Here is a 71,155-nt window from a genome sequence, read left to right as displayed (position 1 = left end):
GCCGGGGCTCAGGCTGCTCCGGCCTCTGCCGGGGCTCTGCTGGGGCTCCAGCCCGGGCAAGGCCGGGCCCGCTCTCACCTCACAGGCGCTGACAGCTCTGCGCCACAGGAGACCTTCCCGAGCACCCTCTCTGATCTTTCTGCTTTCTCACTTGAGCAAGGCTCTCCTCCAGCCAAAGAGATTATTGCATTTAGGGATACAAATCCAAGTGGCAGGAACCCCATTGCTCTCCAGTCACAGCTGAAGGCCTGCATCTGCACAAGATGTTTGGGCTGCCTCATTCTTCCTTTGGTTTTGCCTTCAAATGCCATTGCCCTTTCTGCCTCAACTAGAAATACCACAGCTGTGCCATAACCAGCCAGTGGGTCATATTCCAAAGGCAGTGCGGTCTGGAGAGGATGAATGAAGAAGAGCCCTCCTCACTTATGAAACCATACAAAAAAAGCCATATGTGTGACTTAGTACCAATAAAAAACAATTGGTAATTCAGAAGGAAATGTTGAATTTTCTGTAGGGGTCAGAAGGAGGAGAATCTTCCAAGTGAGTTGATGTTTCAGAAACTTTATTAATTACAACTCTAATCTATAATTCTATGCTACAAATCTCTTTAGCAACCCTACTCTACAATCCTACTCTAAATTGGTAACAGAGATAACATCTTGACATAATTGCTATGTTCTCGTCTCCTAGGGTTAGGGTTAGGTTTAGGCTTAGGCTTAGGCTTAGGCTTAGTCTTAGGCTTAGGCTTAGACTTAGGTTAAGGTTTGGGTTTAGGTTTAGGCTTTGGCTTAGGCTTAGGTTTGGGGATAGGGAAAGGGTAAGGGAAAGGGTAAGGGATAGAGATAGGGATAGGGTTAGGGTTTGGGTTAGCATTTAAGGTTAGGGTTAGGTTTTAGGTTTAGAGTTTAGGGTTAGGGTTATTCGTCTTCTTCACTGAGTTGATGACTTGTGCCAGGATGAATGGTGGCTTGGCTGAAGTTACAAATGGATGCTGTCCACCGGAAAAAAAAAAAAAAAAAAAACAAAACAAAGAACAGTGAACCATTACTTTCCAAGCTCATTGCTTCAGGGACTCAATCAGGATACATCAAGTTCCTGGAAAGACCCAGAAAGAGGAGCAATGGGACCATCTGCTCCCCAGCCATCCCCAATGTGCAAGACCTTGCCATCACAGGCAAACCTGGCCCAGAATCCCACTCATCTGTTTATTCTGATGTCTTCATCATGCTGGGATTTTTGCCCTGCCAGCGCTCTAGAAATGGCGCTTTCTGTCCCTGGGTTTTCTTCCTTTCAGGAAACTCCAATGACTCACATAGGTCCGTGCCTTTGAAAGACAGGCACTGTGCTGATTCCCACAGGGACAGAAAGCAGTGTCTGCCTTTCCATGCCCTGCCCCTCGTGTGCTGGATGGCACCTTCCTTCCCAGCAGGGCCAGCCCAGTGGCACTGGGCCCTGCAGTTCCCTCTCTGCCACACAACCTGCCAGTAACCCTGGCACAGTTCCCGTCTGCTTGAGCGTGCCAGGCAGCAGATGGGGCTGGGACAAGTCCCTCCCAGCTGTCCCTGTTTGCATGGCAGAAACCTCTGAGGGTGGGCTGGGGGGCACCAACCAGGGCCCCTCAGAGGCTCACAGTGAGCCCCCCACAGCCCCTCCTGCCCACAGCCAAATCTCTGACCCCTAGGCTGGGACTGGCTTCCTTGGGTTCCTCCACCACCATTTCATGTCTCTGTACCCTGCATTGCTCTACTTCAATTCTTTTGCCATTAGATAAAGCTGAACACTCCACAAAATCACAAAAGAGGGCAACAGACACAGTCAGAGGACAGAGCACCTCTCCTCACAGGAAATGCAGAGGGAGCTGGAGTTATTCAGTTTTGTGAAGAACAGGCCCCGGGGAGACTTTATTGCCACTTTCCAAAACTTCACAGTGGCTTTGAAGAAAGTGCGGGACATCTTTTTTAACAGGGCCAGTTACAATAGGATATGGACAACTATTTTTAAACACTAAGGGCATCTAATGAGAGTAGGTCTAAGGAAGAACTTGTGTACTCAGAGCATGGTGCCACCCTGACACAGCTTGCCCCAAGAGCTTGTAGGTGCCCCATCCCTGAAACCATTCCGGCTCCGGTGGCAACGGGCTCTGAGCAACCTGATCTCTTTAAAGATGTCCCTGCTCATTGCAGGACACTTGCACCAGAGGACATTTACAGGGCCCTGCCAGCCCAGCCCAGTCTAGGATTCCTCACCATTTTCATTTGAAGAGCAGCAAGAGTGGAGGTGAGGAGGAAGGGGGCTCATCTGCTGCCTTGGGCTTGAGTGGAGGAGGAGCCCATCCCTCAGAGCCTGTTTCACCTGCAGCCCCTTCACATTTTACCTGCAGGAGCTCCTTGGCAGACCAGCGCTGCTCCTCGTCTGTCTGCAGGCAGCAGCTCAGGAAGTCACGCAGCAAAGCCGAGAGGAGCTTGGGCTGCCGCAGCTGTGGAGTCCCTACTGTGGCTATCAGGTATGTAGCCTGGAGAGAAAGGAGACACCAGGCTCCACCTCCCGCTTTCACATCTCTAAGGCTCTCCCAGATCCCTTTGTTTAACCTCTGTTCTTCAGTGGCAGTTTCTGCCCTGGCACAGACCCAGAGATGACTTTCCTTTACCAACCAAAAACCCAAACCCCGATGCAGCCACAGCTTTTCCACCATCCTGCAGATCTTGCCTTGGCAGCTGATTTCATTGCCTGACCTAGTTAGTGGGAACTACATCAGCAAAAGGACATTTGCTTCTCTGAGGATTCATGCCAGCTTGAGATGGTTTTTGGAAGAGGGACTTTGCTACACTAACTAATTTCAAGGTTTAGTACATGAAAGGCATCTCTGCAGTGCTTGTTGGTCCTTTAAGCGCACGTGCCCTAGAACAAAACTCATCAAGCTTTTTGTGCTGTTCTTGAAAACAATGGGAATTGGAAGAAAAGAAAGGAAATCCATCAGTTAATACCCAGGTAGGGAAACAAACATTTACAATCTCCTCTTCAACACAGACACATTAAGATGCCTGCACAAATGTATTGGGATGAAAATGCCTGCTTGGGCACACAGGAGCCACTTGCAGCTCTGTCTCTCAGCAGTCTGAAAATTTCAGCTTCCCATTTTTGCAGCCAAAGAAAAATTGTCTAGGTCAGAAGAAGGAGAGGTTCCATCCCTATGGACACCCTCTAGTCATTTGGCTGCTCAAGTCAATGCATTAATGGTAGGCCCATGCCAGAAAGTGCCAGGAAACAAACAGGAGGTTTTGGCAGGCTCTCCACATCACCAGGCTCTGGCTTGGTGACGTGCAGAATGTTGCTTGGGCTAGGAGAGAAACACGGTCACTGAGTGTTTCAGCAGCACTGCACAAGAAGCAGAAGAGACTCTGTGCATTACACCCTCATGCCCATGTTTTCCAGTAAGAAGAAACTGCACACAGGGTTAGGTTCCTCTCTAAAGACCACGGTTTTAGAAACTTTGTTGGGTTTGGGTTTCCTTCCTTCATTTCTGGAAAGATAACAACACTTTTAAGATGCTTTTCCCCTGTTATTAAGGCCATCTACACAGACAAAAGAACTGGAACCACTAACCCAAAGGAAAGTGTTGAGTGAGAATGGAGTTTGTTTGGAGTTTGTTTGCAGGTGGTAAGGCTTGAGTTCCCCCACTGATGCAAGCAAAAGTACAGCAGATGCTGATGTGTTGCAGGGACATTTGTAGGAGGGGACCTTGGTGGAAGTAGTTGCAGCAGATGGCAATGGGATTTTGTCCAGTGGCACACAGGACATGGGACAGGTGAGAAAGACAGTGGGATCAGTGAGTATTTGCTCCTTACCGTGCCAGAACTTTCGCCCAAGTAAGGAGGTTCTTGTTCTATCATTTCAATTCCCACAATTCCAAAAGACCATATGTCCACTTTGGGGCCATATGGTTGACCTGTCACCACTTCAGGCGCCATCCACCAAGGAGTCCCGGTTACCGAGCACCGTCTGCTCTGCTCAGGGCTGAGCTGAGTAGCGAGGCCAAAATCAGCTGAGGAGAAAACAAAATACTGGTTTTATCTGAATTCTGTGCAATTAGGAAAGCAAGCAAAAGAATTCCCCGGTAGAAGTTTGAAATTGCTCTGTTGAATCTCCTGGCATTGGCGACTTTAAAAATCCCCCCATGTTTTACACTGTCTCTAGCAGTGGCTTTTGTTCTTTGGAAACTTTAGACTCGTAACTCCCTCCCTCTGGAAGGGACCCACACAGAGCAAGGCCACTCTTGACTGCTTGTGGCTCCTTCTACCTCTGTGCACGTTGCAACTGTGCCCTCAGCTCGCAGCAGGGGTCCCTGCACTGCCACCAGCACCATTTTTGGGGAGCTGGCAGTCACGCCAAGCAGCCCCACACCCACATCCCTGGAACGCTGCACCTGACCAAGAATATACTGACCCAGTTTGACAGAACCGTCCGTTCTGAGAAGGATGTTGTCACTCTTCATGTCTCGATGGATCACATCGTTTGCATGAAGAAAATCCAGTCCTTGCAGGCACTGAGCGAGAAAACAGAAACAGAAGGGCAAAAATGAGTGATGTGATTTCATCACACAAGAAGGGAAACAAAGAATCTAAAAGATTCCCTCTCCAGGGGAATGGGGAGTAATGGCACAACAGTCATGGCCACTGAGAGGAAGAGCTTGCTGCTCCAACACTTGCAGAGCAGGACCTTTCTGAGGAAAGGCACGTCAGCTTTTGAAAGAGCAACAGCACCTGCTGTTGTAGGCTGTCCCCTGCCAACCAGCCAGGATGACTCCTGCTGCAGCGCATGTGCTCAGAAGCAAAGAGCATTCTGGCTGCACTCCTATCCTTTTTAGCTGAGCACTGAGAGAAACGAGTCTCTCTCTTCTTTCTTTGCTCTTTGTTTCAAATCCTGCCACCAGCACCTTTGCTTTTACAGGCAAGGAATGCAGTGAAGACAGACTCCAGGCAAACATTTAGAGAGGCAAGGAGGAGAACAGCAACTACAAATACAAGAGACAGAGCGAGAATACAACAGCAGGAGATAAGAGTACTGGCACTGAGTACAGGGAGTGCAGGGGCACTGGCAGGCCTTTCACTTGAGATGCTTTTACTTGCCCATAGCATAGCAGCGACACAGAAACAAAGCTCGGCACAGGAAACCTCTCCTGTTCTGAGCCCCTGTTTCCCAGACAATCCTGCCCAAGCCCTTGGAAACACAGATGGCATTGCTGACCTCCCGACTGATGGCTGCCATCTCATCTTCAGACAGGCAGGTCTGGCTGACGATGTCGCTCAGGACACCTCCATCCATGTACTCTAAAACCAGCAAGAGTTCCTCGCCCAGAAGGTAGCTGAAAGAAGGAAACAAGGGGGTAGAGATGAACATGCATGGCTACGTTGATTTTTTGCTTCCAGGTTTCTTATTTCCAGATGCCTTTGTGACAAGGACAGAATCAAAGGAATAGACATTCCCTCTTGGCTGTGCATTATTTGCAATCTGTGCAGTCTCATAGAGAAAGACACATCTGTGAAAAAAGTGATGTCCTAGATGGGCAGCATATGAAAAGTGCAGTTTAGAAACAGCCCAGATACAAAACATGCCAGGCATGGTGTTTCTGGAAATAAGCACCTAGTCTTCCTGGCATGCATAGCAATGGCAAAGAGGGGCAACAATCCAAGGGAAATCCACTTTAGGATGGTTCATCTGCACTTAAGAAACTTTAAAAAACCAATCCCAAATAAATGTGGAGGCAGTGAACTTTGAGGCTATTGAGTTAGGAAGATACAGCTGATCCAGGTTTTGAATAATTTTGGAGTAATTATCAAACTAGGTGTGCCAGGGAAGACTCATGCAGACAAGATGCACTCTCTTCTCATCCATTGGAGATGAGTAGAGAAATATGAATAAATAAAAATTAACAGCTTTACTTGCTGCCACTGACCAAAGTGTGTTTTTAACCTCTCATGTTTGCTTTATGTAAACACACATCCATGGGATAAGACCATGACCTCTCACCTGTCTAAATAATTCACAACATTGGGACTCCTATAGCTCTTCATGATCATTATTTCATTAAAGGTTAGTTCCTTCCTCCTCACTCCTTGAAGATTTATTTTTTTTATTGCCACCTAAAATGACATTGAAAATCAGGAACTTGAGGGTTGGTGGCACGAGACCACAAGGCACGTGGAGCGAGTGATTTTGCAATGACACAGCTGAGCTGTGCCAAACTGCCTTGTGATTAGGCACTGCAGTAATCAGGAACTGACATTCCAACAGCCCATTTCTCTGCTCCCTTGGGAGCCAGTTACAGGACACGTGGGGCCACTGACATTTTGCCTTGACCACTTGGTAACAACGGTGTCTCAGTTATCACCCACAAACCTCTGACCGCACTCTCTGCTGCTTTGTTTGGGACTCAGAAGAAGGAATCCATGCCTTAATACTCTGTGGATACATCTTGGGATATGGGCAGGGCTTAGGGCTTTCAAGGACGCCTTGCAGATCTCTCCCTACGTGCAGTTCCCTAGTGCAGCACTGCAGGTGGCTAAGGAACTGCCAGGAACTTTCAGATGGATTTGCTGGCAGCCAGAAATGAGAATTCAGGACTCTGAAGCTGTAGCCCCAAAGAGCAGTGAGGTGCTCGCAGGCACCACCTTTGTTTTAGCAATGGAGAGCGAGTGAGCGCGTCCTTCTCTGAAAGGAACCGCTGCCCTCCGTGCCTTCCTTCCGGCAGCTGAGGAGGACAGAGTCCCAAATGTGTTCTGTGGGCTGGCACCAGTCTGTGCTTCTTGTGCCTTTTCAGCACAGCTCTGCCCAAAGCTCCAGCCACAGCTCACACCAGGGGGGAAAGCCCTCGAGTGCAGCAGAGCCTGCAGGGGCTGTTGACATTTACCTCTCCTCCTGTGGCACTGTCGAGTGCTCTGTAAACATGCCCAAAAGTCCTAGAAAAAAAACAGAAGCAGAGAAAGGAGAAGCTGTTTAGATCTTGCAGTGAAAGCCAGCCCACACAGGAGATCTCTGCTGCAAGTGTCAAAACCTGCAGGATGCAGGAGGGCTCTGCCAGAAGGGAGATGATGCATTTTCCTCTCAAGTGCATGGGCACTGGGCCTGTTCCTGAAGCACTGGGGTCCAATTTCTAAAGGGAGTTTAGTCTTTCCTCTTGGGTTTCACTGTCTAAACAGTGTGGTTCCTATCCTGACCACAGAGTGTTTCCCTCTTCAAACCAGGGGAAAGAATTGTTCCTGGGAACTGTTATCTCACAGCTTTGATAGGGCATAGGTTGCTCTTTCAGGCAAGCAAGTTTCTTCTCTTTTCATTAGTGTGCCAGTATGATTTTGAGACACACAAAAAATGCTAAAGAAATTAACACAGAGCTGTCTCACACTTGAGAGACAAGGAGACCTTCCAGGTCCTGTTGCTTGATGCAGGCAAGACCTCGGTAGCAAGGCATCTCTGACAAAGCCTTCTGAGCCCACTCACAAATTCTGAGCAGCATTGAGAGATGGGACGATCTATCCCCAGTGTGTGATCATCTTTGCAGCTGTCCTGACTTCACGCTGGATAGACATTCCACCCCAAACACACCTGGCCCACGGTTGTGCAGGAGTAACTGCTGTTGGACTCACCCGCTGCCAATATAATTCAGATGTGTGTATTTCATCAGGGGATTTTCAGTGGTGTTCACCATTCTCCCTGAGGGAAACAAAATGCAAGATGCTGACTTTAAAGCAGAGATCCCAGCTTCCAGGAGATACAAAAGGCAGCCCCAGCGCCTGGAGCTCTGAGCCCTTTGTGGTCGGCTGGGTAACAACAACCACAACCAGGCAGACAGCCCTGCAGCACAGGTGGCCAGCACAGAGACTGATTTGTACAGTCTTTTGAAGAGTTCTCTTGACAGGAAACAAAGCACAGGGACATACAATCCCAGGAGAGGAGGACATCTTCCCCACCTTTCAGCAGTTTGCCAAAGGAATGCCTTCCCATTTGTAAACCAGAGCAGCTCCAGCTGTAACTGATCCTGATGGGGCTTTCAGCATCAGGACCCTGACCTGTTTGTGAGCAGGCTGAGCTCAAAGATGCCCCTCTCCCAGCTAAGGAAGGCTCCAGCCTCTGCAGTCCCTCCAGCCCTCAGGGACAGGGCAGCGACCACAACAAGGCTGGCAAAGCCCCAGCATGAGCACTGACAGGCACTGATGGGAAGAAGCCAGAGTGAGCCTGAGCCCCAGACAAGCTGTTGCCCCCATTCAGGACACAACAGGATGGGCTTTGAGATCAGCCACACCGAGGCACACATCAGTGCCCTTTTTGTCCCAACAGGTGATGGCAGACACAGAATCCACTGGGCTCTGGTCTCAGCCCCACCAGGTCTCTTATCTGAGAGCACAGCACTGGCAGCTGTTACGGGCAAGAAGCAGATTCATTGGGTTGTGCTGCAGAATCACAAAGGGCTTGATGTGTTTTCCTAGAGACTGATCTGAGCAGGGCCTGGGCCAATGGGTAGGATTCTAACAGTCATGGGAAAGAGTGGGAATCAGGTATGGAAAAGTGCCATGCATCTGAGGGATATACCATGGCTGGGCTGGAGGCTCTCTCCTGAGAAATGCCTGCAGTACAGTTTTATCTGATCACGCCACTTGGATGTGTCTCCTGGACACATCTTGATAAGCATAAAACTAGAAGATTAAATAAAGTTTGTTATCAAAGTCTCTGTTTTTTCTATGGCGGCACATGGAAAATACCTTGTGCTCTCTATTTGTCCTGTAACCTGATGTTCTTTCAAAGTAGTTCTTATTGACAAAAAGATAGCATTCTCATGAAAATAAACTGCAGATGTAGCAGTGGTAACAGTAACAGTCATAAAATGACATCAGTAAAACGTGGGGTAGAAGGCCTCCTTCGGGATGGAGAAAAACACAACAAAAAAGCCCCACCAAAAATGAACAACAGAAAAGCAATCCCACCCCACCCCCCCCCCCCCCAAAAAAAATGCCCAACCAAAAAGACAAAACTCCAAAGTCAGTCCATTTCTGTGAAGTTTTTTTGCTGTGATGACTGGTTGCAAGTCAGGAGTCTGAGGAGAATTTAGGAAGCTAAAAATTCTGTTCAGTTTGGCCACTAGCACACAGGACTTGCCTAGATCATTTGCTAGGTCACAGCCTTCTGCTGATCCAAGAACAATCCCTGCTTCAGCCTTTAGCAGAGAGGGAAGCTCAGGCAAACCCAAGCCAGTCCCAGGTGCCCTCAGAGGCAGCAGGAACACCCAGAGCTCTCTCGCTGCCTCGGAGCACAGCACTGCCTCTGGGGAGTCCTAAATGGCCCTGTGACACCGAGCTCAGGAGGAGCATTTGGTACAGCTCTGCTGACACCTGCACACAACACACTGTCCCTCAGATAAGAAACACCCCAGACGTACCCAGCAGCTCCAGGTACTCCTCCTCAATCTCCTGTTCCCGGGATGTGCCCCAGCCTGAGTTCCCAGGTTTCACAGAAGGGCTTCCTCGAGGTGATGCTGCTGCAGCAGCAGGTTCAGAGCCCATGATGTGCTGGACCTGGAGCATTTCTGGTGGGCACTGTTCCTGTGCCTCACTCCTAACTTGGGGTTCTTCATTGCCACACATTCCCTGCAAGTCTTCGCAGGCTGCCCGGTGAGATGTCAACACTTGCACCTCAAGTCAAACAGAACAAAGCAGTCAGACACTACAGCTTGTCCCTGTCAGCCAGGAGTCATCGACTGTGAGGAAAGGCAAAGAACAGATTTACAGGGGATACAACAGCTTGTTTCAATCCTCCATCTGGGTCACCAAGTTCCACTGTAAAAACACCTCAAGAAAAAAGGAGAGCAGGAACAGGCCAGCAGGAATCAATTTGGATGACTGCTGGCCAAAAGGCCAAAGGACAAGTTTCACTGTCCAGGGCTAATGTTGAGATTCAGCACACCGGGAAATGTCCTTCAGAGTGACTGTGATACACACACTACAGCAGCATGGCACTCAGAGGCATGGCCCCACTCCCTGCTGCTCTGCACTGGAAAGGCAAGAAGGGCAGAAACCACCAGATTGGTGACTGCAGTGGCTGCATGCCTCTTTCACTCACTTGGTTTTGCAGAGACTGACGGAAGCGATTAAGTTTCTCTCTGATGATTTTCATTTCTTCCTCCAGCTGCCTATGCCTTGCCTTGATCATACTGTGAGCTGTCTGAAGCTCTGCATCCAGCTGTTCCTTCATGTTCTCTAATAAACAAAAGAGAGGACATTTCATGAGTGGAGTGGCTGCCACTCTTTCATTCACCTGGTTTTGTTGATCGCTCCTCTGCTGATGGAGATTCTCCTCTTGAATTCTTCCCATGTCTTCCTTGTTCTTTCTCTTCACTGCCATGATGTCACTCTGAGCTTCGGGCAGCTCTGCTTGTGGCTCTGCCTTGATGTTCTGTACACACAAAAGCAGAGCAAGGGACTGAGAGCTGCCATCAGGCTCAGCTTTTTTCCTCTTGCAGCCTCAAAATCACATTTATTCAGCCCCTTCTTTCTGCTTCCCTCCCCACATCTGCCTCCATTGCAAACCTCCTGTCCCAGGGCTGATCTCTGCAGATTGCAAGGCTCTGTGCCTCCATTGCCTGTGGGACTCCTGGCCTCCTCAGTCCCAAGAGCTCTGGTTTATGCCCCTCTCCCTGCCCTTCCCTCTGTGGCCTGGCCAGTCAGGCTTACCTGGCCATTCTCCTGTGGCTCTTCCACCTGCTGCCTGAGCTGCTCTTCCTGCCCTCGGGCTGGGAACAGCTCTCCCTGAGTCTGGCATGGCAGCTCAGATGAGGCAGTGTGCTCCTGCTCTTTCTCTCGAAGCACCTGCACAGAAAGCAAGAGAAGATGGGTTTCAACTTCCCATACGCCCTTTGTGGGCCAAGACTCACAGACTGCTGGGCTCACACGTTCCCAAAGCACTGTGCTGCTGATCTCCCGGATCGTTCTCTGCCCGAGGGGAGGCACAGATTCCAAAGTGACCCTGGCCCTACAATCAGGGGCCATCTGGGACTGAAGCTCCAGCAGCCTCTCAGGCAGCTGACAGGGAAGGGGTGGCATTTCTCAAGGGTCTGGTGAGGGCCTCCCTCTGCTTCCGCCGTGTCCTGTTTGTCTTTCAGTAGTGACTGACTCCCCGCCCTGTGCCACAGCTCCATCCTGGCTCTGCAGGGACTTCCTGGGTGAGCTCACTCCTTGTGAGAGACACTTCTGGAGTTCACCTTCTCTTCAGGCCTGCACCAGCATTCCTCCTTCCTGACATCCACACTCTTGTTAGAAAACCGGGTCATTCAGGAGATAAGGATGCATGCAAAGATCTCTGATGGAAGTCAGAGAACCTCTATGGCCACCTCAGTATATGGAGGAGGACCAAGGTGTTTCTTCTCCCTCTTTTGTCAACGGAGAATTCTGACCAGCAGTAACAGAGTTTCTCATAAGGCCCCGTTAACGAATGCACTTACACAGCCCTGGGGATGCCGGTGAAGGAAACCATGTGCCATGTATGGCATGGCATGTATGACCAGAGTCACCAGACCCCAGCTACAGCATGGGATAGTTCCATTCCCTTAAGACATGCAAAAATTTAAAGGACAAATGAAGGCTTCAGGTGAGAAAAGGCTGGAGTAGGAAAACATGAGGGGAAAAAACAACCATCTCTGGAGGGGGAAACATCTCTGCCTGCTCAGGATCAGTCAATGGAACTTGTCTCTAATTCTCTCCTGAATAGATGCCTTTGCATCTTCCACTGCTTTGGAGCAGAGCCAGGAAGATTAAAATCGATAGATAGACAGATCTCACTTTTATCATCTCTCTTTACTGTGCTGTAGTATTTACATTCTTTGAATGGAGAGAGATATAATTCTCTCTCCTAGGTTTTTTTTAAGGGAAGGTAGTGAGAAACTCATAGAAGGAGAGAAAACAATTATTATCTCTACTTGCTGTTCTTGTTTTTTAGTACATGAAGAATGTGTTATAGTGATTGTTTACAGAAAGTGATTTGTTAATTGGATTTTAGAGATAGTTGTTTAGACTGATTAAATAATTCTGTGTGGAGACAGTCACGAGTTTTTCTTTCGTATGGTTTTAGTATAATATCTCTTTAGTATAGTTTTAATATAGTACTATGTAATATAACATAGCTTAATAAAGCATTTGTTTAAACTTCTGAATCATAGAGTGAAAGCACATTTTTCGCCACGTGGGGGTCACCCTGAATCAATCCTGTCCTTTCTGTCGCTACACACATCAGCACTCGGCAGCAGTGCCCCAACCAGCAGCCATCCTGAACTTGCTCTCCTGTTGCTTCAGTAACCCACACTCTTGGGGAATCTGGAGCATGTCGGTCCTTAAGGAATGCAATCAGACCCAGAGCATTGCACTGGGAACGGCTCTCTTTGTGCATCTGTGCTCGGGCAAGTTCTTCGCTTGGACTCGCCCACACTGATGGTGCTGAAGTGGCTGGAATCAGAAATGCAGCCCAGCCCCTCCCAGCTCCTCTAATCTCTGAGCACCAGCTGGAATGCAAGGGCATTGATTTCCTACTCAGTTCCCAAACACAACACACACTGATTCCCTGGGCAGCCAAAAGACACGGGAGCCGTTTACTTGAAAAGGATGGGCAAGCCCTACTGGCTGGTCTGGCACCAGAACAGCTCGTTCTGCACCAACATCCCTGCCCCAAACGATGTGTTCTTGTGCAAAAATACTGCATTGTCCAGAACTGCCCCCTTGAAAACTGAAATTCTAGCAGAATTTCTGCCAGTGCTGTAAAAGGGTAGGAAAGACTGAGAAAAAAGCTCCCTTGCTCCCTGGAGAAGGAGAAATTGCACAAGGCTTCTCCTTCTAGCAAACAAACAAATCAACAAAATATGAAAGCGTTACCCACACCAGTGTCTAAAGCACTTGGATGCAGTGAAGGGATGTTTGGCAGGCAAACAGCCCTCGTGCTGAGCATTGGCTCTATGGATCCAAGGCAGGGATCAATGGCAGTCTGCCTGAAGGTCCCTCATGAGCCCCCATTGTCCAGGCTAAAGCTCCCTCAGCACCTCCTCCCTGGCCTTGTGCTGCACCCCTTGCCCAGCTCCCCTGTCCCTCTGTGCCCACGCTGCAGCCCCTCCATGACTTTCTGCTTCCCAGGGCCCACAGCTGCACACAGCACTCCAGCTGTGGCCGCAGCGCTGCCCAGCACAGGGCCACGCTCCCTGCCCTGCTCCTGCTGCCCCACTGCTGCTGGCACAGCCACCGTGCCCTTGGCCTTCTGGGCCCCCTGGCCCCACGCTGCCTCATCTCCAGCTGCTCACGGCCGCCAGCCCTGCGTCCTTTGGGCCCACGCAGCTCCCCAGCCACAAAGGTGCCCATTGCACTTCAGATACAGCAGGCACCGTTGCAAGATGGCCTTCCTGTTCTACCACCTCATGTTCCAAGTAGATATCATCAAGTTTGATAGGAATAGCATTCTAAGTCCCTCTCTTTAAATTAAAATGATCTAATTCAACTGTACAGGAAATTGCTCTTCATTAAATTTTCCCTATCTGCTGTCGGCAAGCATCGTTCTCTTTTCAAAACTAGGTTTTTAGTTCTTCAAACTCTGAGAAGGAAATTTAAAAATATCTATCTCTGCCTTTATTATTTTTGTTACAGGCATGAATATGGTTTTTCTTTCGGCCTTCCTAGCTGGCCCTCTACAGTCTACTGCTACTGGCCAAGCTCTCAGCTTGCTCTACAAGTCTTAAACACCAGGAACATGAAATGTTCCTTTCTCACTCACCTCGGGATCTTCAGCGCTGCTGAATACACGCTTCAGGTGTCCTGTAGTGGGAAGGGAAAATGAACCAGATGCTGTCAGAAAACTGCCTGGGCTGCTGAATCCCACAGAACAAGTCAGCCCAAACAGAGATGATTTCCTGTTTCACAACATCCCTCAAGGAGACACATCTCATTCACACAGCCAGCAAGAGACCAGGACAATATTCTTGGTTGTGCCTACACTGCAGCCAGTTTAGCCAGGAAATGAATACAAAAATGATCAAGCAAATGCAAAGTGTTTTTAGCACTCAATGCTCCTGTTCTACCAAACACATAAGACAGCTTCTGAAATCTTCTCCTTCAGGTACTCTTTTTTTTTCACTCAGTGTCATGCACTGATTCTGATTAACTTGCAGGAAACCGTTGCCCAGAAAAGCTTCCCCACAATCCCCCAGAGGTGGCGCAGTTCTATTGTGGAAAAGCACAGCAGCACTTCCTTTCAAAGGGAACAACTATTTTAGCATTTAGTAAAAGGTCAAGTTAGTCAAATCCTTTCATGACAAAATTTAAAAAGAAAGAAGCTTTCTCGGAATTCTGGGAACAACTGCAGAGTTTTTGGAAAGCCTTAAAGAAGGTCTGCCAGTCTACATTTTCAAAGGTGTCTTGCTTCTCCCAGCAACCTGAGGAAATGACAGACTCTGCTGCCACAGACTCTCCCGTGCAGGGAACGCAAGCCCTGCAGGTTCCCCTGCAAATGCTGCCCCTGTGGCTACAGACACCCCCTTTTTAGCTGAACCTCTTGACAGGAGCTTTACCAAAGCAGAGGCATCCTAATGCTCTTTCTGTTTCAAAATCAGAAACTCAGCCCCCAAGAAAGAGCAGGAAGACATACAAAAGCCAGGTTAGGATACACCCTAAGCTAAGCAGAAGGGAAGCCTCTACTTACGTGCAAAATTTGTGAAATAATAAATGGAATAAGTAATGCCATATGCAGCAAAAGCTGCAATGGCCAGATGGTTAATTATTGGCATATCTGCAATTTTTCTAAACGCTAAAAATACAAGCCTCTAGTCAGTGGGCAGCTGCCTACTGACAGATGCTTTGACCAGGAAGGTTCTCCTGATCTGAGCAAGGCCTAGGGCTGCTCTGACACTCAGGCCTTCCGTGCACCAAGGCAACCTTCTGATGCCACTATGACGACGGCACAACCATGCCCTGACATCACAAAGGGACAGCTCTGTGTTGGTCTTTATGCAAAGCAATAACCAACCTTCCCTACAGAAAACACAAAAGAGCCTGGGAAATTCTCATCTGTCACAAAGCACCGAAAATTCCCCTCATGGGCCAAACCCTGTTGTTCAGGGGATCCAAGAGGAACTCCAGGAGTGCCCCAAGCACCTACAGCCTGTACCCCAACTGAGCACTCAGATGGGACACAAGCAAAGGAAACCAGACCAAGATAATGGCCCACAGCTTTGCACGTGTGAGAAATGACTCTCACTTTTAAAATTTTAAAGGTTTAGTAAACCTTAACAAAGGACTGAATAAGGAAAAGTCGCATCATTGGGAGTCTCTGTGACTAGCAGCCATGTGCTCATCTGCAAAAAGGATGCTCTGCCTTTTATACCCTCAGCCCCTCCAAAAGTTTTGCCAGTCAACTCTTTCTCTGCTGCCCATGGGTGGAGATTACTTTCCTGCATCCCGACTGGAGGTCAGGTGTTGTTACACCCTGCCTGCTGGTCACAAGCCAGCCCTCCCTAAATGCCCTGACTGCCCAGGCTGTTACAAGGGGGACGGGAAAGAGGACTATGGGAGGATATATTACAATATAATCACTACTCATGTGAACATCCACATAACATCTGCTTCTTAATTGTCAGAGCCAACCATTGCATTACTTGTCCAGAACACACAGAACCAGGAGAGAAGCCACTGTTGGCATCACAGCTGAAATGTTTCCTAACAAATCTCCCCACATATTTGCACCTTTATTGGACATGCCCAGGGCTCCGGTGCGGGTACATCTCTGCCTCTCTTCCCCTTTGGCAGCAGTGGAACTGGCAGCATCTGCCCGCCAGCAGCAGCTGCTCCCAGCTGGGAACGCCACTGGCGGCGCTGATTTCCAGAGGCTTCTGTGTGCCAGGGGAAGCCAAGGCAGGAGCGGGTTGAACGGTGCTGGCGCTGCTGCTGCTCTGTGCCAGAGAGCCCCGGCTGGGCAGGGCACGGTGCCCACTGCGCTGCGGGCTCCTTCTCCTGCCACAGCTGGGCACACCTGGCAACAAGGCATGACAACCTGTGGGCAAGCCAAGGGGTTTCTGGGGCTGCACTGCTCTGCACACACCCAGCACACCTGCAGCACACAATTTTAACCCTCAAACAGGTAAACCAAAGGAAAACAACTGGAAAAGATTACATTTTCACCATTCTTACCTGCTCAACAGAAGTCTTCAAAATGAACGTTACCAAGCAAGGCCCAATTCCTGCTGCCAGCTCAGGGTTAGAAGAGAGGCAATCCTTGATCTCAGCACTGGGTGTGTGGGGAATCACTTCCCTAACACGTGCACACCCAGCAATCTCACTTACTAGTTTGTATCCATGGATCTAAGACATATTCAATACTTTGCTGAAACTCACAGGCTAAATATTCCCCCAAATGATTTCATTTACTGATTGATACTTATTGACTTCTTGATACTTAAATCACTTCTCCGAAGTTACTGACAAGAGAACAGGAGTGTCCTGTAGGTCCCTACTGGTCATTGCCCCAGGTTCAGGAGGAGACCCATGCAGAAAATAAGCCAGGACAAAACTGGGCTTGCAAAGCAAATTCTTTCTATTTGTTGCAGTAGCAAATAATACATACCAAGCCCTGGATTCCTAAAAATCTGCTGAGCAGGAGAAGGAGGTGGAGCGTGGTGCTCGGCAGCAGGGGCAGGTGGGCAGTGCACTTTCAGGACATCCCCTGGAGCAAAACCACGTGCATCTCATCCTTCTCACCCTTCCAGCTCAGAACCAGGCCTGGGATCTCCTGCTCAGGAGTGGAATTTCCCAGTTACAGCATCGGCTCACACATGGCTGGTGTGTGAGATGAGGCCATGAATCCAGGATTTAAAAGAACTGGAAGATTTAAAATTTTAGCAAGATTTAGTTAGGGGGAAAGAGTATAGCAAGAAGAGTAGAAATAAGAAGGGATAATTAATTTTTATCAGATAAGGTAGTTAAGGCTAGGGTAATATGTCACTTGCCTGTCTTTACTATGTTTAAAGAAGCGGGATGGGATGCGGATTTCTTTGTGACAAAGAAGAGGACCGTAGCCTGCACCTGGGCCCTGAAACTACAACTATAGCCAAGGGGTGTGAAAGCCTGCCAACACATCATAAGGAAAGAGGTCAAATTGAGGAAGACGTCTTGGCCTTCATCAGAAGGAGACCATTCCCTACTTTAAAACCCACCAACCCATTTGAAGTGAAAGACTGCAGAAATGTGAAGGAACTTTGGACTCAATTATAATACATTTTAATTCAAAGGAGGGTAGGCAGTGTTATCTAATGAATATGTGTTAGGTTTTTTGGGATTTATATGAATGTGTAAGATATTTTAGATGAGTAGAGATGAGAGAGAGAGCCAGTGGTTCTTCACGCATGTCTTTAGGAGACAACTCCTCGTGTGCCTGGCTGTAATAAACACACCACCTCCTACCTTTAACTGTGGGGAGTTCTATTCCACACCTCATTTGCTGACCGCGGCAGGAACGCTTCCCTGCTCCAGCAAGAACATCCGGGCTCTGGACGTCTCTGGGCGCTGCCAGGACATTCCTTTCCTGGAGGCACCTCCGCTCTCGGCTGCTCCTCGTGGGGGACAGACAAGACTGCTGGCACTGTGGAGAAAGGAACCTTTAACTCTGTATAAAGTAACCCGTAAGGCGTATGCAGGGGAAGGGCTGTTCACAAGTCACACAGAGATGTCCTGTGCACGACGTACGCCTGTGCAGTTTGGGCTTGGGTCTGGCTGATGGCAGAAAGGATTTGCTGTGTCAATAAGGACCTGCTAGGAATTCTGGGGGTGAATTGAGCAAATCCTGTTTTATTGCTGCTGTTTTTCCTTTGTGTTGTAGTTGTGGTTGTATTTTCAGTGTGTGAATGTTTGAAGAAGATGATGTGGGTGGATGCCGATGTGGTGTATGGTGTGTGTTGTGTTGAGAAGAGTGAGCTCTCTGTCCCCTCATAAAGAGATATTCCCTTCCCGGTGAGCCTGTGTGTGTGGACTTTCTAGTTGCAGGGATTGGTACTCCCTGTGACACCTGGTGCTTGGGTATACAGGGGGGTTGAGTGGTTTTTCTCCCACACTGTGGTCATTTGGGACTGCACGGTTGTGTTTGGGGAGATTTCAGGATTTTGTTTTCAACAAGTGCAGCAATTTATGCAGAAAACTACAGTGTGGTGATTTATTATGCTGAACTATGGCAGTTCCTTTCTACTGCCCCCCTCTCCGAGCATTTACAGTCTCCTGCCACGAGGAGGACACTCTCTTGCCTCCCCTGGACATCCTCTTTCCTTTCCTGGACACTCCCTTTCTCTCCTGGAGCTGTTCTCCATTAAAGCTGTGGGACTTTGGTCCCGGGAAGAGAGAGCGCCTCTCGTCTTTTGCTTTTGTCCTTGTCAGTGTCACTGGGCCCAGAGCTCGCCAAACTGATCCCCCACCAGATGAAAACTGACAAATGGTCCCATATACACAGCTCAAAAATTGGCCACATTTTTGATGGACTTCAGTGTTCGCCACATTTTGGAATTCCCTATTCCTACACAGGTCAGGCAATTGTTGAAAGGACGCACCACACTCTAAAACCATTCTACAACAAGAAAATGGGGAGTGGCCCAAGCAACACCCCAGATGAGGTTGAGCAAAGCTTTCTATGTCTTTATGTTTTTAATAGCTCATTTGCAGGAACGAATCCTCCAATTTTTAGGCACTTTTCAAACAGCACACAGGAAAAATTGAAAGAAAATCCTTCAGTTTTGATCAGAAACCTTGAGTTAGGACAAACTGAAGGACCATTTCCACTAATCACTTGGGGCAAAGGGTATGCTTGTATTTGCACAGGTGCCGGACCTAAGTGGGTCCTGGTGAAGGATGTGAAACCGTCTCATACACAAGAGCACACCGACAATTCCACCAGCAGGGAAACGAGCACGCAGACGTGAGCCGCACGGAGAAGCTACGGTGCATGCCAGACGTTCCCCGTTCAACCTGGGAAAGCTACAATTCTGGAGTTTGATGTTGATTTTTGGACTGGGAAAATGGTTTGTATCATAGAGCTCTTTCAGCAAAAGCGTGGTGTCCATTGTGTTCCAAAGAATTCTAAGATATCCAAATTTGTAAAAATTGAAGGTTAGAGGGACAGTTTAGTGCCCTATAGTTGGCCAGTCCCTGAACAAGCGCTAAAAGATTTGCTTGAGAACTGAAATAGATGGGGAAGCTTTTGCCAAAAAACAGCTGAACAGGAACATGGAGCTTGATCATATGATATACTGGAACTTGTTGGTTTTGCTTGCTTGCTTTTGCATGCATACATGCCTGTAGATCAACCAAAAACGAAGGTTTGCCTTGCTTTAGCCAAGTCAGCAGGCTCAGACACCGTGTGTTTGACCCATTTCAGCCCAGACAAATCCTTTGCAACCCGTCTGGTTGGTGTGCCTGTGCCAGCCAAGGAGCAGCCAATACCCAATCGTGACAAATATTGGTGTGAGGCTGCCAACGAGACCAATCCCATAACCAGCTGACATCACTGGGCCCCTGATCTTCTTAAAGCACTTTCTGAACCTCAAGAATTGGAATTCTTGGTTCATTGGTGATGGAATTTTGTTCTGAGTTTCAGTACCAGGGAGATCCACAGTTGAATGTTACTCCCCATCATCCTGAGGACAGATACTCCAGTTTGTGGTGCAATTGCAGTACCCCAGTGCCCCCTAAGGGTGAAACTGCTGACGAGTAGATGACCTAGATGAGTCCCCACATCAATTAGCAACAGAATATTGGCTCATTTGTGGAGACAGAGCCTGGCAGGACATTCCCTCAAAAATTAAAGGTGGCCCATGTAGCATCAGACAACTCACTGTGATAGCACCTAACGTTAAAAAAGCCATCAAGAGAAAACACAGAGAAAAAAGATTTGCCCATCATTATAAAGAAAACTGTAATAGCAATTTCAGACCCTGAGGCCCTGCAAAATGAGGTACATTGAATTTATTTCTACATCAACTTGCCTTGGGTGAGGCATTGAAACCATGACACCGATTGGGGTGTTGGCTGAAGAAAGAAGACAGTGCTACTTCCATTGCAATTAGTGACATGAGGACTGATGTTAGTGCTGTCAGACATGCAACCTTACAGAACAGAGCAGCAATTGATTTCCTTAGCAGCCATTCCATGTGTTCAGTGTCACCCCCATGTTCAACACTGTCACTGTCAGCTTTGACAGCTTTTGGACTGTGTTTGAGAAGTCAATTTTTTCTGACTGTTGAAGGGCTTTGGGGCCCAGAGTTCTTGTTAGGAACAAGGGATTAAGTGTGTGAGCCATGGAGTTGTTGGACCAGGTGTTTTGTCTAAGTGGTGAGAAGGGTTTCTTCCTTTCTGTTTCTCTTTCAAGGGGAATATTAATGTTGCCCCTGAGTCCTCAGGAGGGGAGCCTGTGGACAGAGCTGCAGCAGAGGGAGCTTTGCCTGGCACCGAGAGCTGTGGGAACAATCCCCAGGAGCCCGAGGAGCCTGGTAAGGACAGAGCCCCCACTGGTTTAGAGAGGGGTGAGATGGCTGCTCTGAGCCTGCCTCTGGCAGGGAGGGAGATGAGAAGGCTTGAGTTCCTGTCTGCAGCCTTGGTGCTTCCTGGTGCCTTGAGTTCAAATCCTGCACTGGCACAGCCTGCCTGAGCCCTGCCCTCCACGCTTCTCCAGAGGCTCTGACACTGAGTCCTCTGAGGGAATCCACAAAATTAGAGAGTTTTGGGAAAGCTGCAAAAGGCAGGTCTCAGATACAGCAGAACTGTGATTAGAGCCAAGCAGCAGCCGTCAGATAGGTCAGCAGAAAAATTATTTAAACTGCAGAAAAGCAAGGACAAATAGAACAATGGTCTGTGTATTAACGCTGGTCTAGAATAAATCTCCAAGCTACAGAAAAGTTTATCTAGCAAGATATTGGGAAGGTTGAAGCTTAATAATGGAGTTCAGTGCATTGTGTTTTAAGGCTTACTGGTAGGTATTGTCTTCAAAATAAACAAGCACTGTTTTAACCAAAGGTACCTGTGCTTATAGTGATTGGATCCAACTACTGTCAATATGCTTTTGCTTTGTGTGATTGGTCAAAAAACTTTTAAAGTAAGTTTTAACATTAAGTTCCTGGTCTGCTGCCTGGGATGTGAGCTGCTGGCATCTTCCCATTGTCATAACCACGTAATGAGAGTGATGCTGGAAAACAAACAGCTCGAGGCGCGTTCCTCAGCAGCCCCGGCCCGCTCGGGATTTCTACATAGCCCCTGCCAGCGTCAAATGGCACGGCTTGATTTGCAGGGCAGACAGTCTTAAACATCTGCAATATCCTATCAGAGTCCTAGTTTGGCTTCATTCAAAGAAAGGGGAGAGTGCACCTAACACTGACCACTTGTTAGGCAATATCTTCCACCTTGCCCTTGTACCCCTACAGAGAGGCTGTCTGCAAAAGGCCCAGAACACCCTCCAAATCTGCAGCAAGGCCAGGAAAAGCAGGCAGAGAATCTTTCTGTTATCAAGGTCCCCCTTCCTAGGCGACTTGACCCTTTCGACCTGACTCTCACTTGAGATCTACCCATGATAGAGCATTGCAGGAAAACACTTTAAAGGGTCATTAACCAGAACCTGCTTGGAAAGCAAGGGTAGAAACTCTTTCCCTCCCTGATGGGATGCGGGCTGGCAACTGCTGCTCTGAAGATGTGCAGCTGCTCCTGTCTGGAGAGGCCATGGAAGGGCTGTGATGGTCTACGGGAACCAGAGGAATGATGAGCTCAGGTTGGCATTTGAGCTTCATGGGAACAAGCAGAATGAAGAGCTCACAGTGGAGATGAAATTTGCCTGTGCCTGGCTCCTCCAGTGAAACCCCAAGAAGTCCAGATGAAGCAAACACCTTCTCCCAAGAAGCTAGGAAACCTCAGAGTCCTGAGCACCTGCACTTAGCCTGGAAAGGCCGGGAGGCAGCTCTAAATCCTCAGGTGAGGCAGCACTGAGGTCCTGGTATGAGAGCGCTGTGTAGCAGTGCTGTCCAGAGCCACTGCCAGGAAGTTCTGGGAGCTCCAGTCTATGAGATTCAGTTCTACAATTTGAAAGAGCAATGCAGGTCACACCATGCTTGGCTAGAGAGCCCTGCCCTTCACCCGTGCTGCTGCAGCAGGTGTGGGTGCACATGTGCACACACACACGTGCAGGTGAGGGGCAGCCTTCTGAGTGTCACTATGCCCAGCTGCTGGGGCCAGGTACCCTGCTCCAAGGCATCTACACTGTGCCCTAGACCACTGTCCCGCTAAGGCCACACAGGGACACTCCAGAAGGGGTCTGTGCTAGCCTGGGTACACCAAATAATACAGATAGCCCAGTTACACTGTCCTAGGAACAGCAATCCAGTGCAGAATGTTCTGGATGCCCAGCACTCAACCCTGTAGCCGACTTACAGTAGTCGTTGAACATCTCTGGTGCATCCAAGACCCGTTCTGGCTTTGAGGGAATATTTCTGCTATTCTTCCTGCTGGATCCAGGTGCCATTTTCTGACTGTAGGGCACTTTCAGCTTATTCTGACAGCCTGTGTGCAGGGGAACAGATTTGTTAACCTGAGTTAGTTTCCTCCCAGCTGCTCACCCAACTAGGAATCCCTTGGAGTGAAAATGAAGTCCTAAGAGAAACACTCACAAGCCTGCAGTGCACTAAAATCACTGGCAGTATGAACTGCTGAACAGGGGTGAGCTACAATTTCCTCATTCATGGAAACAAATTTGACAAACACTTGGGTTTTTGAATCCCAATATATTTAGTTGCAGTTTAAGCTAGAAAGTGAACAGAAGAGGGTTTGATGCTCTTACAGACTTCATGAAGGTTTGGAACCTGCAGTATAGGTGAAAGTTCACTGACATCTTTTCATAAAAATCTTTTCTTTAGGATTTTTCCCCTTCTGAGAAGCTGTGGCCTCAGCAACAAAAGGTAAACAATGGTTATCTGCTGCTGGGGAATGCAACAGGTGGATGTGTGATTGGTCTCGGGTGGATGTTTGGATTTACTGACCACTCAAGGCAGAGCTAGGTCTTGCTCTCTGCTGAGACACAGCCCTTTGTTTATTCATTCTTTCTCTATTCTTAGCTTAGCTAGCTTCTGAGAACTTTCCTTCTATTTCTTTTAGTATAGTAATAATGTAATATATATCATAAAATTATAAATCCAGCCTTCTGAACATGAGGTCAAGATTCTCGTCTCTCTCGCCACCCTGAAGACCCTTGCAAGCCCTGTAACAGGTGACCAACTGGCAGTCATAGCAACTCTCCTAAATAAATTCACTGTAACTGGTATGCCCTCCCTCGACCTCAGGAACCTTAAGAAAGGAGACTCCAGCCTGTACAGCTCTCAGAAACCAGTTGATTTCTCCTGTGACCACACACAGAGCCTCTGTGTTGCTGTTCCCCAGACCTGATCTCCCCTGCTGATTCAGCTCACACAGAGCCTGTATCACACCTTCTGGAGCATTCTGTGGTTTTCCTCTGAGGTGGAGGATTTTTGCCTCTTCTACATCAAAACCATTCAGATTCACTGCCCAGGCTTTCTGTTGCTCCTACAGAGACAAATCACCCTCAGTGCAATGCATTTAAAACAATTCCCACACTGCAATTTAAACAGACACCTAAGTCCCCTTCTCTTAGAATCTGAAGATGTTTGCCTGTGCTGCAAGGGTCAGTCACACAGAGGCAGGTCAAAGCACTTTTTCCTCAGACTGTCATACATCGTCCTGGCTCACATTTTCACACAATGGCAAATTCAGTGTCATTGCCAGTGGGAAAAGCCACAGCCACAAAGCGACCAAATGCTTCACAAACAGATTTCAGAAGACAGTGTAAAACATTCCAGAAGTGTTCCCTGTGGAGACATTGTCCTAGAATAGCTACCACCAGCAGTTTCACTTTGCATAGGCTCACAGCTTTGTGTTTGTGTTGCCTGCTACATTTTAAAGCCTCATTAGTCAAAAGCCAAATTTTGCTACCAGAAGCAGCATAGGCTTCGAGTGCATGGCAGTCTCTACAGCTTCAGTCTCATGCTAGGCTCCTGAAGCCCAGAGCTGCAAGTAGTGATGGCTGGGACTTGTCAGTCCCGTCTGCCCACTTGATAGAACCTCTTGTTCACTGCTCTGTAAAGGGGCAGGAAGGAGTAGCGGTTGTTGAAGCAATTGTAACTTAGCAACATGCTCACCTTCTTGGTAGGGGAATCCTCAGCAGGGTCATTCTCTTTGCTTAGGAGGAAATTTGCCATCTCCATCTGCATGGTGCTGCGTTTGGGAATGTAGCGATCCCCCCCGGCCTTTGTGGGGTAGCTTTGAATTTTGGATCCAGATTTACCTGCATTCACATATGAAAAGATTGTCTTACAGCTATTTAAAAGCCTGCATTAGAGCTTTCACGGGAGCAAACCCAACACTCTTCCACATCACACCCACCAGACAAGTAGGACTCTGAGGTCTCATGCCACACAGTCACAACTAACTTATATTTTCCTCCCTGCCACCAAGTTGGTTAGGGACAGTGTGATGCAACTCCTTGGGTCTAGTGCAACAATTCCAGAGTCCAGAGATAAGGGGAAGATACAAAAGCGCTCACAGGATGTAAAGCTGTCAGCTGACAGTCCTGCCCACACTCGTCCTAGCATACAGCTGTGCCAGCAAGGCTCAGCTGGGCAAACAGCAGCTCGCCAGCCCCAGTGCTCAGAGCTCTGCCCCTCATGCTGGCAAGGAGGTGGGTGGCTGTCAGGAGCACAGCCCACCTCCTCCTGCCTGAGCAGCAGCCGGTAGGGCAGCGTGGCAGGGAGCCCAGAGCCCCATGGCTACGGACAAGCAGCCTGGGCGAGGCTCCCGCACTCAACCTCTGCCGCCGGTGGCCGGCGCTCACCGGCTGTCGTGGACGGCGTCTTGCTGGAGCTGTGGGAGCGATTGCCCGGCTTCACGGGCCACACGCCGACGGGGCTGGGCCCGGGGCCGCTCTCCTTGGCCTTGCGCTGCCATGGCGCAGGCGGCGCGGTCGGGATCAGCGTGTCCAGCTTCAGCAGCCCGTGCAGGTCCGCCTCCAACAGGAACTGCGCCGTGGTCCTGCGGGCGGGCGGGGTTAGCCGTGCCCAGCGGCCGGGCTGAGCCTGCTCCGACAGCCCCGCCGGCCTCCCCACCACCGGACCGTGCAAGCGCTGCGGCCGCTCCTGCCCGCCAACGCACACCCCCACTCTCCCCAGCCGCTCCTCGGGACACTCCGTCAGCCGATACGCCCTCCCTCCCTCCGCTCCTCGGGGGTCCTTGATCAGACGGCACCTCTTCCAGCCGCTCTTTGGGGCTCCCTCCGATAAGCAACATTCTCCCTTCCCCTGCCCGCCTCACCACAGCCTCCCCGCTCGGGACTGCGCCTGCAGGCCGCCTCTCCGGCCCTGTGGCACGCTCACCTCCGCGGCGCCGCCGCCGCTCGCCCGCCCCGCAGCATTTCAAACGGCGGGCGGATGGGGCCCCGCTGGGCCGCTTCACACCCACCGGCCGCGCACTGCCCGGCGACGGCCGCGCGACGCAACGCGATTGGCTGAGCCGCGGGACGGGGCGGAGCGCTCCGCGCATGAAGTGAGGGGGCGGGAGCGGAGGCGGGACCAGGTCTTGCTAAGGCGGGGCGATCCGCGCCGGGGGCGCGGCGCCGCAGGAGGGACCAGGCGGGGGCTCGGGGGGAACAGGAGTTTATGGCGGGGTGGGGGCGGTCGTGGCTGCCCGCGGCTCCCAGCCGCTCATGAGCAGGTAGGACTGGTTGGCCATGTCGGTGCTGGACAGGCGGCCCCCAGAGTGCTCCGGCGGCGGGCCGGGCAGCACCTCCAGCAGGCAGGGCAGGACGGTCTCCTCTGGCGGCTGCTTTTCGAAGGCATGGCCTGGGGCGACATGGAGTGGACGGGGTAGGGGCTGCCCTTCGAGCTGCCCCCGGGAGCAGCTGAGTCGCCCTGCCCACCCACTGGCCTGGCCGTGCTTGCTGCTTTCCTGGAGGAAGCTGCCCAGAGCACGGTGCAGCTCAGGAACGGGCGGCCGGAGTTTCGGCTTCATGTTGCTGGGTACGCAGGAAGGGGCATCGAATTTACCCTCAGACTTGAGGTGCCCTAATGCCCCATGCAAGGTGCCCAGGCTTGGTGCTGGACCCCCCCGCCTGCCCCCGGCACAGCCCTTACCTGTAGAGGGAGGGGAAGGTGCAACACAGCCCCAGGAGCGCTGCTGAGAAGAGCAGCGGCACCACCGTAACACTGGGGCTGAGCCAGCCTGCATCGGCGGAGGAATGCCGGAACTGTAGCCTTTCCCAGAGCCACCATCTCTGAGCCCCTCGCAGCCCCCTGCCCCGTGCCCCCCTCCCCATTTCCAGCACTGTCTGCCTCTTGCCCTCAGCCGTGAGGCTTCTGCGGCCGCAGCCTCCAGCCCTGCCCCTTACCCGCATCGGCCACGGCATCAACCACAACGGGTTTGGTCCCGGCGCTCCAGCTGCCCGGGTACCACGGCCCGCTGGGTTGGGCCCGCACCTGCGCGGGGTAGCGGGAGCCTGGCCGCAGGTCCAGGACCTCTTTCCTCGCTGCTCGCGGAACCTGCAGGACCTGCGGGGCAGAGCCGAGGCGGAGGCATGGCTGCTGTGGGCTGGCACCAAGGGGCGGATCCCGCTTGGCCCGAGCCCGCGCCTACCGTGTGTCAGCAGCGGAGGGGGCAGCGCTGCTCGGGCTTCCCTGGGCAGGCCTTGCCTTCCAGTCATGGCTTTTCTCCATGGCATAGCGGACCTGGTAGTCCAGCTGCTCTGCAGGCAGCTCCAGGGGCGGCAGCCACTGCACGCTCAGCCGGCCCTGCGACACTGTTGCCTGCACAAGCTGTGGGGCATCTGTGAGCATTGCTGGTGTTGGGGATAGGCATTCGTCGCTCCTGTGAAACGGGACATGGGACACTGTGTCCCCTGTGAGCCAAGCAGGGGCTGCGGTGGCACTGGGACTCACCAGCCTGGTGCAGCCAAAAGGGCTCCTTGAAGTAGCTGAGTGTGGGCAGCATGTGGGTCCTGGTGACATTCACCAGGACAGAGATGGCACTGCCAGCCTTGGGCTGGAAAGTGCAGGCATAGGTGCCCTGTGCCCCCCTGCTTACCTCCTCGCACTGTTGCCATGCATCTTCCCTGTGGGAGGAGTGGGGAGCCAGTCAGTCTCACCAAAGCAAACCCACAGCCAGCATTCCTCCTGCTCTTCCCCCGGAAAGCTACTGCTGCTTGTAGTTGGAGGTGCAATGTGGTGAGGGGGTATGAGATTGGTGGTGGAAGGGCAGGACAGAGCAGGGCATGGGCAAGGGGCCCAGTGTGGGATATTGGGACACAGCAGGACCAGTGGTCTCTGGGATGTGCCTGCATGGGTGCCACCTGCCTGCCATGCCCCTTACCTTGTGCCAGCCCCGCTCGGAGGTGGCCGGTAGAGGAGCTGGTGGGAGCTGTGGGGCTCTGCAGGGTCCCAGCTCCACTCGCAGCGCTCGTGCCGCAGGTAAGGGGTTCTGCAGCACAGCCCGATGTCTCCTGGGCAGGGAGAGCCAGGACAGGGAGGGGGCTGCTTCCCCTTGGCCCCCCAAAACTTGGGAGTCACACCTTGCTACAACAGGACCCTCACCCCTGCAGCCCCAGGCGTGGGTGCCTCCCTGCTGTTGCTGCCAGCACCCTGCAGAGGGGATGGCTGCTCACCGGAGGAGTGGGGGGTCTCTGCAGCCAGAGCCTGTGACCAGGGCCCCCAGACGCCGTCCATGGAGGTACCGTCGGGCTTGCTGCACAGCTGGATGTGGTGCCTCACCCCTGGCTCCAGGCCCCGGAGCACCACCCAAGTGTTGGCCTGGACCAGCCTCTGCAGGAGAGGGGCCAAGCTGAGGAGCAACTGCAGGCTCCAAAGGCCCCTGCCCATCCCTGACACCTCCAAGGACCTGTCCCAGTGCTGCTCATTTCAGAGGGTGCTGCCTTGGTGGAGAGAAAAATCAATCTTCTGCCTTTCAGGGAGCTGAACGAGAAGGGACTCTTCACCATTCAACACCTGGCTGGGTCCCATTCAGAGGTCCTGCTTTGAAGCCTCCGTCAGGTTTTCTTGGCAGTTACCAGCGAGGTGAGAACATTGTTCTGAATTGTCCCCTATACTTCATACACGGTGTGTAGAGTAGGTATGTGCTTGTGTTGGAAAAGAAATGAAATTTAGCAAAATATTTAATTATAGTGAGTTGTGTGTGAACTGGTTTGTTTAAAAGTAGTTTTGTAGTCGCTGAAAAGTGTGTTGAGTTTTGTGTGTGTAACCTAGCAGGTAGTCTTAGGGATTTAATAAATAATTAAACTAGTGCGGGAAAGTAAGAATGCTAACGTGTCTGGAGGCAGCATACAATGCTCTTAGAATAAGATAAGCAGAGGATTAATGATCTTGTTTGTGAACCAAGGAATGTATCACAAGGGGTCTGTGACCAGGCAAGGGGAACGGGGAAACTGTTTCTTGGAGACTTTGTTATGAATCGCATGTATAAGAGGGAAGCACCCACACGTGAATTTGGGGGCTCGGATTTTGGGACGTGAGTCCCCCAGTTCCCCGGGCCCTTAATAAAGCACCCACAAAACTTATCCGAGTTTTGTGTCATCTATCAATCGGGCAACAGTTTTCTGGCGACCGCGGCAGGACTCCAAGGGCTGCTGGGGCGGTTTGCATCCTGATCCACTCCAAGCCGGCACCGAGCACTTCTCGGGGAGTAATCGGTCGTACCCGACACCCCGTGCCTGTTGGACAATTGCCAAGGTGAGCCCGAAGGTGCTTTATATTGGAAAAAGGTGATAATTGGATTTGGATTTGGTGGTTGGTAAAAAAGCCTAGGCTCCGGCCATAAGACGTCTAAGGACGCAGGGCCGGAAGTCACCTCCTGTTTGTTTTAGGGAAGGACGGCGAGAAGGTATATTGGTTTAAGGTATATTGGTTTATTGGGATTAATAGTGGAAATAAAGGTTGTCATATGATGTCTTTTAAAACTTTTAAAACCTTAGTGCAAGCCAATGGTAAAATACCTGGAAATACACCATTAGGTTGTATATTGAAACGGTGGAAAAGTGAGGGGTATTATCAAGAATTGGATAAAAGCAAAATGATAGATTATTGTAATCATTGGTGGCCTGAATATGAGATTGGGGAAGTGGGATGGCCGGTGAATGGTACACTGGAATTGGGGATAATGGAATCTTTGATGCAATTTTTAAGGAGAAATGAGAAATGGGATGAAATACCATATTTGGATTTGTTTTTCGTTTTATATCGGAAAGAGGAATGGCAAAAGGAATGCGGTATTTTTGTTTTAGAAGTGAATGATGAAAGGGAGTGTGTGGGATGTAAAGAAAGAAAGGAGCGTAATTTGTATCCTTCAGTCAAGGAAGATTTGTCTTATTGTATAGCACCTCCGAGGGTTCCGGTTGCTCCTAATGTGCCCCCTGCTCCCTCTGCGGATATAGCTATAAAAACGGGATCTAGTGAGAGTGATAGTGATGGTGGTGATTTAGAAAAGAATGAGAGTGTTAAAGGAACTCCGTTAGCAGGGCGGACTCACAAGGGAAGGAAGGGGCAGAAGGGGCCACAGTTAATTGCGCCGTTAAGGGAAGCTGTGGGACCACAGGGAGAAAGGATACTTATAAAGGTGCCTTTCTCCCCCGGGGATTTGGTAATATGGAAGCAATCAGCGGGGAGTTATCGGGAGGATCCTGAAAGGGTGGCAAGGGTGGTTAAAATGGTAATAAAGACTCAGAATCCGGAGTGGAATGATTTACAGGTATTATTAGATACTATAATGGATTCCACGGAAAAGGAAATGGTTATTAGAGCCACTAGAGAAAAGGCTCGTGAGGAGATTCGGTTGAGACAACTAAATGAGACAGTTGATGAATTGGTACCAAGTGAGGAACCTAAGTGGGACCCAAACTCTACGGGAGGAATAAGGGCTGTAAAACGATATCAGGAATTGTTGGTGGAAGGAATTAGGACAGGAATACCTAAGACTATGAACTGGTCTAAGTTGTATTCGGTCAAGCAGGACAAGAATGAGTCTCCGTCTGCCTTTTTAGAACGATTAAAAGACATGGCTCGGAAGTTTACTAATTTAGATGTAGAGGATCAATCAGGAAAACTTCAATTGGCCTTGTTGTTTATGGGGCAATCACAAGAGGATATTAGGAAAAAGTTACTAAAGCTGGAAGGAGAGGATACTAGAAGTTTGGATAAAATGCTGGAGGTAGCGTGGAAGGTATACAACAACAGGAAAAAAGAAACTGCAAAAAGACAACAAGCTAGTATTCTGGCTGTAATGCAACAGACAGGGGCAGGAGGAAGACCCATTAGGGGTCGAGGTCGGGGAGGAACTAATCGTGGACAGAGGGGGGTTGCCAAGAGGTCGGGGAGGATTTGGGTTTGCACCTAACATGGGGAGGTTGGATCCAAACCAGTGTGCGTTTTGCCGACAACTGGGACACTGGAAAAATGAATGCCCGGTTAGAGGAGGTATGGGCATGGGAAACATGGGATTAAGGACAGGTCCAATGGGGAATGCTCCTGTGGGAGGATTCACAGGAGGACCAGCAGAAGTCGCTCAAGCACTAGTTTTGGGAAACTATCAGAATCAAAGCTGACTAGAAAAGGATTTAAGGGTAGTTTTAGAAATAGATGGAAAGGATCAAGAATTTATGGTAGACACTGGAGCTACTTATTCTGTACTCAATAGACAATTGGGACCTTTGAGTGACACAACGGTACAGGTGGTGGGGGCAACAGGGAAGCTAGAGGAACAACCATTTTTACAACCTTTAAATCTTAGGTTTGGGGGGAAGGAATTAGATCACCAATTTTTGTATATGCCAAACTGCCCCACACCCCTTCTTGGCAGAGACCTGTTGTCCCGACTTAATGCGAAAATAATATTTGAAGGGGGAAGGGTGAAATTGGAAATACCTGAGGAACAAATAGCAGGCATTTTTGTAATCAAGGAAGTGGATGCCTCTCCTATTCCAGAAGAAATTGAGCAGGCTGTAGTACCCTGGGTATGGGAGTCAGGGGTCCCCGGAAAATCTAAAGCTGTGCAGCCAGTAAAGGTGGAGCTAAAGGAAGGGGCCCGACCAGTGAGGATAAAGCAATACCCCTTGAAGCTTGAGGCAAGGAGGGGAGTAGCCCCGTTAATTAAACAATTTTTGGCTCAAGGAATATTACAGGAATGTGAATCAGAGTATAATACTCCAATTTTTCCAGTAAAGAAACCTAATGGTAAGTACCGTTTGGTACAGGACTTAAGGGCTATTAATGAAATAGTGAAAGACATACATCCAGTTGTTGCTAGTCCTTATACCTTGTTAACATCTGTATTGGAGGAGTTTAAATGGTTCTCAGTGATTGACCTTAAAGATGCCTTCTTCTGCATCCCACTGGCAGTAGAGAGTAGGAAATATTTTGCCTTCGAGTGGGAGAGTCCTGATTTTGGGAGAAAGAAGCAGCTTATGTGGACGAGACTCCCACAGGGATTTAAATGCTCCCCTACTATTTTTGGAAACCAACTGGCCAAGGAGCTGGAGGAATGGAAGATAACCCAGGTAACAATATCCCCATCCTTGTATGTAGTCCTGCAGTACGTGGACGACATTTTTCTGGCTACTAAGGAAAGGGAAATGTGCGTGGAATTAACAATTAAATTACTCAACATGCTTGGCCAAGCAGGGTATCAGGTTTCTAAGGAAAAAGCTCAATTGGTCAAAAATAGCGTTATTTACCTCGGTTGTGAGATCACACAAGGGCAGAGACATTTGGGAGTAAACCGAATAGAGGCAATATGTGCTATTCCTTTGCCTCGTAACCATCAGGAATTGAGATCTTGTCTAGGAATGGTGGGATGGTGTCGACTGTGGATCATGAATTTCGGTCTCCTAGCCAAGCCACTATATGAGGCCTTGAAGCAGCATCGGTTGGAGTGGACGACACAGCAAAAGAAGGCCTTCCAGGAATTGAAGCAGGCACTAAAGGAGGCCCCAGCCCTAGGACTCCCTGACCTGACCAAGGAATTCCAGTTGTACGTGAATGAGAGGCAAAAACTGGCATTGGGGGTCCTCACCCAGAAGGTGGGATCCTGGAAGAGGCCAGTGGGATACTTCTCTAAACAACTGGATTCGCAGACCCGACCTAAAGGATGAACCATTGGAAGAACCTGAATGGGAACTATACACTGATGGATCCAGTTTTGTCGAGAATGGGACTCGCTATGCCGGGTATGCAGTGGTAACATTGGATCAGGTAATAGAGGCAAGGGCTTTGTTACCTGGAACTTCGGCCCAGAAGGCAGAGGTGATTGGACTCACCAGAGCCCTGTATTTGAGCAAGGACAAAAGGGATAATATCTGGACAGATTCTAAATATGCCTTTGGTGTGGTTCATGTACATGGGGCATTATGGAAGGAAAGGGGGCTTTTGAATTCACAGGGAACCAACATCAAGCACCGGGAAGAAGTGCTACAGCTACTGGATGCGATACACAGTCCCAAAGCAGTTGCAATAATGCATGTTAGAGGACATCAGACTGCGGAAGGAGACGTTTACAGAGGAAATCGATTTGCTGATGTTACAGCACGCAAGTGACACGGGAAGTATGGACTCAAATGGCATTGGTACCGGTAAGAACAAATCCGGCTACCCCACACCTGAATCAGGAGCCCAAATATTCAATAGAAGATGGAAAACTAATAAACTTGCTAGGGGCACAGAAGAATCAACTTGGGTGGTACGTTACACCAATGGGACAAATAGTGGTACCTACCCGCATAATGAAATTTATTTTGGAATCAGAACATAATAAATGTCATTGAGGGGCAGAGGTATTGGTAAAATTTTTGAAGAATGAGATAATCTCTAATCAGATGTTAACAATGGCAAAAAGAGTTAATGCAATGTGCCCGGTATGTTTGAAAAATAATCCAGTAGTTAGGAGACAAATACAAATGGGAAAGTTGCAAGTCGGGCCACAACCAGGAGATTACTGGCAAGTTGATTTTTCTGAATTGCCTAGGGCACAGGGATACAGATACTTGTTAGTGTACGTATGTACATTCTCAGGGTGGCCGGAAGCTTTTCCATGTAGAACTAATCAGGCTAAGGAGGTGGTAAAAACCTTGTTAAAAGAAATAATACCAAGATTTGGAGTACCTTTAGGATTGTCATCAGATAGGGGTCCGCATTTTATAGCCGGGGTAGTGCAGGAATTAGCACGAATGTTAGATATAACCTGGAATTTGCATACCCCCTGGAGACCTCAGTCTAGTGGGCAGGTGGAAAGGATGAATCAAACCCTGAAAGGACAAATCAAAAAGATTTGCCAGGAAGCTAAACTGCACTGGCCTCAAGCTTTGCCTTTGGCCCTACTCAGGATTCGAATTAAACCAAGGGAAAAGGTAGGCGTAAGTCCATATGAGATATTATATGGCAAACCATATCATGCAACTGTATTAAAAGGGGAGGTACATGTGAGTGGGGACCAGGTGATTGCAGAGTATGTTATGTCACTTAATAGAATTCTTTAAGAAATACGTTACAGTGAAATAGACCGCTCACGCTGGAGAATTCTGTCCACGACATCCAGCCTGGGGACCAGGTGTACGTCAAGAAGTGGATCACGGATCCGCTACGGGAATCATGGAGCGGACCCCACCAGGTGATGGTGACGACCTACACGGCGGTGAAGGTCCAGGGGATGGATGCTTGGATCCATTACACCAGGGTAAAGAAGGCACCGTTCCAGTGGGAAACCCAGATAGTGTCTCCAACCCGGATGATCTTCCGCGCAAAGCCGCCTTCGTAATTATATTACTGCTAGTGATCATGAGACTATTACCCGTTCAAGGGTCTACTCTAGTACAGGTTGAAGAAACAAAGGTTACAGTCATGGAAGGGCTGGATGTTCAATTAACTTGTGTTATCTTTGACAGCCAGAAAGTTGAGGCCGGTGAAGTTATTGCAATATGGCAACGGGGGGCTGAAAGAAGCCGAGGCAAGATAGGAGTCGGTTGGGATCAGGATAAACAACAAGGAAACACGGTACTGAATCTTACCAAGGTAACCACAAACGATACGGGAGAATATACATGCTTGGTCAAAATACGGGATAGTTTTGATTACAAAAGAGTGAGTATGAGGGTTTTGCCATGGACAGGGGATCGTGCTGAAAACATAAAGGTTAATCCAGTATCAATGGCAGTGGACATGTGAGATGGGCCACCTCTCAGAATAAATTGTTCCTTCCTAGTAAGATCAAGATATCAAAGGAACCTTTGGGTCAAATGGTAGAAGCAAAATAGGGAACTGACCTGGGACAGAATAGAGGACGGGACCAGTTGGTGGGAGAAGGAAGGCAAAGGTTGTGGGTGGTCGAGTGTCACTAATCCTAGAATAGGAAATGCATGGTGGAGGCATGACAGAATGATGTTATCCTTACAGAGACACGGTAGAAGGAGTAGACGAGAGGTTAATGATACAATAGAATGCAATACTGAGCAGGAAAACTTAGTGGTAGGATTAATCAGAGATTTTGGGATCATGCAGAATGTGACTAAAATAACAGCTTGCCTGCCCTTACCACAGGCTGCAGGTGAACCAATTCCCTGGGGAATAATACCAGTAACCAAAATGCCTGAAACATTCAAGAATGTTTCATGGTCCTGCCAGTCAGTTCCCAAACCAGTAGATGTATGGAGAGATTTGTGTATGACCATTCGGGCTATGACTAGAGAGGAATGTGAAAAGAATTCCAATCATTATGGTTGGATTCAAAATACCAGGAGGTGTTTAATTGCAACCCCAATAGATGAGCCATGCAATACAGTACGAATAAGAACGAAATCCCAACGAAATGAGATGAGTTGTCAGAATGTCACACAGAATTTTGACACCTGGAATAGTTGGAAGACATTACGGGGACCTAGTGTTTTGGAACACTATAATTACCTTGGGGAAGTACAATGGTGCATCCAATGGTCAGGACTAAAGAATCAGTCACATTATAGGGCCCTTCTCACGTCTACATCTTCCCCAGAGTTCAGACCGCAGAAAGAGGATTGGAATTGTACTGAGGTTTTTACATGTGATACACCGGAAGACCGAATTGGATTGGTACCGGTGAAAATGGCATTAAAGTGGGGATGCGAGTGTAGGGGGTATGATCACACGGTTAGCAGAGAATCCATGGATGGACCTATAGATTGCAGATCTACTACTGTGCATAGCCCTGGAAATTTAGTCTGGGTGTTGGGACACAGACAGTGGACCACACATTTACCTCTAGATGGATCAGTAACACAAATCACCCTAGGGCTTCCCACATTGTGTCCATACTGGAAACAGAATAGATTGATCCAAAGGAAAGGACTCAGAAAGAGGGAAGAATCCCTAGAGGAGCAGTGGCATGAACCTGGCTCAGGAGTGCAATTTGGATGGATATTGGAGTCATTATTCCCTCCGGTAGCGACATATCGAAACAGGGAAATGCTCAACAATTTGTTAGGACAGACAGAAAGGTTGGCAGCAGCTACTAAGAAGGGATTTAAAGATCTAAATTTGCAATTGCAAGCTACATCAAGAATGACACTACAAAACAGAATGGCATTGGATTTGCTACTGTTAAAAGAGCATGGAGTTTGTGGTTACCTGAGTAGGAGAATAGATCATTGCTGTGTACACATTCCAAATGTTACACTTGAAGTTGAGAAAGATATTTCTCAACTGGCAGAACTGGAAACAAAACCCAAGGAAATTGAAAAGGAAGCACAGCATAATTGGATAGGAGCAGTATTTGATTCTTTGGGGCTTCACCTGTCTGGCTGGATTACGTCTGCTATACAATATGTACTAATGTTTTTAGTATTTCTAGTGACTATATGGATTGTATATAGATGCCTCTTAGGTGTGATCGAAAAGGAAAAGAGGCGATCTCTCCGGTTGCTGAAGGCGATGACCCGCGGGCGGCAGAATGAGGAACACTCCCCACCTCGTTATGAAGATGTTACTGTTGATTGAGCATCCTTGCAGCAGGACTGAAGGATGCTCAAAAGGGGGGAAATGTTGGAAAAGAAATGAAATTTAGCAAAATATTTAATTATAGTGAGTTGTGTGTGAACTGGTTTGTTAAAAAGTAGTTTTGTAGCCGTTGAAAAGTGTGTTGAGTTTTGTGTGTGTAACCTAGCAGGTAGTCTTAGGGATTAAACTAGTGCAGGAAAGTAAGAATGCTAACCTGTCTGGAGGCAGCATACAATGCTCTTAGAATAAGATAAGCAGAGGATTAATGATCTTGTTTGTGAACCAAAGAATGTATCACAAGGGGTCTGTGACCAGGCAAGGGGAACGGAGAAACTGTTTCTTGGAGACTTTGTTATGAATCGCATGTATAAGAGGGAAGCACCCACACGTGAATTTGGGGGCTCGGATTTTGGGACGTGAGACCCCAGATCCCCGGGCCCTTATTAAAGCACCCACAAAACTTATCCGAGTTTTGTGTCATCTATAAATCGGGCAACACTTTTTCATCTCCATGTGTGCTCAGGGTCTGCCTTCATTTCTGGTTTTAGACCTGAGATTTCTAATTTCTGTCAGCTATCTGTAGGATCTGTGGGCACATGCAGCTGTATTTACTGCCAGGTCGGGTATCTGACACTCATCTTTGAGTGCAAATGCAGAAACTGAAACGCTAATGATGTTATTTCCCAGAGTCCCAGTCTCTGCCCAAGCTGTAATTCAACACTGCAAATTATTCTGTAGACCTGAGCCTGTGTTTTCTGTTTCCTGGCTGAGTGCTTCAACTGCTGGTGTTGCTTTTTGGAACAGGAGCACCTGACTCTTTTATCTTTATGACTTGTGCCTTGATGATTTGAAAGCAGCCCTTGCTTTAATTTTCTAGTAAAAGGGCCTAAAATGAAAGCTGTGGACATTTTAGAAGTGTTAAGTAGAACACTGAGTGGAATTTTTATTTTAGGCCCACAGTGAGCAGGTCTGAGGCCAGAAATTGGTGCCAGAGTAAGTGCCTTTCTGTGCTTGTGCTCTCCAGCTCTTCCTGTACTTGTATGTTCCCCTGGACACAGTGGGATGTGTTGTCATTTCCTGGGACTTCTCCTGAAGGCAACTGGTTTTCTTTCCAAGGTGATTCTTATGCTTCCCCTCATGGCTTCCCCAGGTGACCAACCTCCGTTCCAAGGTGTCCTGCTCTGCCATTGTCACTCTGGGAGAGCTCTCTGTGACCTTGAAGAAGGACATGGACTCTGAGGTGCATGAGGGTGCTCGGGTCCTTCTCCAGATGGTGTCCATCTCCCCAGAATTTGTTCAGAAAGCAGCCAGTCAGACCCTGGGCATCCTGGTGGAGAATGTGACTCCTGAATGAGCAATGACTGCTCTCATGGACATGGGAGTCAAGTAGGTTCTTCTTCTTTTAGTGATATTCTTCACCTTTGTGTGTGTGGCAGGGAGAAGGGATGAGACAGAGAATGGGAATGGTTGGAGGGAAGGGTCCTGTATCCTGCATCTTCTATGAACTCAGTGACTTGATTCTCCAACCAACCTCACTTCTGTCCTCTCGTCACCTATTTCTGCCCTCCTGCAGCCCATCAGTTCTCAGAATCACAGAAGTGTAGAATATGGGGAGCTGGAAGGGGCCCATCAGGACCATGGAGTCCAGCTCCTGGCCTTGCCCAGAACAGCCCAAGGGTCACACCAAGTGCCTGAGATTGCTGTCCAAATGCTCCTTCAGCCCTGTCAGGCTTGGTGCTGTGACCACTGCCCTGGGGAGCCTGTTCCAGTGCCCAACCACCCTCTGGGTGAAAAACCCTTTTTCCTGATATCCAAACTAAAGCTCCTCTGACTCAGCTTCCTGCTGCTTCCTGCAGTTCTCCCAGTCTGTCAGATTTTCCTAGATGTGGTGACTGATGGGGAAGGGAAAGTGCCTGCAAAGGCCAAGGATAGAGCCTTGTGCTTTTGTGGGCAGAGGGGCAATTGCAATTGCAGCTGTGAGCAGTGTTTGGTATTTCACAGCAGGTGCAGCTCCTGCCAAAGGAGTCTTGTATGACTGTCCTGGCCTTAGAACTCTACTTTCTATGCAAACTGATGTTTCATGTTAGCCTTGAGAAGATGAATCACTTTACAGGCACCTCCACAGGCTGACAGCCATGGCACAGTTGAAGCAAATGCTGCCTTGAATGTTGGTGCTGGGCCTGATAGTTCCCAAGAGACACTCTCTAGAACAGGACAGCCTGGCTAAACTGCCTGCCACCCTTTCCTCAGCTTTGCAATAGGGTAAAACATTCAGATGGATCCATTGCCAAGCCCCACAGAAGAAACAGGCTGCATTGCTGGATATTCTGCAACTTCACAGCCCACCACGTGTTTTCCCTGCATTTGTTATTTTCCAAAGGTCTGCAGATTTGGGGATAAATGGGTGGAAAGAGCTTCAGTCCTGCTGTAGCTCTGTGTACTGGGTGCCCTCTGATGGGTCAGCTTCAATTGTCCTTAATTGCTAAATTATTCATATGTCATCTATTTCTTTAATCTTTCTCCGAGTAAATACTGTGAAAGAAACTGAGTATCAGACAGTGCAGGGAGACTGAATTCCTCCCTCTTCCGTGCAGGCAGGCCTAGTGTGCAATGCTACCTTTGTGTTTAGCTGAGGACAGAGCCTTGTGCAGGTGTCTGAAGGTGCAGGGAGAGCCCAGGCTCCTTCCCCCAGCAAGGGCAGGGAGCAGCTCTGGCCAAGGCCGGCGCTGCCGCTGCTCCTTGTCCCTGTGCCCAGGGTTTGCTCTCTCCTCCCCAGCAGCCGCCCCGCCCCGGTGCGCGAGTGTGCGGCCCAACTCCTCCTGTCCCTGGTGGAGAGAATTGGAGTCACCCAGCTCGCAGGCACCCCCAGGGCTGAGAGGCTGCCACACGTGGCAGGGAAGCTTGCTCAGGACTGCCACAAGGACACAAGTAATGATCTTCATTTCACCTCCCAAAACAGGAAAACCGTTTTGTGTCTGGCTGTAAAGGTGAAACCACGCAAGAGTGGAAACTAAAGGGAACATGAAGTTACCTCACGGTGTGAATAAGGGTCATAGAATCATGGAATATGCTGAGTTGGAAGGGCCCATCAGGGTCATCGAGTCCATCTCCTGGCCATGTGCAGTGACCCCAAGAGTCACTCCATGTGCTTGAGAGCATTGTCCAAACTCTTCTTGAGCTCTGTCAGCCTTGGCCCTGTGACCACTGCTCTGGGCTGCCTGGGCAAATGGCTGTACTGGGAAACCTTGGGTTGGCCAGCAAAAAGGAGCATTGCCACCTTTTTGCTGTGGCTTGAAGGATTCTTTACTGAGATCAAAAGAGCTCAGATCAGCCAGTCCAACACTTTTGTTTGGCCTCAGGTGCACAACACAAAGCCAAAGTGTTGGCTAATGTTCATCACTGAAGGATACCAACATCCATTTTTCATTAATTTCAGACTTTCTAGAAATATTTCAGGGGTCTTTAGCCAAAATATTCAGTCTTTCTAAACCTGTTCTGCAGATTTCTAGAATGCTGTTATCTGTGGCTCAGTGAGTTCCAAACTTCTTCTTGAAGAAAACTGTGGTTTCCTACTGGCAAAATCGAAAAGGAATCTTACGATTTCAATGGGGACCAATAGAGGAATCTTTGGTGCATATCCCTGCCCTTGATGGCATGCTATGCCATTTGATGGCTTTGACTGTGGGAAAGATTTTTTTTCTTTTTTTGGTTGCTTTCTGAAGTGTCCATGCCATGTCCCTCATATCTTGCCCCCTAAGTTGTGTCTTCCTCCTTGACTTTTTCCCCTGCTTTTGCAACATCTGTGAGCTTAGTTTTGGCATGTTTTGGTCCTTTGCAATGCATCTGATTTCCTCACAGCCTATTTTTTGAAGACACTAAATTTCCCGTGTTTCTGCTTTTTGCAATTGCATTTCATTTGAACCTATCTCCTTTCTGGAGTGTTTGTTAGCCTTTCTTTTGGGATTCGCAAGATTCCGTTTCCCTTCCCGAAAGGAAATGAAATTTCCTTACGGGAATGGAAAAGGAATCTTGCGATTTCAATGGGAACCAATAGAGGAAATCTTTGGTGCATGTCGCTGCCCTTGATGGCATGCCATTCCATTTGATGGCTTTGACTTTGGGAAAGATTTTTTTCTGTTTTTGGTTTTTTTCTGAAGTGTCCGTGCCATGTCCCTCATATCTTGCCCCCTAAGTTGTGTCTTCCTTCTTGACTTTTTCCCCTGCTTTTGCAACATCTGTGAGCTTAGTTTTGTCATGTCGGCCCCTGCCAGGCGTCTGAGCAGGGACGAGGAGGCAATGAGGCCCCAGGCCTGCAAGGGTCACTTGTCCCATCGTGGCCTCAGGCCCAGGCCCAGCAGCCATGGCCAAAGTGCTGCCCATGTTGGCTCTGGCAGGGCTGTCTCGCAGCTGCTGCCCATCCCTGTGCCCTGTGCAGCCCAGGCTGTCCCACGGTGTCCCTGCCCTGCGCCTCTGTCCCTGCAGGCTGTCGGCATCCCCCGGCTGCCCCACCTGGCTGGGCCCTTCCTTTGCTGACAGCTCTGCCTCCTGCCTGCCCCTGCCTGCCCACACAGAGCCTTGGGCTGCTCCAGGCTCCTGCTGGGGACGTGCTGCACCACAGCCCTGCCCTGCCAGGGAAATTCCTTTCTGCTGCTGCCCGGGCTGGGCCTCCCCAGCTGCCCTTGTGCGGGGTGCGGAGGTTCAGGGATATCACACCACAACCAATATGATCCAGTGAAGCCAAATTTATTATCCCTAAAAAGACTATATTTATAATAAATCTCTACTGTCCACGTGTCTCTAGCTAATACATGATTGGTTAATCCTAGTTGTTTACACATCTAAAAGAGAATGCTGATTGGGTCACCTAATTTTTAACGCGTCTTGCTGTCCTCTTCTGGCCCACTCACGGTTCAATTTTTTCCTTCTTTCCCAAGCTTGCTGTCAAACTTGCTGAGTCCTGATGACTCTTCTTGTATTTTTCTCAAGGATATACCAACCCCATTTCTGAATATGTCCATTATCCATTGTTTGTGAATGTGTCCATTGTCCATTAGTACAAGCAGGTTGGATTGGCCATCGGCTGAATATGGCCCTTGTCTAGCAAGAACTCCTCAATCTGCAAAAAACTCTCAGCAGTTCCCCGGTTTTGTTTTTGCACAAGCCAGACTGATTTAAAAGCACGCTCAATTATTTTCTTCACAGCAAGGCACTACAAGCAGAATTGAAAATGAAGACAAAGTATCATTATGCCAAAGGGTACTAAATCCTTGAGCCAGCCTGTTATTCCCTAGGATTTTAGCCACTCATTAAAAGAATTCTCAACCACTGTGAGCTTTTTCATATTCTCCTTAAGCAATGACAATTTCTTGTCAATAGATCCAGAGTGGTCAGAGAGATTCATGCAACACATCCCTTCAAAATCTTCACGCTCATCTCCTTGTGCTAGCAACAAAAAATTTATAGCAGTCCTATCCTGTAACACAGCGTGGTGTATGCTACCTACATCAGTGGTAAGCTCGTTCCGGATTGCAGATGTAATGTTAATTTGTTTTCCTGTCCAACAAGCCAATCGTTTGAATGATGTAAGGGCCTGTGATGAAGCTAATCCTGGTGTAAAAAGTGATGCCAGGATAACCGAAGGCCAATTCCACAATTCTACATTATCCTTGCAGTCTGAGCCTAATAGATGCTCACTACATTTTGGACGTTGGAATTTGTGCCTGATGTCAAGCATCTGTTGAATGCTAGGGGCAAACAGTGTCAATTTCCCAAATTAGCATGGTCCTCCTAATCCTTTCTGAGGAATTGCAGGCCAAGTTTTATCTCCACCAAAGAGAAACAAAAGTAGAAAAAAGTTATTGCAGAAGCTATTGTAGAAGGGACTCTTCTCTCCAATGATGTAGAAGCTTTTCTTGTAGTAACTAATGCTGCAAGTAGAGTTTGAGAACCTTTCGATTGGAAGATTTTAGAAAAGATGAGAGCTGCATTTTCACAATTTGGTTGAAAATGCCAACTTGCACAGTCACTTCTGCAGTATATTTTTCCATCTAACGCATTAATTCCAGCTGATGTGCATACCCTAATAAGACTTAGAATGCCACCCTATCAGCAGGTGATGTTTCATAAAAGCTGGGAGGAAAAGTGTGCTCAAGAAGCTGCAAGAGCTAGAGTGCAGGGTGATCCTCTGTATGGTTTAACAGCACAACAGTTACTTGGCAAAGGGCCCGGGGCTACTGCCACTGCCCAGGCTAGGAGCATTGATCAAGTCTTACAGATGAGCCAACAACTAGCATGTAATGCATTTCTTGCACTTCCAGATAAGTTACACACTATGTCTTTTACACAGATTTGTCAAAGAAAGAATGAAGACTTTGATAAATTTGTAGACAAATTACATGAAGCTATCTATAATCATTCTGATTTCAATTCAGACACAAAGATACAATTGGATGGACTTTGGGATCATTTCTCCATTCCAAATGGCTTTACCCTCTTTCCCAGTCAAAAGAGCCTTCCATCTCTTCCAAAAATTGCCTGCTGAAACTCTTCTGCTCCCATCCAAATCAGTTCACTACTCCAGCATAACCCTTGAAGCACGGACAGATGACTCTTCAACTAATTATAGTAGAAAAGAAGGGTATTTATTGCAGCCCTGGTCACATGTGAACTAGTTTCCAGAGACATGTGCAAGGAGTTGCAGACTCCTGCTCTCTATTTCTACAGAAAAGGATTTACATTAGGTTTCTAAGGACCCAAAATACATAATTATTACCTGCCTGCTTCGCATTTTTATCAGCTGAATATCTATTACAGCTGCGCAATTGTATTCCCTTAAGTGGATTGGTGGGATTTTGAAATGAGGGAGTGGTTGTATGGGAGGAAGAAAACAGTCTTCATCATGGTGAACTCTCCTCCCATGGCCAGTTGGCAAGACCTTTTGACCTGCTGCTCATGGTCCAAGCCTCTCCTAACTGTTCAATTATTCTTAAGGCAAGGTCTTTCTATGGTCTCAGCTTCTTCACAATTGCTTCCTCTATCCCTGTCACTCCTAGCTTTATGTTCCTAATATATTTGGTACTCTTTAACTAAGGCACATGATTTCTGCTACCTGTATTACTAACTTAGCTTCTTACCTCATTTTAAAATCTTAACTAAAATATGCAATCTTCTACTATCCCAATTCTCTTCCCAGCTGGGCCCTCGACCCATCTGCACTTTTCAATTTTCCTCATTACATTTTCAGCTAAGCCCTTGACTCACCTCAGGCACATCCCTGACTGCCTCTCTCCCAGCAGCTCAGAGCTGCATTGCACAGCGCTTGCTGTGCACCACAGAGCACAAAGCAGGCTGGCCTGCTGGGCCTGAATATTTCTGCCAAACACTCTGCATCTCACACCTTTGCTCTGGCTCAGTGCAGAACTGCAGGGTTGCAGGCGCTTCCTCCCAGAGCTGCGTGAGGCGCTGGCTCCTGCAGATGGGCCCTGCCAAGCTGTCCCTGCCTCACGCTGGCCTCGCTTGCCTGGCACAAGTGCCGGGCCTGAAGGAGCTGCCCTGTGCTCCAGCCTGCCGAGCAGCCCGGCTCCCTGCCCCGGTGCCCAGAGTGCTGCACACACTGCTGGCCTTTGCCAGGAGTCGCAGGGCAGCCGGCAGAAGAGGAGGAATCCTCAGGCAGCCCAGCGGCCCGCGGCTGCCCTTGGCCTTTCTCTGCTCCTGGGCACGCTCCAGACGGCCATGGCCCCCAGGCCGGGCTGTGCCCAGCACGGCTGCGCTTCCCCTCGGCAGCAGCCAGCTGCCGCCTGGGCTCTGAGAGCGGAGGATTCGCCCGCTCCCAGCAAGAGGCACCCAGGGCCCGGCTGCTGCCTCTTGCAGCTCCAAGGGCCTCCTTCCAGCCTGCCTCTGCCGGGGCTCAGGCTGCTCCGGCCTCTGCCGGGGCTCTGCTGGGGCTCCAGCCCGGGCAAGGCCGGGCCCGCTCTCACCTCACAGGCGCTGACAGCTCTGCGCCACAGGAGACCTTCCCGAGCACCCTCTCTGATCTTTCTGCTTTCTCACTTGAGCAAGGCTCTCCTCCAGCCAAAGAGATTATTGCATTTAGGGATACAAATCCAAGTGGCAGGAACCCCATTGCTCTCCAGTCACAGCTGAAGGCCTGCATCTGCACAAGATGTTTGGGCTGCCTCATTCTTCCTTTGGTTTTGCCTTCAAATGCCATTGCCCTTTCTGCCTCAACTAGAAATACCACAGCTGTGCCATAACCAGCCAGTGGGTCATATTCCAAAGGCAGTGCGGTCTGGAGAGGATGAATGAAGAAGAGCCCTCCTCACTTATGAAACCATACAAAAAAAGCCATATGTGTGACTTAGTACCAATAAAAAACAATTGGTAATTCAGAAGGAAATGTTGAATTTTCGTAGGGGTCAGAAGGAGGAGAATCTTCCAAGTGAGTTGATGTTTCAGAAACTTTATTAATTACAACTCTAATCTATAATTCTATGCTACAAATCTCTTTAGCAACCCTACTCTACAATCCTACTCTAAATTGGTAACAGAGATAACATCTTGACATAATTGCTATGTTCTCGTCTCCTAGGGTTAGGGTTAGGTTTAGGCTTAGGCTTAGTCTTAGTCTTAGGCTTAGGCTTAGACTTAGGTTAAGGTTTGGGTTTAGGTTTAGGCTTTGGCTTAGGCTTAGGTTTGGGGATAGGGAAAGGGTAAGGGAAAGGGTAAGGGATAGAGATAGGGATAGGGTTAGGGTTTGGGTTTAGAGTTTAGGGTTAGGGTTATTCGTCTTCTTCACTGAGTTGATGACTTGTGCCAGGATGAATGGTGGCTTGGCTGAAGTTACAAATGGATGCTGTCCACCGGAAAAAAAAAAACAAACAAAAAACCAAAGAACAGTGAACCACTACTTTCCAAGCTCATTGCTTCAGGGACTCAATCAGGATACATCAAGTTCCTGGAAAGACCCAGAAAGAGGAGCAATGGGACCATCTGCTCCCCAGTCATCCCCAATGTGCAAGACCTTGCCATCACAGGCAAACCTGGCCCAGAATCCCACTCATCTGTTTATTGTGATGTCTTCATCATGCTGGGATTTTTGCCCTGCCAGCGCTCTAGAAATGGCGCTTTCTGTCCCTGGGTTTTCTTCCTTTCAGGAAACTCCAATGACTCACATAGGTCCCTGCCTTTGAAAGACAGGCACTGTGCTGATTCCCACAGGGACAGAAAGCAGTGTCTGCCTTTCCATGCCCTGCCCCTCGTGTGCTGGATGGCACCTTCCTTCCCAGCAGGGCCAGCCCAGTGGCACTGGGCCCTGCAGTTCCCTCTCTGCCACACAACCTGCCAGTAACCCTGGCACAGTTCCCGTCTGCTTGAGCGCGCCAGGCAGCAGATGGGGCTGGGACAAGACCCTCCCAGCTGTCCCTGTTTGCATGGCAGAAACCTCTGAGGGTGGGCTGGGGGGCACCAACCAGGGCCCCTCAGAGGCTCACAGTGAGCCCCCCACAGCCCCTCCTGCCCACAGCCAAATCTCTGACCCCTAGGCTGGGACTGGCTTCCTTGGGTTCCTCCACCACCATTTCATGTCTCTGTACCCTGCATTGCTCTACTTCAATTCTTTTGCCATTAGATAAAGCTGAACACTCCACAAAATCACAAAAGAGGGCAACAGACACAGTCAGAGGACAGAGCACCTCTCCTCACAGGAAATGCAGAGGGAGCTGGAGTTATTCAGTTTTGTGAAGGACAGGCCCCGGGGAGACTTTATTGCCACTTTCCAAGACTTCAGAGTGGCTTTGAAGAAAGTGGGGGACATCTTTTTTAACAGGGCCAGTTACAATAGGATATGGACAAATATTTTTAAACACTAAGGGCATCTAATCAGAGTAGGTCTAAGGAAGAACTTGTGTACTCGGAGCATGGTGCCACACTGGCACAGCTTGCCCCAAGAGCTTGTAGGTGCCCCATTCCTGCAACCATTCCGGCTCCGGTGGCAACGGGCTCTGAGCAACCTGATCTCTTTAAAGATGTCCCTGCTCATTGCAGGACACTTGCACCAGAGGACATTTACAGGGCCCTGCCAGCCCAGCCCAGTCTAGGATTCCTCACCATTTTCATTTGAAGAGCAGCAAGAGTGGAGGTGAGGAGGAAGGGGGCTCATCTGCTGCCTTGGGCTTGAGTGGAGGAGGAGCCCATCCCTCAGAGCCTGTTTCACCTGCAGCCCCTTCACATTTTACCTGCAGGAGCTCCTTGGCAGACCAGCGCTGCTCCTCGTCTGTCTGCAGGCAGCAGCTCAGGAAGTCACGCAGCAAAGCCGAGAGGAGCTTGGGCTGCCGCAGCTGTGGAGTCCCTACTGTGGCTATCAGGTATGTAGCCTGGAGAGAAAGGAGACACCAGGCTCCACCTCCCGCTTTCACATCTCTAAGGCTCTCCCAGATCCCTTTGTTTAACCTCTGTTCTTCAGTGGCAGTTTCTGCCCTGGCACAGACCCAGAGATGACTTTCCTTTACCAACCAAAAACCCAAACCCCGATGCAGCCACAGCTTTTCCACCATCCTGCAGATCTTGCCTTGGCAGCTGATTTCATTGCCTGACCTAGTTAGTGGGAACTACATCAGCAAAAGGACATTTGCTTCTCTGAGGATTCATGCCAGCTTGAGATGGTTTTTGGAAGAGGGACTTTGCTACACTAACTAATTTCAAGGGTTAGTACATGAAAGGCATCTCTGCAGTGCTTGTTGGTCTTTTAAGCGCACGTGCCCTAGAACAAAACTCATCAAGCTTTTTGTGCTGTTCTTGAAAACAATGGGAATTGGAAGAAAAGAAAGGAAATCCATCAGTTAATACCCAGGTAGGGAAACAAACATTTACAATCTCCTCTTCAACACAGACACATTAAGATGCCTGCACAAACGTATTGGGATGAAAATGCCTGCTTGGGCACACAGGAGCCACTTGCAGCTCTGTCTCTCAGCAGTCTGAAAATTTCAGCTTCCCATTTTTGCAGCCAAAGAAAAATTGTCTAGGTCAGAAGAAGGAGAGGTTCCATCCCTATGGACACCCTCTAGTCATTTGGCTGCTCAAGTCAATGCATTAATGGTAGGCCCATGCCAGAAAGTGCCAGGAAACAAACAGGAGGTTTTGGCAGGCTCTCCACATCACCAGGCTCTGGCTTGGTGATGTGCAGAATGTTGCTTGGGCTAGGAGAGAAACACGGTCACTGAGTGTTTCAGCAGCACTGCACAAGAAGCAGAAGAGACTCTGTGCATTACACCCTCATGCCCATGTTTTCCAGTAAGAAGAAACTGCACACAGGGTTAGGTTCCTCTCTAAAGACCACGGTTTTAGAAACTTTGTTGGGTTTGGGTTTCCTTCCTTCATTTCTGGAAAGATAACAACACTTTTAAGATGCTTTTCCCCTGTTATTAAGGCCATCTACACAGACAAAAGAACTGGAACCACTAACCCAAAGGAAAGTGTTGAGTGAGAATGGAGTTTGTTTGGAGTTTGTTTGCAGGTGGTAAGGCTTGAGTTCCCCCACTGATGCAAGCAAAAGTACAGCAGATGCTGATGTGTTGCAGGGACATTTGTAGGAGGGGACCTTGGTGGAAGTAGTTGCAGCAGATGGCAATGGGATTTTGTCCAGTGGCACACAGGACATGGGACAGGTGAGAAAGACAGTGGGATCAGTGAGTATTTGCTCCTTACCGTGCCAGAACTTTCGCCCAAGTAAGGAGGTTCTTGTTCTATCATTTCAATTCCCACAATTCCAAAAGACCATATGTCCACTTTGGGGCCATATGGTTGACCTGTCACCACTTCAGGCGCCATCCACCAAGGAGTCCCGGTTACCGAGCACCGTCTGCTCTGCTCAGGGCTGAGCTGAGTAGCGAGGCCAAAATCAGCTGAGGAGAAAACAAAATACTGGTTTTATCTGAATTCTGTGCAATTAGGAAAGCAAGCAAAAGAATTCCCCAGTAGAAGTTTGAAATTGCTCTGTTGAATCTCCTGGCATTGGCGACTTTAAAAATCCCCCCATGTTTTACACTGTCTCTAGCAGTGGCTTTTGTTCTTTGGAAACTTTAGACTCGTAACTCCCTCCCTCTGGAAGGGACCCACACAGAGCAAGGCCACTCTTGACTGCTTGTGGCTCCTTCTACCTCTGTGCACGTTGCAACTGTGCCCTCAGCTCGCAGCAGGGGTCCCTGCACTGCCACCAGCACCATTTTTGGGGAGCTGGCAGTCACGCCAAGCAGCCCCACAGCCACATCCCTGGAACGCTGCACCTGACCAAGAATATACTGACCCAGTTTGACAGAACCGTCCGTTCTGAGAAGGATGTTGTCACTCTTCATGTCTCGATGGATCACATCGTTTGCATGAAGAAAATCCAGTCCTTGCAGGCACTGAGCGAGAAAACAGAAACAGAAGGGCAAAAATGAGTGGTGTGATTTCATCACACAAGAAAGGAAACAAAGAATCTAAAAGATTCCCTCTCCAGGGGAATGGGGAGTAATGGCACAACAGTCATGGCCACTGAGAGGAAGAGCTTGCTGCTCCAACACTTGCAGAGCAGGACCTTTCTGAGGAAAGGCACGTCAGCTTTTGAAAGAGCAACAGCACCTGCTGTTGTAGGCTGTCCCCTGCCAACCAGCCAGGATGACTCCTGCTGCAGCGCATGTGCTCAGAAGCAAAGAGCATTCTGGCTGCACTCCTATCCTTTTTAGCTGAGCACTGAGAGAAACGAGTCTCTCTCTTCTTTCTTTGCTCTTTGTTTCAAATCCTGCCACCAGCACCTTTGCTTTTACAGGCAAGGAATGCAGTGAAGACAGACTCCAGGCAAACATTTAGAGAGGCAAGGAGGAGAACAGCAACTACAAATACAAGAGACAGAGCGAGAATACAGCAGCAGGAGATAAGAGTACTGGCACTGAGTACAGGGAGTGCAGGGGCACTGGCAGGCCTTTCACTTGAGATGCTTTTACTTGCCCATAGCATAGCAGCGACACAGAAACAAAGCTCGGCACAGGAAACCTCTCCTGTTCTGAGCCCCTGTTTCCCAGACAATCCTGCCCAAGCCCTTGGAAACACAGATGGCATTGCTGACCTCCCGACTGATGGCTGCCATCTCATCTTCAGACAGGCAGGTCTGGCTGACGATGTCGCTCAGGACACCTCCATCCATGTACTCTATAACCAGCAAGAGTTCCTCGCCCAGAAGGTAGCTGAAAGAAGGAAACAAGGGGGTAGAGATGAACATGCATGGCTACGTTGATTTTTTGCTTCCAGGTTTCTTATTTCCAGATGCCTTTGTGACAAGGACAGAATCAAAGGAATAGACATTCCCTCTTGGCTGTGCATTATTTGCAATCTGTGCAGTCTCATAGAGAAAGACACATCTGTGAAAAAGAAGATGTCTTAGATGGGCAGCAAATGAAAAGTGCAGTTTAGAAACAGCCCAGATAAAAAACATGCCAGGCATGGTGTTTCTGGAAATAAGCACCTAGCCTTCCTGGCATGCATAGCAATGGCAAAGAGGGGCAACAATCCAAGGGAAATCCACTTTAGGATGGTTCATCTGCACTTAAGAAACTTTAAAAAATCAATCCCAAATAAATGTGGAGGCAGTGAACTTTGAGGCTATTGAGTTAGGAAGATACAGCTGATCCAGGTTTTGAATAATTTTGGAGTAATTATCAAACTAGGTGTGCCAGGGAAGACTCATGCAGACAAGATGCACTCTCTTCTCATCCATTGGAGATGAGTAGAGAAATATGAATAAATAAAAATTAACAGCTTTACTTGCTGCCACTGACCAAAGTGTGTTTTTAACCTCTCATGTTTGCTTTATGTAAACACACATCCATGGGATAAGACCATGACCTCTCACCTGTCTAAATAATTCACAACATTGGGACTCCTATACGTCTTCATGATCGTTATTTCATTAAAGGTTAGCTCCTTCCTCCTCACTCCTTGAAGATTTATTTTTTTTATTGCCACCTAAAATAACATTGAAAATCAGGAACTTGAGGGGTTGGTGGCACGAGACCACAAGGCACGTGGAGCGAGTGATTTTGCAATGACACAGCTGAGCTGTGCCAAACTGCCTTGTGATTAGGCACTGCAGTAATCAGGAACTGACATTCCAACAGCCCATTTCTCTGCTCCCTTGGGAGCCAGTTACAGGACACGTGGGGCCACTGACATTTTGCCTTGACCACTTGGTAACAACGGTGTCTCAGTTATCACCCACAAACCTCTGACCGCACTCTCTGCTGCTTTGTTTGGGACTCAGAAGAAGGAATCCATGCCTTAATACTCTGTGGATACATCTTGGGATATGGGCAGGGCTTAGGGCTTTCAAGGACGCCTTGCAGATCTCTCCCTACGTGCAGTTCCCTAGTGCAGCACTGCAGGTGGCTAAGGAACTGCCAGGAACTTTCAGATGGATTTGCTGGCAGCCAGAAATGAGAATTCAGGACTCTGAAGCTGTAGCCCCAAAGAGCAGTGAGGTGCTCGCAGGCACCACCTTTGTTTTAGCAATGGAGAGCGAGTGAGCGCGTCCTTCTCTGAAAGGAACCGCTGCCCTCCGTGCCTTCCTTCCGGCAGCTGAGGAGGACAGAGTCCCAAATGTGTTCTGTGGGCTGGCACCAGTCTGTGCTTCTTGTGCCTTTTCAGCACAGCTCTGCCCAAAGCTCCAGCCACAGCTCACACCAGAGGGGAAAGCCCTCGAGTGCAGCAGAGCCTGCAGGGGTTGTTGACATTTACCTCTCCTCCTGTGGCACTGTCGAGTGCTCTGTAAACATGCCCAAAAGTCCTAGAAAAAAAACAGAAGCAGAGAAAGGAGAAGCTGTTTAGATCTTGCAGTGAAAGCCAGCCCACACAGGAGATCTCTGCTGCAAGTGTCAAAACCTGCAGGATGCAGGAGGGCTCTGCCAGAAGGGAGATGATGCATTTTCCTCTCAAGTGCATGGGCACTGGGCCTGTTCCTGAAGCACTGGGGTCCAATTTCTAAAGGGAGTTTAGTCTTTCCTCTTGGGTTTCACTGTCTGAAAAGTGTGGTTCCTATCCTGACCACAGAGTGTTTCCCTCTTCAAACCAGGGGAAAGAATTGTTCCTGGGAACTGTGGGAACTGTTATCTCACAGCTTTGATAGGGCATAAGTTGCTTTTTCAGGCAAGCAAGTTACTTCTCTTTTCATTAGTGTGCCAGTATGATTTTGAGACACACAAAAAATGCTAAAGAAATTAACACAGAGCTGTCTCACACTTGAGAGACAAGGAGACCTTCCAGGTCCTGTTGCTTGATGCAGGCAAGACCTCGGTAGCAAGGCATCTCTGACAATGCCTTCTGAGCGCACTCACAAATTCTGAGCAGCATTGAGAGATGGGACGATCTATCCCCAGTGTGTGATCATCTTTACAGCTGTCCTGACTTCACGCTGGATAGACATTCCACCCCAAACACACCTGGCCCACGGTTGTGCAGGAGTAACTGCTGTTGGACTCACCCGCTGCCAATATAATTCAGATGTGTGTATTTCATCAGGGGATTTTCAGTGGTGTTCACCATTCTCCCTGAGGGAAACAAAATGCAAGATGCTGACTTTAAAGCAGAGATCCCAGCTTCCAGGAGATACAAAAGGCAGCCCCAGCGCCTGGAGCTCTGAGCCCTTTGTGGTCGGCTGGGTAACAACAACCACAACCAGGCAGACAGCCCTGCAGCACAGGTGGCCAGCACAGAGACTGATTTGTACAGTCTTTTGAAGAGTTCTCTTGACAGGAAACAAAGCACAGGGACATACAATCCCAGGAGAGGAGGACATCTACCCCACCTTTCAGCAGTTTGCCAAAGGAATGCCTTCCCATTTGTAAACCAGAGCAGCTCCAGCTGTAACCGATCCTGACGGGGCTTTCAGCATCAGGACCCTGACCTGTTTGTGAGCAGGCTGAGCTCAAAGATGCCCCTCTCCCAGCTAAGGAAGGCTCCAGCCTCTGCAGTCCCTCCAGCCCTCAGGGACAGGGCAGCGACCACAACAAGGCTGGCAAAGCCCCAGCATGAGCACTGACAGGCACTGATGGGAAGAAGCCAGAGTGAGCCTGAGCCCCAGACAAGCTGTTGCCCCCATTCAGGACACAACAGGATGGGCTTTGAGATCAGCCACACCGAGGCACACATCAGTGCCCTTTTTGTCCCAACAGGTGATGGCAGACACAGAATCCACTGGGCTCTGGTCTCAGCCCCACCAGGTCTCTTATCTGAGAGCACAGCACTGGCAGCTGTTACGGGCAAGAAGCAGATTCATTGGGTTGTGCTGCAGAATCACAAAGGGCTTGATGTGTTTTCCTAGAGACTGATCTGAGCAGGGCCTGGGCCAATGGGTAGGATTCTAACAGTCATGGGAAAGAGTGGGAATCAGGTATGGAAAAGTGCCATGCATCTGAGGGATATACCATGGCTGGGCTGGAGGCTCTCTCCTGAGAAATGCCTGCAGTACAGTTTTATCTGATCACGCCACTTGGATGTGTCTCCTGGACACATCTTGATAAGCATAAAACTAGAAGATTAAATAAAGTTTGTTATCAAAGTCTCTGTTTTTCCTATGGCGGCACATGGAAAATACCTTGTGCTCTCTATTTGTCCTGTAACCTGATGTTCTTTCAAAGTAGTTCTTATTGACAAAAAGATAGCATTCTCATGAAAATAAACTGCAGATGTAGTAGTGGTAACAGTAACAGTCATAAAATGACATCAGTAAAACGTGGGGTAGAAGGCCTCCTTCGGGATGGAGAAAAACACAACAAAAAAGCCCCACCAAAAATGAACAACAGAAAAGCAATCCCACCCCACCCCCCCCCCCCCCCAAAAAAAATGCCCAACCAAAAAGACAAAACTCCAAAGTCAGTCCATTTCTGTGAAGTTTTTTTGCTGTGATGACTGGTTGCAAGTCAGGAGTCTGAGGAGAATTTAGGAAGCTAAAAATTCTGTTCAGTTTGGCCACTAGCACACAGGACTTGCCTAGATGATTTGCTAGGTCACAGCCTTCTGCTGATCCAAGAACAATCCCTGCTTCAGCCTTTAGCAGAGAGGGAAGCTCAGGCAAACCCAAGCCAGTCCCAGGTGCCCTCAGAGGCAGCAGGAACACCCAGAGCTCTCTCGCTGCCTCGGAGCACAGCACTGCCTCTGGGGAGTCCTAAATGGCCCTGTGACACCAAGCTCAGGAGGAGCATTTGGTACAGCCCTGCTGACACCTGCACACAACACACTGTCCCTCAGATAAGAAACACCCCAGACGTACCCAGCAGCTGCAGGTACTCCTCCTCAATCTCCTGTTCCCGGGATGTGCCCCAGCCTGAGTTCCCAGGTTTCACAGAAGGGCTTCCTCGAGGTGATGCTGCTGCGGCAGCAGGTTCAGAGCACATGATGTGCTGGACCTGGAGCATTTCTGGTGGGCACTGTTCCTGTGCCTCACTCCTAACTTGGGGTTCTTCATTGCCACACATTCCCTGCAAGTCTTCGCAGGCTGCCCGGTGAGATGTCAACACTTGCACCTCAAGTCAAACAGAACAAAGCAGTCAGACACTACAGCTTGTCCCTGTCAGCCAGGAGTCATCGACTGTGAGGAAAGGCAAAGAACAGACTGACAGGGGATACAACAGCTTGTTTCAATCCTCCATCTGGGTCACCAAGTTCCACTGTAAAAACACCTCAAGAAAAAAGGAGAGCAGGAACAGGCCAGCAGGAATCAATTTGGATGACTGCTGGCCAAAAGGCCAAAGGACAAGTTTCACTGTCCAGGGCAGATGTTGAGATTCAGCACACCGGGAAATGTCCTTCAGAGTGACTGTGATACACACACACTACAGCAGCATGGCACTCAGAGGCATGGCCCCACTCCCTGCTGCTCTGCACTGGAAAGGCAAGAAGGGCAGAAACCACCAGACTGGTGACTGCAGTGGCTGCATGCCTCTTTCACTCACTTGGTTTTGCAGAGACTGACGGAAGCGATTAAGTTTCTCTCTGATGATTTTCATTTCTTCCTCCAGCTGCCTATGCCTTGCCTTGATCATACTGTGAGCTGTCTGAAGCTCTGCATCCAGCTGTTCCTTCATGTTCTCTAATAAACAAAAGAGAGGACATTTCATGAGTGGAGTGGCTGCCACTCTTTCACTCACCTGGTTTTGATGATCGCCCCTCTGCTGATGGAGATTCTCCTCTTGAATTCTTCCCATGTCTTCCTTGTTCTTTCTCTTCACTGCCATGATGTCACTCTGAGCTTCGGGCAGCTCTGCTTGTGGCTCTGCCTTGATGTTCTGTACACACAAAAGCAGAGCAAGGGACTGAGAGCTGCCATCAGGCTCAGCTTTTTTCCTCTTGCAGCCTCAAAATCACATTTATTCAGCCCCTTCTTTCTGCTTCCCTCCCCACATCTGCCTCCATTACAAACCTCCTGTCCCAGGGCTGATCTCTGCAGATTGCAAGGCTCTGTGCTTCCATTGCCTGTGGGACTCCTGGCCTCCTCAGTCCCAAGAGCTCTGGTTTATGCCCCTCTCCCTGCCCTTCCCTCTGTGGCCTGGCCAGTCAGGCTTACCTGGCCATTCTCCTGTGGCTCTTCCACCTGCTGCCTGAGCTGCTCTTCCTGCCCTCGGGCTGGGAACAGCTCTCCCTGAGTCTGGCATGGCAGCTCAGATGAGGCAGTGTGCTCCTGCTCTTTCTCTCGAAGCACCTGCACAGAAAGCAAGAGAAGATGGGTTTCAACTTCCCATACGCCCTTTGTGGGCCAAGACTCACAGACTGCTGGGCTCACACGTTCCCAAAGCACTGTGCTGCTGATCTCCCGGATCGTTCTCTGCCCGAGGGGAGGCACAGATTCCAAAGTGACCCTGGCCCTACAATCAGGGGCCATCTGGGACTGAAGCTCCAGCAGCCTCTCAGGCAGCTGACAGGGAAGGGGTGGCATTTCTCAAGGGTCTGGTGAGGGCCTCCCTCTGCTTCCGCCGTGTCCTGTTTGTCTTTCAGTAGTGACTGACTCCCCGCCCTGTGCCACAGCTCCATCCTGGCTCTGCAGGGACTTCCTGGGTGAGCTCACTCCTTGTGAGAGACACTTCTGGAGTTCACCTTCTCTTCAGGCCTGCACCAGCATTCCTCCTTCCTGACATCCACACTCTTGTTAGAAAACCGGGTCATTCAGGAGATAAGGATGCATGCAAAGATCTCTGATGGAAGTCAGAGAACCTCTATGGCCACCTCAGTATATGGAGGAGGACCAAGGTGTTTCTTCTCCCTCTTTTGTCAACGGAGAATTCTGACCAGCAGTAACAGAGTTTCTCATAAGGCCCCGTTAACGAATGCACTTACACAGCCCTGGGGATGCCGGTGAAGGAAACCATGTGCCATGTATGGCATGGCATGTATGACCAGAGTCACCAGACCCCAGCTACAGCATGGGATAGTTCCATTCCCTTAAGACATGCAAAAATTTAAAGGACAAATGAAGGCTTCAGGTGAGAAAAGGCTGGAGTAGGAAAACATGAGGGGAAAAAACAACCATCTCTGGAGGGGGAAACATCTCTGCCTGCTCAGGATCAGTCAATGGAACTTGTCTCTAATTCTCTCCTGAATAGATGCCTTTGCATCTTCCACTGCTTTGGAGCAGAGCCAGGAAGATTAAAATCGATAGATAGACAGATCTCACTTTTATCATCTCTCTTTACTGTGCTGTAGTATTTACATTCTTTGAATGGAGAGAGATATAATTCTCTCTCCTAGGTTTTTTTTAAGGGAAGGTAGTGAGAAACTCATAGAAGGAGAGAAAACAATTATTATCTCTACTTGCTGTTCTTGTTTTTTAGTACATGAAGAATGTGTTATAGTGATTGTTTACAGAAAGTGATTTGTTAATTGGATTTTAGAGATAGTTGTTTAGACTGATTAAATAATTCTGTGTGGAGACAGTCACGAGTTTTTCTTTCGTATGGTTTTAGTATAATATCTCTTTAGTATAGTTTTAATATAGTACTATGTAATATAACATAGCTTAATAAAGCATTTGTTTAAACTTCTGAATCATAGAGTGAAAGCACATTTTTTGCCACGTGGGGGTCACCCTGAATCAATCCTGTCCTTTCTGTCGCTACACACATCAGCACTCGGCAGCAGTGCCCCAACCAGCAGCCATCCTGAACTTGCTCTCCTGTTGCTTCAGTAACCCACACTCTTGGGGAATCTGGAGCATGTAGGTCCTTAAGGAATGCAATCAGACCCAGAGCATTGCACTGGGAACGGCTCTCTTTGTGCATCTGTGCTCGGGCAAGTTCTTCGCTTGGACTCGCCCACACTGATGGTGCTGAAGTGGCTGGAATCAGAAATGCAGCCCAGCCCCTCCCAGCTCCTCTAATCTCTGAGCACCAGCTGGAATGCAAGGGCATTGATTTCCTACTCAGTTCCCAAACACAACACACACTGATTCCCTGGGCAGCCAAAAGACACGGGAGCCGTTTACGTGAAAAGGATGGGCAAGCCCTACTGGCTGGTCTGGCACCAGAACAGCTCGTTCTGCACCAACATCCCTGCCCCAAACGATGTGTTCTTGTGCAAAAATACTGCATTGTCCAGAACTGCCCCCTTGAAAACTGAAATTCTAGCAGACTTTCTGCCAGTGCTGTAAAAGGGTAGGAAAGACTGAGGAAAAAGCTCCCTTGCTCCCTGGAGAAGGAGAAATTGCACAAGGCTTCTCCTTCTAGCAAACAAACAAATCAACAAAATATGAAAGCGTTACCCACACCAGTGTCTAAAGCACTTGGATGCAGTGAAGGGATGTTTGGCAGGCAAACAGCCCTCGTGCTGAGCATTGGCTCTATGGATCCAAGGCAGGGATCAATGGCAGTCTGCCTGAAGGTCCCTCATGAGCCCCCATTGTCCAGGCTAAAGCTCCCTCAGCACCTCCTCCCTGGCCTTGTGCTGCACCCCTTGCCCAGCTCCCCTGTCCCTCTGTGCCCACGCTGCAGCCCCTCCATGACTTTCTGCTTCCCAGGGCCCACAGCTGCACACAGCACTCCAGCTGTGGCCGCAGCGCTGCCCAGCACAGGGCCACGCTCCCTGCCCTGCTCCTGCTGCCCCATGCTGCTGGCACAGCCACCGTGCCCTTGGCCTTCTGGGCCCCCTGGCCCCACGCTGCCTCATCTCCAGCTGCTCACGGCCGCCAGCCCTGCGTCCTTTGGGCCCACGCAGCTCCCCAGCCACAAAGGTGCCCATTGCACTTCAGATACAGCAGGCACCGTTGCAAGATGGCCTTCCTGTTCTACCACCTCATGTTCCAAGTAGATATCATCAAGTTTGATAGGAATAGCATTCTAAGTCCCTCTCTTTAAATTAAAATGATCTAATTCAACTGTACAGGAAATTGCTCTTCATTAAATTTTCCCTATCTGCTGTCGGCAAGCATCGTTCTCTTTTCAAAACTAGGTTTTTAGTTCTTCAAACTCTGAGAAGGAAATTTAAAAATATCTATCTCTGCCTTTATTATTTTTGTTACAGGCATGAATATGGTTTTTCTTTCGGCCTTCCTAGCTGGCCCTCTACAGTCTACTGCTACTGGCCAAGCTCTCAGCTTGCTCTACAAGTCTTAAACACCAGGAACATGAAATGTTCCTTTCTCACTCACCTCGGGATCTTCAGCGCTGCTGAATACACGCTTCAGGTGTCCTGTAGTGGGAAGGGAAAATGAACCAGATGCTGTCAGAAAACTGCCTGGGCTGCTGAATCCCACAGAACAAGTCAGCCCAAACAGAGATGATTTCCTGTTTCACAACATCCCTCAAGGAGACACATCTCATTCACACAGCCAGCAAGAGACCAGGACAATATTCTTGGTTGTGCCTACACTGCAGCCAGTTTAGCCAGGAAATGAATACAAAAATGATCAAGCAAATGCAAAGTGTTTTTAGCACTCAATGCTCCTGTTCTACCAAACACATAAGACAGCTTCTGAAATCTTCTCCTTCAGGTACTCTTTTTTTTTCACTCAGTGTCATGCACTGATTCTGATTAACTTGCAGGAAACCGTTGCCCAGAAAAGCTTCCCCAAAATCCCCCAGAGGTGGCGCAGTTCTATTGTGGAAAAGCACAGCAGCACTTCCTTTCAAAGGGAACAACTATTTTAGCATTTAGTAAAAGGTCAAGTTAGTCAAATCCTTTCATGACAAAATTTAAAAAGAAAGAAGCTTTCTCGGAATTCTGGGAACAACTGCAGAGTTTTTGGAAAGCCTTAAAGAAGGTCTGCCAGTCTACATTTTCAAAGGTGTCTTGCTTCTCCCAGCAACCTGAGGAAATGACAGACTCTGCTGCCACAGACTCTCCCGTGCAGGGAACGCAAGCCCTGCAGGTTCCCCTGCAAATGCTGCCCCTGTGGCTACAGACACCCCCTTTTTAGCTGAACCTCTTGACAGGAGCTTTACCAAAGCAGAGGCATCCTAATGCTCTTTCTGTTTCAAAATCAGAAACTCAGCCCCCAAGGAAGAGCAGGAAGACATACAAAAGCCAGGTTAGGATACACCCTAAGCTAAGCAGAAGGGAAACCTCTACTTACGTGCAAAATTTGTGAAATAATAAATGGAATAAGTAATCCCATATGCAGCAAAAGCTGCAGTGGCCAGATGGTTAATTATTGTCATATCTGCAATTTTTCTAAACGCTAAAAAACAAGCCTCGTGTCAGTGGGCAGCTGCCTACTGACAGATGCTTTGACCAGGAAGGTTCTCCTGATCTGAGCAAGGCCTAGGGCTGCTCTGACACTCAGGCCTTCCGTGCACCAAGGCAACCTTCTGATGCCACTATGACGACGGCACAACCATGCCCTGACATCACAAAGGGACAGCTCTGTGTTGGTCTTTATGCAAAGCAATAACCAACCTTCCCTACAGAAAACACAAAAGAGCCTGGGAAATTCTCATCTGTCACAAAGCACCGAAAATTCCCCTCATGGGCCAAACCCTGTTGTTCAGGGGATCCAAGAGGAACTCCAGGAGTGCCCCAAGCACCTACAGCCTGTACCCCAACTGAGCACTCGGATGGGACACAAGCAAAGGAAACCAGACCAAGATAATGGCCCACAGCTTTGCACGTGTGAGAAATGACTCTCACTTTTAAAATTGTAAACGTTTAGTAAACCTTAACAAAGGACTGAATAAGGAAAAGTCGCATCATTGGGAGTCTCTGTGACTAGCAGCCATGTGCTCATCTGCAAAAAGGATGCTCTGCCTTTTATACCCTCAGCCCCTCCAAAAGTTTTGCCAGTCAACTCTTTCTCTGCTGCCCATGGGTGGAGATTACTTTCCTGCATCCCGACTGGAGGTCAGGCGTTGTTACACCCTGCCTGCTGGTCACAAGCCAGCCCTCCCCAAATGCCCTGACTGCCCAGGCTGTTACAAGGGGGACGGGAAAGAGGACTATGGGAGGATATATTACAATATAATCACTACTCATGTGAACATCCACATAACATCTGCTTCTTAATTGTCAGAGCCAACCATTGCATTACTTGTCCAGAACACACAGAACCAGGAGAGAAGCCACTGTTGGCATCACAGCTGAAATGCTTCCTAACAAATCTCCCCACATATTTGCACCTTTATTGGACATGCCCAGGGCTCCGGTGCGTGTACATCTCTGCCTCTCTTCCCCTTTGGCAGCAGTGGAACTGGCAGCATCTGCCCGCCAGCAGCAGCTGCTCCCAGCTGGGAACGCCACTGGCGGCGCTGATTTCCAGAGGCTTCTGTGTGCCAGGGGAAGCCAAGGCAGGAGCGGGTTGAACGGTGCTGGCGCTGCTGCTGCTCTGTGCCAGAGAGCCCCGGCTGGGCAGGGCACGGTGCCCACTGCGCTGCGGGCTCCTTCTCCTGCCACAGCTGGGCACACCTGGCAACAAGGCATGACAACCTGTGGGCAAGCCAAGGGGTTTCTGGGGCTGCACTGCTCTGCACACACCCAGCACACCTGCAGCACACAATTTTAACCCTCAAACAGGTAAACCAAAGGAAAACAACTGGAAAAGATTACATTTTCACCATTCTTACCTGCTCAACAGAAGTCTTCAAAATGAACGTTACCAAGCAAGGCCCAATTCCTGCTGCCAGCTCAGGGTTAGAAGAGAGGCAATCCTTGATCTCAGCACTGGGTGTGTGGGGAATCACTTCCCTAACACGTGCACACCCAGCAATCTCACTTACTAGTTTGTATCCATGGATCTAAGACATATTCAATACTTTGCTGAAACTCACAGGCTAAATATTCCCCCAAATGATTTCATTTATTGATTGATACTTATTGACTTCTTGATACTTAAATCACTTCTCCGAATTTACTGACAAGAGAACAGGAGTGTCCTGTAGGTCCCTACTGGTCATTGCCCCAGGTTCAGGAGGAGACCCATGCAGAAAATAAGCCAGGACAAAACTGGGCTTGCAAAGCAAATTCTTTCTATTTGTTGCAGTAGCAAATAATACATACCAAGCCCTGGATTCCTAAAAATCTGCTGAGCAGGAGAAGGAGGTGGAGCGTGGTGCTCGGCAGCAGGGGCAGGTGGGCAGTGCACTTTCAGGACATCCCCTGGAGCAAAACCACGTGCATCTCATCCTTCTCACCCTTCCAGCTCAGAACCAGGCCTGGGATCTCCTGCTCAGGAGTGGAATTTCCCAGTTACAGCATCGGCTCACCCATGGCTGGTGTGTGAGATGAGGCCATGAATCCAGGATTTAAAAGAACTGGAAGATTTAAAATTTTAGCAAGATTTAGTTAGGGGGAAAGAGTATAGCAAGAAGAGTAGAAATAAGAAGGGATAATTAATTTTTATCAGATAAGGTAGTTAAGGCTAGGGTAATATGTCACTTGCCTGTCTTTACTATGTTTAAAGAAGCGGGATGGGATGCGGATTTCTTTGTGACAAAGAAGAGGACCGTAGCCTGCACCTGGGCCCCGAAACTACAACTATAGCCAAGGGGTGTGAAAGCCTGCCAACACATCATAAGGAAAGAGGTCAAATTGAGGAAGACGTCTTGGCCTTCATCAGAAGGAGACCATTCCCTACTTTAAAATCCACCAACCCATTTGAAGTGAAAGACTGCAGAAATGTGAAGGAACTTTGGACTCAATTATAATACATTTTAATTCAAAGGAGGGTAGGCAGTGTTATCTAATGAATATGTGTTAGGTTTTTTGGGATTTATATGAATGTGTAAGATATTTTAGATGAGTAGAGATGAGAGAGAGAGCCAGTGGTTCTTCACGCATGTCTTTAGGAGACAACTCCTCGTGTGCCTGGCTGTAATAAACACACCACCTCCTACCTTTAACTGTGGGGAGTTCTATTCCACACCTCATTTGCTGACCGCGGCAGGAACGCTTCCCTGCTCCAGCAAGAACATCCGGGCTCTGGACGTCTCTGGGCGCTGCCAGGACATTCCTTTCCTGGAGGCACCTCCGCTCTCGGCTGCTCCTCGTGGGGGACAGACAAGACTGCTGGCACTGTGGAGAAAGGAACCTTTAACTCTGTATAAAGTAACCCGTAAGGCGTATGCAGGGGAAGGGCTGTTCACAAGTCACACAGAGATGTCCTGTGCACGACGTACGCCTGTGCAGTTTGGGCTTGGGTCTGGCTGATGGCAGAAAGGATTTGCTGTGTCAATAAGGACCTGCTAGGAATTCTGGGGGTGAATTGAGCAAATCCTGTTTTATTGCTGCTGTTTTTCCTTTGTGTTGTAGTTGTGGTTGTATTTTCAGTGTGTGAATGTTTGAGGAAGATGATGTGGGTGGATGCCGATGTGGTGTATGGTGTGTGTTGTGTTGAGAAGAGTGAGCTCTCTGTCCCCTCATAAAGAGATATTCCCTTCCCGGTGAGCCTGTGTGTGTGGACTTTCTAGTTGCAGGGATTGGTACTCCCTGTGACACCTGGTGCTTGGGTATACAGGGGGGTTGAGTGGTTTTTCTCCCACACTGTGGTCATTTGGGACTGCACGGTTGTGTTTGGGGAGATTTCAGGATTTTGTTTTCAACAAGTGCAGCAATTTATGCAGAAAACTGCAGTGTGGTGATTTATTATGCTGAACTATGGCAGTTCCTTTCTACTGCCCCCCTCTCCGAGCATTTACAGTCTCCTGCCACGAGGAGGACACTCTCTTGCCTCCCCTGGACATCCTCTTTCCTTTCCTGGACACTCCCTTTCTCTCCTGGAGCTGTTCTCCATTAAAGCTGTGGGACTTTGGTCCCGGGAAGAGAGAGCGCCTCTCGTCTTTTGCTTTTGTCTTTGTCAGTGTCACTGGGCCCAGAGCTCGCCAAACTGATCCCCCACCAGATGAAAACTGACAAATGGTCCCACATACACAGCTCAAAAATTGGCCACATTTTTGATGGACTTCAGTGTTCGCCACATTTTGGAATTCCCTATTCCTACACAGGTCAGGCAATTGTTGAAAGGACGCACCACACTCTAAAACCATTCTACAACAAGAAAATGGGGAGTGGCCCAAGCAACACCCCAGATGAGGTTGAGCAAAGCTTTCTATGTCTTTATGTTTTTAATAGCTCATTTGCAGGAACGAATCCTCCAATTTTTAGGCACTTTTCAAACAGCACACAGGAAAAATTGAAAGAAAATCCTTCAGTTTTGATCAGAAACCTTGAGTTAGGACAAACTGAAGGACCATTTCCACTAATCACTTGGGGCAAAGGGTATGCTTGTATTTGCACAGGTGCCGGACCTAAGTGGGTCCTGGTGAAGGATGTGAAACCGTCTCATACACAAGAGCACACCGACAATTCCACCAGCAGGGAAACGAGCACGCAGACGTGAGCCGCACGGAGAAGCTACGGTGCATGCCAGACGTTCCCCGTTCAACCTGGGAAAGCTACAATTCTGGAGTTTGATGTTGATTTTTGGACTGGGAAAATGGTTTGTATCATAGAGCTCTTTCAGCAAAAGCGTGGTGTCCATTGTGTTCCAAAGAATTCTAAGATATCCAAATTTGTAAAAATTGAAGGTTAGAGGGACAGTTTAGTGCCCTATAGTTGGCCAGTCCCTGAACAAGCGCTAAAAGATTTGCTTGAGAACTGAAATAGATGGGGAAGCTTTTGCCAAAAAACAGCTGAACAGGAACATGGAGCTTGATCATATGATATACTGGAACTTGTTGGTTTTGCTTGCTTGCTTTTGCATGCATACATGCTTGTAGATCAACCAAAAACGAAGGTTTGCCTTGCTTTAGCCAAGTCAGCAGGCTCAGACACCGTGTGTTTGACCCATTTCAGCCCAGACAAATCCTTTGCAACCCGTCTGGTTGGTGTGCCTGTGCCAGCCAAGGAGCAGCCAATACCCAATCGTGACAAATATTGGTGTGAGGCTGCCAACGAGACCAATCCCATAACCAGCTGACATCACTGGGCCCCTGATCTTCTTAAAGCACTTTCTGAACCTCAAGAATTGGAATTCTTGGTTCATTGGTGATGGAATTTTGTTCTGAGTTTCAGTACCAGGGAGATCCACAGTTGAATATTACTCCCCATCATCCTGAGGACAGATACTCCAGTTTGTGGTGCAATTGCAGTACCCCAGTGCCCCCTAAGGGTGAAACTGCTGACGAGTAGATGACCTAGATGAGTCCCCACATCAATTAGCAACAGAATATTGGCTCATTTGTGGAGACAGAGCCTGGCAGGACATTCCCTCAAAAATTAAAGGTGGCCCATGTAGCATCAGACAACTCACTGTGATAGCACCTAACGTTAAAAAAGCCATCAAGAGAAAACACCGAGAAAAAAGATTTGCCCATCATTATAAAGAAAACTGTAATAGCAATTTCAGACCCTAGGGCCCTGCAAAATGAGGTACATTGAATTTATTTCTACATCAACTTGCCTTGGGTGAGGCATTGAAACCATGACACCGATTGGGGTGTTGGCTGAAGAAAGAAGACAGTGCTACTTCCATTGCAATTAGTGACATGAGGACTGATGTTAGTGCTGTCAGACATGCAACCTTACAGAACAGAGCAGCAATTGATTTCCTTAGCAGCCATTCCATGTGTTCAGTGTCACCCCCATGTTCAACACTGTCACTGTCAGCTTTGACAGCTTTTGGACTGTGTTTGAGAAGTCAATTTTTTCTGACTGTTGAAGGGCTTTGGGGCCCAGAGTTCTTGTTAGGAACAAGGGATTAAGTGTGTGAGCCATGGAGTTGTTGGACCAGGTGTTTTGTCTAAGTGGTGAGAAGGGTTTCTTCCTTTCTGTTTCTCTTTCAAGGGGAATATTAATGTTGCCCCTGAGTCCTCAGGAGGGGAGCCTGTGGACAGAGCTGCAGCAGAGGGAGCTTTGCCTGGCACCGAGAGCTGTGGGAACAATCCCCAGGAGCCCGAGGAGCCTGGTAAGGACAGAGCCCCCACTGGTTTAGAGAGGGGTGAGATGGCTGCTCTGAGCCTGCCTCTGGCAGGGAGGGAGATGAGAAGGCTTGAGTTCCTGTCTGCAGCCTTGGTGCTTCCTGGTGCCTTGAGTTCAAATCCTGCACTGGCACAGCCTGCCTGAGCCCTGCCCTCCACGCTTCTCCAGAGGCTCTGACACTGAGTCCTCTGAGGGAATCCACAAAATTAGAGAGTTTTGGGAAAGCTGCAAAAGGCAGGTCTCAGATACAGCAGAACTGTGATTAGAGCCAAGCAGCAGCCGTCAGATAGGTCAGCAGAAAACTTATTTAAACTGCAGAAAAGCAAGGACAAATAGAACAATGGTCTGTGTATTAATGCTGGTCTAGAATAAATCTCCAAGCTACAGAAAAGTTTATCTAGCAAGATATTGGGAAGGTTGAAGCTTAATAATGCAGCTCACTGCATTGTGTTTTAAGGCTTACTGGTAGGTATTGTCTTCAAAATAAACAAGCACTGTTTTAACCAAAGGTACCTGTGCTTATAGTGATTGGATCCAACTACTGTCAATATGCTTTTGCTTTGTGTGATTGGTCAAAAAACTTTTAAAGTAAGTTTTAACATTAAGTTCCTGGTCTGCTGCCTGGGATGTGAGCTGCTGGCATCTTCCCATTGTCATAACCACGTAATGAGAGTGATGCTGGAAAACAAACAGCTCGAGGCGCGTTCCTCAGCAGCCCCGGCCCGCTCGTGATTTCTACATAGCCCCTGCCAGCGTCAAATGGCACGGCTTGATTTGCAGGGCAGACAGTCTTAAACATCTGCAATATCCTATCAGAGTCCTAGTTTGGCTTCATTCAAAGAAAGAGGAGAGTGCACCTAACACTGACCACTTGTTAGGCAATATCTTCCACCTTGCCCTTGTACCCCTACAGAGAGGCTGTCTGCAAAATGCCCAGAACACCCTCCAAATCTGCAGCAAGGACACGAAAATCAGGCAGAGAATCTTTCTGTTATCAAGGTCCCCCTTCCTAGGCGACTTGACCCTTTCTACCTGATTCTCACTTGAGATCTACCCATGATACAGCACTGCAGGAAAACATTTTGAAGATCATTAACCAGGACCTGCTTGGAAAGCAAGGGTAGAAACTCTTTCCCTCCCTGATGGGATGCGGGCTGGCAACTGCTGCTCTGAAGATGTGCAGCTGCTCCTGTCTGGAGAGGCCATGGAAGGGCTGTGATGGTCTACGGGAACCAGAGGAATGATGAGCTCAGGTTGGCATTTGAGCTTCATGGGAACAAGCAGAATGAAGAGCTCACAGTGGAGATGAAATTTGCCTGTGCCTGGCTCCTCCAGTGAAACCCCAAGAAGTCCAGATGAAGCAAACACCTTCTCCCAAGAAGCTAGGAAACCTCAGAGCCCTGAGCACCTGCACTTAGCCTGGAAGGGCCTGGAGGCAGCTCTAAATCCTCAGGTGAGGCAGCACTGAGGTCCTGGTATGAGAGCGCTGTGTAGCAGTGAGGGAAGGAAAAGGGAAGCAAAGGGAAGGCTGGGTCACTTTTGGTCTTTGGGTGTGTTTCCCTTGGCAGCAACTGTACTGTCAGGGAAAACAAAAGCTCCCTGAATTGTTAAAACTGAAAATCAGGGACAAAGACTCTCTAACTAGTCAAAGTTAGAAGGTGTTATGTTCATTACGTGCGGCACAGGGGAGGGTCATTCCCAAAATGCATGACCGCTGGCCGGGCTCGGCTCGGCTTGGCACAGCACAGCAGGATCCCGCAGGACAGGGAAGGGCAAGGCAGGCAGGGAAGAGCAGGGCAGGGCACTGGGAGCAGTGACAGGCTCTGTCCCCACACTGCATCCCATGCCTGGGTCACCATTGGGGACAGAGAGGAAGGACATTGCTCTGTCTTGGCTGCAGAGAGGAGGCAAAGGGGGAGTTAGAAAACATTCATTTGGACTCCTTTTCAGCAGACTAGCTGGTTTTATCTCACCATGTCTGCCTGTCTTTGGCAGAGGTGGCACATTTCTACTGAACTGGAGCTACGGCAGCAGGAATGGGAAGCAATTTTGTCAGCATTGATATCAAAGCCAAAGCGCTGCCCCATGGATGGATATTGCTTTCTTCATGGGATTTTTGGCTTAGAGTTGTAGCAAACTCACACTGGTGTCTTCCCAAATGGTGTTGCCTTTTTCTTTCCTCAGGAATCACCTCTTCTTTTTCTTCCTCCCATCTGGGGACAGCTCCAATGCAAATGCCTCCTGCAGCCAACTCTTGTCACTGTAGACTGACAAAGGAGATCTTGCAATGGAGAGAGACTCCCTAGAGCTGCTGTGGAGAGCTGAGGGGGGAAGCTTTGTCCCTTAGTCTTGAAGTCTTGCTGGGGAGCTGCTCATGCTCTGGGGGACGGACACCAGTGGTGTTTATCCAAGTCTTGAAGGTTCATTCCTGTAAAGAAAGAAAGTATATGGATGCCAGATAGAGAAATAAGGTATACGGGAGAGAGACGTGGAAAAGGAGAGGGGTAATAGAGAAAGGAGCCCTCCGCAGGCAGAGATCAATCTTCATGGAGGTAATGATCAGTGCTTAGTTCATTGCAAATCTCAGGGTACATTTATATGGTAATGCAGGGTTCAGCACCGGGTGAATACATATAACTGGTTACAAAGTGTTATGTGTAGGACAAAGAGCTAACATATCTTTGGTCAGGTACATAGATTGGCAAAAGTGTCAGCAGAACATTCTGCCCCATATCCTCTCTTCACATCCTTAGAACATCTTGCTTCACATCTCTTTTCCTGGGGTACATCTTGGCAAACTTCTTTATATTATTTGCCCAAGGACAGCATGTTTCTGCTCTAAGGCACGTATGCAAGGTTGTGCAGCTTGCTTCTATCCAGTATCTGCTCAAAATGCTCTCTACATTCCTGATCTTCCTGACACACCACAGAGACTTTGGGGTTGGTGCATTGGCGAACAAATTTCATTCTGCGAACTTCTTGAATTACTGCAATTACCTTTTTTTTTTTTTTTTTTTTTTGCTTTCCTCCAGAAATATTGTCATAATCTAATGCTTCCAAAGAATCTTTTCCTACTTTTTGGGGAATTCCTTTGCTCCCCTCCCAGATCAGGCCAATTCCCAGGGCGCCTTCCCAAAGTGAGGGGCAGCCCATGGCCTCCACTCTCCAGCTGGAACAGAAGGAAGCACAGAGTTTGCTGATGTGGGAGAGGAGCTTCTCTTTCCTGCCTCCTTTTCCTTTGGGACAGGTTGGTGTGTGCTCATTTGATAAAGACAGATTTAAACTCTGAAGCAGCTGTGTTTCAAACTGCTCCCTTCTCCAGCTCTTCTGTGGGTATCCTCGGACAAAAGGCCTCTTGGTCGGAGCTCCCTGTGGCAGGTTAAGGAAGGAGGTTGATATTTCAGGGTATTGACTGCTGAAAGCAGCTGGTTTCTGGAGGTGTCCAGAGCTGGGAGTGGCTCCTTTTCTCACCTGCCTGCAGCAAAGGAAATTGCAAAGTGGGAATTTCATTTGTGGAGATGGCCACCAGCGGTGTTTGCCAAGAGATGGGCTGGCAGAGAGGCAGATCTCATGCTAAACTGGCTGTGTGTTTGTTTTAATGGTGGAGAGGGTCAGAGATGCAGACACCGACACCAGCTGAGGGAACAGTGTAATTTACTGTAATGCAAAAGTGCAAAAAAGAGTCAGGAAAGGATAAGCTAAGCAATGCACCTCAGCATTATTACAAATGGGTGCCTCTGGTGATTAAGGAAGATCCATCAGCAGGTACCCCAATGGTTTCCCCTTCATGCAGAGCTGCACATCAGCTGGGGGAAGCTGTCCCAGCCCAGCCCTGCAGAGCCACGGCCGGGAACCGGGAAATCCTGCGGTGCCTCCACCTTTGGTGGCCACGAGGCTCCCGAGTGCGCTGTGAGAGCAGACCGGCTCTGAACGTGCTGGACGAGCAATGTGCCAGAGCTTCTGCTGGGGCACAGCTGGTGTCATTCTCCTCTTGGTTTTCTCCCCGAGCCTGCCCAGGGCTCAAGGAGGAACCAAGGCCAGGTGTGGCCTTGTCCATTTTCCTCATGCAGAAAGGTGAAGACGTGTTTCACCAGTGAATGCATGTAACAATCCTTTTGATAGTAACACTTGGTTAAGGAGCAGGTACATAGAAGATTGGGTTGGGAAGGTCATCTAGAGGGCAGCTTTGGCTCAGGTCCTGTTGTTGAGGCTTCAGTCAGGGTCTGTTGTTCAGGCCTTAGTCCTTCAGTATTTTGTGGTGCAAATCACACCTGTGCAGAGCTGGAAACAAACAAGTCTGTCCTTAGCACATTTGAGACAGGGAACAGGATTAGCCCTGCAAGGCCAGGCTGGGGCCAAGAGCACAAGGCCAGCACCCTGCTTTTGCCCACAGGCAGCCCTGCAGAGCAAGCAGCCCCTCCTGCCCAGGGGCTGAGGTGCCCGAAGCTGCCTCCCCGCTGTGCAGCTCTGCAGAGCCCGCGGGGCGCAGGGTCCTGGGCAGCCAGGGCAGCCCGGCTGCCTTGGGGCACAAGGAGTGGCCCAGAGAGAAGCTGCTGCCCTTTGCTTTGGAACTGTTCCTCGGAGTCTTGTCATTAATCCACAGTGTCTGACGTGTTTTCCTTTCCTCTCCCAAATTTAACACAGCTTTCTGAGAAAACTGACTGATGTAGCTGCTGCTGGTGGTGGTGGTGCTTTTGTCTGCAGGTGAGGGCAGGTGATTTGGACCAAGGATGGAGTCCATTGTTAACACCCCAGCTTTGCCAAGTCAAGAAAACCATTCACAATTGGGCTACCAGTGCTCAGCAGTTTTCCTAGTTTTTGGAAAGCTACCACCTGAAGAAACCCAAGAGATTTTTCTCCAGGAGGACACCAGCAGTAGCATGATGCCAATGTTTTCCACCCCTTTTCTGTGTCTTTTAAGAGTTCCGCAGTGCCCAGCAGGAATGAAATGACCTGTGATAATGTGATTTGAGAGCTCTGTGTTGTTCGTTGCTACATGAGTGTTCATGACAAGCTGGACACCCCACTCGTGGCTCGGTCGAGTTAAATTCATCCCAATTGTGTGCAAACAGCAGCCCCGAGATGCTGAGAAGAGCAGGCACAGTGGGTGGGTGTGCATGCACACACCCGGGGGCTGACTGCTCTGTGGGCAGATGGTTTTGCACTGTTGTAAATCTTCACTCTCCCAAGCTGAAAGACTATTTCAAATATATATCTTAAATGAAAATATATATCAAAAAATAAAATTGTCCAAAAATACATGTACATTAAATTTCATGCATATTATATATTATATATTTTGATTTCTATTCTATTCTATTCTATTCTAAATATATGAGATCATTTTTGAAGCCTTTGCTTGTGGGGGATATTAGATGATCTCCTAGTGTTTGTACATTTTTGCTTTCTGCTACTGCTGATCCTAGCAGCAACTCCCTGTCAGTTCTTCCAGGTCACTTCACACAAAGGGATTCCATCATTTCAGTGCCTGTGAGAGCTTGGCACTGAAATGCCAAGTTGATTCCCAGCTCTCCAGCCTCCCTCTGGATTTTGGGGCATCTCAGCACTTGTGTCCATGGCCCTCCCTTCATCCCCAGCCTGCAGCAGTCACAGTCGCTGCTGCCTCCCCCTTGCTGCAACTCTTTTGCCAAAGTGCTGCCAAAGGCAGCAGAGCTGGCTCAGGATCCCTGCTGGCTTCTGCTCTCTGGGATGAGCTTCAGGGGGACACTTGGAGCCCTTTCCTAAAGAGCTGCCCGTGGGATGAGGGATTTGTCCTCCCCGGGTGGCTCCTGCTTGGATTCTGTGCCCATGGAGCCCCGGAGTTTTCTCAGCTGCCTCTGCAGCGAGTTCTGAGCCAACGTGGGGCTCTGCTGCCAGCCCAAATCTGCGCTTCCCCTGCCCAGCCCGAGTGCAGGTGGGGCATGTGCCGGGCATGGCCGGAGATTGGCACGGCCAAAATCCTCCAGCATTTACATCTGCTCATGGCTTTGGGCAGCACAAATCTACACTTACTTCAGTTGAAACATTGCATTTATTGCAGATAGCTACACCCGCACTACTAATGTACAAATACACAAACATTAACTTATGTTTAAAAATGAAATTTATTTTAAATTACAACATCTGTGCTAGCTACCAATATGGAAACATAGAAATATCAATTTATGAATAAAATCTAATTTATTCTGAGAATTGTGCTATGTAAATATATACAGATATCAACTTGAGTGAAAAAAAGTTACTTTATTGCAACCGTCTGCAACAACTCACTGTACACAAATGTTGAAGTTACTGAATTGAAGTTTAACAATCAAATTTATTACATATTACTACAACTGTACAGCCCATATACAAATACAGAAACATCAATATCCCTCTCTAAAGAATCTCAGATCCAGAACTAAATAAATAGAATTGTAGAACTATACAACTCCATATATAATAAATAGAAGTAAATACATATATGGGCATAACAATATAGAGATGTAAACATGCATTACATATTTCATGACATATAACATGACAATATAATACAAATATAACAAACCTGTCTATAAATACACAAATATCAATGGACCAATAAAAAAATCCATACAACTCCAGCAATAGAAATGCACAGCTACAGAG

The 71,155-nt window shown here is 48.8% G+C and overlaps 1 protein-coding gene across 1 annotated transcript; it reads right to left on the bottom strand.

The window, feature by feature from the left end:
- Positions 1-25,748: 25,748 nt before the first annotated feature.
- LOC131567058 (thrombopoietin receptor-like) lies at positions 25,749-31,697 on the bottom strand. Its single transcript, XM_058818527.1, has 9 exons — positions 31,644-31,697; positions 27,748-27,904; positions 27,456-27,585; positions 27,026-27,198; positions 26,780-26,925; positions 26,460-26,638; positions 26,225-26,398; positions 26,015-26,106; positions 25,749-25,933 (listed from the first exon to the last, which is right to left on the bottom strand). The coding sequence occupies exons 1-9, from the start codon at positions 31,695-31,697 to the stop codon at positions 25,749-25,751; spliced, it is 1,290 nt and encodes a 429-aa protein (XP_058674510.1).
- Positions 31,698-71,155: the final 39,458 nt, after the last annotated feature.

The sequence above is a fragment of the Ammospiza caudacuta genome, chromosome 22 (genome assembly GCF_027887145.1).
Source record: "Ammospiza caudacuta isolate bAmmCau1 chromosome 22, bAmmCau1.pri, whole genome shotgun sequence".
Taxonomy (NCBI): domain Eukaryota; kingdom Metazoa; phylum Chordata; class Aves; order Passeriformes; family Passerellidae; genus Ammospiza; species Ammospiza caudacuta.
Note: the sequence above shows the minus strand (reverse complement) of the source record. Positions and strands in the feature narration are given on the sequence as shown.

Coding starts and splice junctions, on each gene's coding strand:
- LOC131567058 (XM_058818527.1), bottom strand. CDS start 31,697: ATGTCGTCCACGTACTGCAGGACTACATACAAGGATGGGGATATTGTT. Junction 27,905..31,643: donor ATGGGGATATTGTTACCTGG/GTTATCTTCCAT, acceptor CCTCTCCTGCAG/AGGCTGGTCCAGGCCAACAC. Junction 27,586..27,747: donor AGAGACCCCCCACTCCTCCG/GTGAGCAGCCAT, acceptor CTCCCTGCCCAG/GAGACATCGGGCTGTGCTGC.